Below are 57,093 nucleotides of genomic sequence, written 5' to 3' on the forward strand. Positions count from 1 at the left end.
CCATTTATCCATTTAGGTAAATTAATTTGGCCGGTCGGATTGGAAGGGCTTGGATGGTATTGGAAGGGATTGAAAGTCAAATCCTGGGATTGGCCTGGCATGCCAAACAGTCGGTGATCTGATCCCAATCCCATGGATCTTAAGACAATCCACACCATCATTACCTTTAAATCCCATCCAATCCAACCTAATCCTTTTAAAATTTCCAGGACGTGTTTGGTTTGAGGATTGGCAGGATGAAAGGTTTAATCCAGATTGGCGCCAAACCAGTTGGATACATCCAGGATAGTAGGAAATTCACTCCCCAGACGGATGAAATAAAAATTACTTGTACCCACGGTGATATATTTATTATATTCATACCATTTATCCATTTAGGTAAATTACTTAGAGTATAATTCAAAATATGAATCATATCCAGGAAGCCGATTGGGTACTGAGTAAACTTTATGGGGTCCACCATTATTTGTTTATTTTATCCACTCCGTTCATCCATGTTAAAAGATAATTTTAGGACTTGAGCCCAAAAAAAAATCATATCTAAAGCTCATGTGGACCACACCAAAGGAAATAGTGTGATTGAACCTCTACCATTGACAAATTCTTGGAGGCCACAAAAGTTTTGGATCAAGCTGATGTTTGTGGTTTCTATTCATATCTGTCATTGTGATCTTATGAACAGGTTGGATGACAATTAAATATTACTGTGGGCCCTAGGAAGGTTTCAACGGTGGAAATCATTATTCTACACCGTTTCCTTTAGCATGGTCTTCTTGAGATTTAGAATTACTTCAATTTTGAGATCAACCCCTAAAATTATCAACAAAAAATGAATGGACGGTGTGGATAAACCACATACATTCACAGTGGGCCCAATTGAGTTTGCTCAGGAAGATAAAAGCGTACTGAGTCTGAGTTACTCATTACGCAATCCGATTTCTCATATCCAACGCTTAAGTGGACCATACCACAAATAACAGAGGGTAAAATGATTCTCACGTATAAAACATTCGTAGGGCCCTCCGTAAGATTTATTTTATTTCCAACATGCTCATAAGGTCACAGACAGGGATGAAAAGGAAAAACATATATCATTTTATCCAAAACTCCTGTAGCCTGAAAGGGTTTCAGTGGCAGACACTACATCCCTCGTTGCAATCCTCCACTCCTTTAAACAGTGTGGTAGCCTTATGACTTGGTGATTGGAACACATAACTTGGTGAGGTAAATACAGCAGCCAGGTCGGTAGTGTGTGGTACACCAGCCAATCAGATTCCGCAGCCCTGACACCGTCCAATCTTTTCCACAAGCACCTACATTTCTTGGAAATCCATACTATGAAAATGGGAGTCCCCTCCATGATTACCGCCTTTGTTGAAAATCAATCTTGTCCATGCACTAAATAGGCCACATCTTTATGATGATCCAGACCTTCGGTTGTCTATTGATTTCAACAGTGTGACCCAACAGATGAAATTAATATCCTGAGTTTTTCGTCAGGTAATATTCATGGTGGATTCCAAGGTTTTCATGGTACCGATTTCCTACACTAGAGTTCTTCCAACAGAAAAGAGAGCACGGTATAATTAGTTGTGGTACCTTCGCCTGTACGTGATGAGTTCCTTACTTTAGGAGAAATTGTCGGCTGTGCATCCAAGCTTTTACCCACAGTCTTTATAAACCCTACACTAGAGCTCTTCCAACAGAAAAGATAGCACGGTACGTTCGCCTGCACGTGATCAGTTCCTTATTTTACAAGAAATTGTCGACTGTGCATCCAAGCTTTTACCCACAGTCTTTTATAAACCCTACAATAGAGCTCTTCCAACAGAAAAGATAGCACGGTACCTTCACACGTGATCAGTTCCTTATTTCACGAGAAATTTTGGACTCACAAACTTTAATTTCCCAAACAAATGTTAAAAATTAGTAGTTTTTCAAAATAAAAAGAAATTCAAATTTTTCGAAATTTCAGAAATTTCTTGCCAAAACATTTTTTTTTAAAATTTTAAATTAAAAATTGCAGTATGTGTGCTTTGCCCCACATCGAAAATGTAAAAAAGGGTTGTGCGGTTTACATGAGATGTTGTGAAGAGTATTTTTACTTGGAGTTTTTGGATGAGGTGATACTCGGGTTGCGTGTTCTAATGCTATATTGGAACACACGCATGCGCGCGTTGTGCTCGGGCATGGGCACAACCAGTGTGGCTGTAGTGACGCTAAATGACAAATTTATACGAACCAGCGCGAGACGGTGCGATAGGTCTGGTCTGTACCTATGTGCAGTGGAGTCTGAAATGGTCTGAGTTTTATAGAAGACTAAGAATGATCGGATCATAAATCCGAAACGTTCAGCAGTTTCTGAAAATGACTCTCTGCCTTGAAAACCAAATGGTCCGAAAACGGACGAACCATGATAATCCAACGATCAGATCCTTAGATTCGACGACCAGAAACGTCTGAGATTAATTGACAACGGCCAGAAACGTTTTCAAACGTTCTAGACCATTGAATACCATACAACAACGGTGCTATACCTGATGCCTATATAAATTGGACCATTCCAATCCGATTTCATCATCTCGACACACCATTTCTCTCATCAAATAAAATACGATCCATATCTCCATCATAGAATACTTTGATCATCTCTACCGTCTAATTCTGTCAAAAGAGATCTGCTACGTTAAAACTGTTCCATAGTGGACCTATCGTGATTGCTGCACGCTGGATCCAGATAATGCTTGTCTTATCCTGAAAGCAATTCGCCTATAACCCATCGACAGTTGATAAGGGGGCGAATCATACTTTAAGGACAGGGTATTTTATACATGATTCAGCCTAGTGAAATATTTTTTCGATTTATTTTTATATTTTCAGTGTATCCAAACATCAATTCTAACAACAAAACCATTCTGTATGGATATTCTGTTTGCAGATGAAAATACACTTGACATTGGCTACGGATTATAACCGTAGCCATTGGGGACATGAATATGAAATTCACCAGCTAAACCTATAGCTACGGATTATAACCGTACTCACTTGAAGGCAAACATCACGATGGTTTAGTCTGGGAAGTATTTTCGTTAGCAAATAGTATGTCCGTACAGAATGGTTTAGTTTGAGAGCTAGGGTTGCACACGGGTCGATTCGGTCCGGTTCTGGAGTGAAATTGGAACTGGACCGTTAACACCCTATAACTGAACCAGAATCGGACCGTGAAAAACAGTTCGGTTCCACGGTTCTAGGCAAGGGTTTGCAGGTGCCGCAGCAGCACCCAGATACGGCAAGAGAGAGAGAGAGAGAGAGAGAGAGAGAGAGAGAGAGTTGTACCTGTGTTAGTAGGAACAACCCCCCAATTCCCAGCACCATGTTCTTAAATGTGAGAGACCAAGATAATATCTTCTTTAGGTGTCCAAGGGCCCTTCTTCATACCCATTTTGTAACAGCAAGGTGGTCGACCCATGATGCCTTCTCTTCCTCTTCTTGGGTTTTCTTTCTTATTCCTTCTCTTCTAAGGGTTTTTTTTTTTTTTTCTTTTTTTTTTCTTGAGCTAGATCTCAACAATTGACTCTCTCACACTCACTCCTTCTCTCTTTTAAGAGTAAAGAGGGATTTGGATTAAAAGCCTCACGGTAGTAGAGCTTGGGGGGGTGGGCGGTGGCAGGGGCGGCAACAGTTGGGCGAGAGAGAAGATTAGGGTTTTTTTTTTTTTTTTTTTTTTTTGTTTTTGTTTTTGTTTTTGTTTTAAAGTTATATTTGGATCAAAGGTTTGGATCTAATGTTCAGATCAACGGTTCGGATCAATGGTTCAGATCTACAGTTCAGATCAACGGTTCGGTTCAATTCTACAGGGCCCTAAACCAAAACCGATCCATATCCAATGGTTCTTGAAATTTTGGAACCAGAACCGAAATTGGTACTGTCTAGAATCGGACCAAACCGGACCGATCCAACGGTTCCAGTTTCGATCTGGTTCCACAGTTCTACCGTTCGATGTGCACCCGTGCTGAGAGCATGTTGAAAAGAGGGTGGGTAAAAGGTGGTATTTACCATCGTTAATTTCTCTTATTTTACTCACAATCAGGAAAATGGAAGCAGATTGGCTGGTGTACCACACACTAGCTATATAGAACATATAGCAGATTGGATGGAAAATAAACATTATGGTGGGCCCTATGAATTTTTTAACGGTGAAAATCATTATCCCGCTGCTATTTGTGATGTAGTCCATTTGATCTTTCGATATGATTCATTTTTTAGACAATGCTCTGAAATTATCTCGAAAAATGGATGAATGGTGTTGATATAATAAATACATCACTGTGGGGCCACGTAACTTTGATCTCATTTGAACCGTTCGTACAACTCAGAGCTCGAGGAGCGTCAGCGCTCGTCTTCGCAGGACACGTACCTACGTCAGCTATATAGCTGGTGTGTGGTTCCTTCCGAAATGCCCTCATCATCATCTTTCCCTGTTTAAAGAGAGCGAGAGAAAGGGAAGGAGATTCCCTATTTAAAGAGAGTGAGAGAAAGGGGGAGAGAGAGAGAGAGAGTCGTACATTGAGAATGGAGAAAAGCCCACATACAGGAAAATCTATCAGATGCAAAGGTATCCCATCTCTCTCTTCTCCTCTTAAAACATCAAACTCCTCTTTTCCTTGTAATAACTGATTGTATCTCTATTTCAATTGAATAAAAACCACAGCTGCAGTTAGTAGAAATGCAGGAGAACCTCTACAAATAGAGGAAATTGAAGTAGCTCCACCAAAAAATTGGCAAGTCCGGATCAAGATCATATGCACATCTCTATGCCACTCTGACATAACCTTTTGGAAATTGAAAGTATGACAACCAAACTCAAAACACCCATTTCATAATTTCTCTTAATTTCAATTATTATTACCTTAATCTCATCATCTACTCTATATAATTCTCTTTTTGTTTTTGATATTTTACTTCTGAATTTAGGACGCTCCTGGCTTTTTCCCCAGGATTTTCGGCCACGAAGCAGCTGGGTAATTACAGATCTCTACTTCTGTCACACGTGTTTTGTTAACACGTGCACTTGATCCACCCGTTCATCAGGTGGTCTTGCAATCAGTGTGTGGTGGATAATCGATTAGGTTGGTCCACTGAATGGCTGGGCACATATATAACCTTCATGTGTACCCACCTGATCGGTGGACTGCCCCTTTTTTTGGGTACTGCACATTAAAAGTACGGCCGACCTGATGAACGGCCTGGATTTCTGCATGTGGTGGGTCATGACGTATTGAAAGATGTAAATACTTGTCTGGCTCTGGCAGGGTGGTAGAGAGTGTAGGAGAGAAGGTGGTGGAAGTATCAGAAGGGGATGTTGTCATTCCGGTATTCATGGCGAATTGCCGAGAGTGTATAGACTGCAAGTCGGAGAAGAGCAACTTTTGTTCAAATATCCCTCGAGAGGGCCCACCTGAGACACTAAGTGATGGACGGTCCATATTCATCGATTCAAAAGGGGAGATTATAAACAATTGGCTCTATATATCGAGTTTTAGTGAATATACTGTGGTGGATGTCGCTCATTTAGTGAAAATCGATGCCGAAATCGCACCGGAGAAGGCATGCTTGCTCAGCTGTGGTGTATCAACGGGTAACAGCAGAAAACCCACATTCTTTGTATAATCCTTCCTAGTTGTAGAATATACACCGAGACTTGTGCGTATAGTTTTCTACTGCCAAAATGGTGCACGTGTGTTTCGATCGGGACCGTCCAATTGATGGGATCCACCAAATTCGTGGTGATTGGATGTTCGTGAACATTCGATGAGCAGCTGCTTCTGAATTGTTCATGAAATTACAGCCAAAAGTCTTTTTATTGCAATCTAATGTTACTGGAATAGTGGGTCATCCAAGAAGTGGGCCATTGATTGGATGGTCCTGATTGCTGGGCACGTGGCGCGGATTGGCAAGTAGAGATGGTCACACACCGAATATAAGTGTAAGGTTTATACACGTGTTAGGCGTGTTTGCATTCTGCAGGAGTTGGAGCTGCTTGGAAAGTGGCAAGAGTGGAAGTGGGGTCCACCGTGGCAATTTTCGGATTGGGAGCTGTGGGACTTGCGGTATGTTTTGCTGTTTTCCCTTTATGTTGGGAATTTTACAAAATTCAACCTAATTAATATTTATTTACATTTCAGTACATTTTTCGAAAAATATTCATACAAATTACGTCACTAATGGATATAAATTTAGCATTCCACATCTCCGTTTCAAATGTGTCAGTGGTTTGGGTGGGCCGTTGGTAGTTTGGGTGCGTCCACCATAATAATGTTCATGTTCACGTAAAATCCACTCTGACTACCGGGTGTGTCATTCCATGTTAACGCAAGGGCCTAAAAATCTGCCATACCTATGATTCAGGTTGACCACGTGATTGGAAAGAGTGTGGTATAACACTCACCCTAAAAACTGTTTTCATTGTTGTGGCCCATGTGAATTTGGAATGGTTATGATTTTGGAAAGGAAAGTTTAAATTTTTGTGTGGAATCTAACAGTTGGAGTAGATTTCATATTATTATTATTATCAGGTGGGCCCTGTAAAAATCAAGGGCAAACATCTATTATCTCCTTATTTGTTTTCCTCTGTGTGGCCCACCATAATCAGAGCTTAGTGTGGTTTTTATTTCTGGCTTATTATGGGACTAAATATCCAATGGATAGAGTGAATCTTATATAAACATTATGTTACGCCTATTAAAATCAAGAGTAGGCATTCCAGCCATTTTTTTGTAAACAATTGTTGGAATGGAGTGTTCGTGCTTGATTTGTTGGGAGGTCCATTGTGACTTATATATGAATTCCATTTCCCATTTCGACTATTAGATGTGTGCTCGTAGCTTAGGCCCAAAGTAAAATAAAAATAAAACAAGTTAGCTTATAATTAGGTAGGTCATATCAAAGAAAACAATTGGAAAAGAGACGTCCCCTCGATTTTTTCTGGCGACGCAAGATTATAAGAAATCCATTCTATCCATTAGATTCCATACCAATTTAGGCCCAGAGGCCCGTCCATGAGTTGCGTGGGCCATGCAAGGAAAGCAATTTGGATTGCCATTGTTGCCCAACACATAGTTTCTAATCATTTGGTCCACCTTAATCATTAATGGGATTAATTTTAGGACATTGGCATAATATAATGTGGCACACTTGATGGGCGAGGTGAATATTATATAAACATCATGTTGAGGCTCATCTAAGTAGCTAATCCATTTACTGCCCACCTGCCCAACACCGACCGTTAAACAAATGAATTAGAAGTTAGTAGAATAATAATTATATTGATTAATGAGATAGGTTTTTGAATATTATTTTTAAATATCTTATTAATAAGCTAGTTTCTTTTTTCCTTTTTTATTGTAAAATTCTTTCTTTTTTTTTTAAAAAAATTTTCATTTTATTTTTTGCGAATTTAAAAATTACCTAATTAATATGGAGTTTTCATCATGTACATTTTTTGAAAAGCCACCTCATTGGCTAGCATGGACCCACCATGATGTGTATGTAAAATCTACCCCTATCAACTAGTATGTCACCCCATGGTAGGCTAAGGACTCAAAAATCAACTCCATTTATTATTCATGTGGACCACATGATTAAAAATAGTGTACATGACAATGGTCGCCGACCAAACTATTTCCATTAGTGTGGCCCAAATGAATCACAGATGCATATGATTTTTGGACAACATGCTTAAATTTTTGTATGCAATATAATGTTTGGATTGAGTTTATATATATATGATCACAGTGGGCCTTGAAAAAAAAAAATCAAGGGTGGATCTCACTCTCCCAACTATTTCACGTGGTCCACCAAAATCACAGCTAGCCTATTATTTATTTTCTCTGAGATAATACAGGACTAAATATCTAATGGTAGCTCAATCATATTCAAGATACACGGCCATACAATTTCATTTTTTTAAACAATCTCTTTGCCTAATTGAGGAGGCTGGAACTTGATTTTTGGATGGGCCCACTGTGATGTGTATGCAAAATCCACTCTAATTATTAGATGTATACCCTTATTTTAGGCCAATATCCAAAAGTGAGAGAGAGAGAGAGAGAGAGAGAGAGAGAGAGAGAGATAGATTGGGATGAATTCACACGTGTTGACTTGTAATTCACACGCGTTAAAGAAAATGGCTGGGAGGACATTCACCCTTGGTTTTTATAGGGCTCACTATCCCATAAAAATTTTGGCCCGAGGCCTAAAAATCAGGCATGTTCATGATTTATGTGGTTACTTAAATAGTTTTGACAGCGATCAGTAACACATTGGGCCATTGGATAATTATATCTATTAATGAATAGATTTTTGAAAACCTTTCCAACAAAATACCAAAATGTGAAATCCATATTAATTGGACACATGGTAGACCATGTGAGAACTTCTTGATAACTCATCACATACGTGATGTGAGCTCAAAATATGAACAGTCCATGGAATGCAGCACCCTATGTAATCCCTAGGACCCAACTTTTACCCAATCCAAAACTTTGGTGGGCCATGGAAAAAGAAAACAATTTCCTTCCTTAATTTTCATCTCTCCTTACTAAGGCCCCCCAAAGTTTTAGATCAAATGAAAATTTGTCCCTGGTAGGTTCATGGGGTGCTGCTTCACATGGACCGTCTGAATTTTTGGCCTATGACACATGTGCAAAGGTGTGCATGTTGAGCTCATGGGAGCTTCCCATGAGGTTGAGCTGTGTTGGCCCACCGTGATGAGTGTTGAACATCAACACCGTGCATTTGATGGGTCCCCTTTAAATTATGGGATATCCCAAAAATCACCCGTATACAGAACTCAGGTGGGCCATACCATCTAAAATCATGTAAAGACATCCCTAAAACATATAAAAGAACTTGGTGGGGCCCACCTGAAATTTGGATGCATCTGAAACTTGGTCTGATCTCTCATCCAACTGGGACACACATAATAGATGAGCTGGATTTGTGAACCACATCTCGGTGGGCCCAACAAATGATTATGAATGTTTTAATGGAGGGTAACCCCTCTCAACTTTTGTATGTGGTATGGGCCACACTAGTAATGGATTGAATTGATTTTTAAGCCCCAGGCCCACCATGGAATGGTGCATCTGACTGATGAGGTTACTTTTCGACACACATCACGGTGGGACCCACACAACTCGACCTCATGGGAAGTTCCCATGAGCTCGACCGCATAGAACCTTCCCCTGCCGACCACACTAGTAATGGATTGAATTGATTTTTAATCCCTAGGCCCACCATGGAATGGTGCATCTGACTGATGGGGTAACTTTTGGCCACCCCCCCCCCCCCCCCCCCCCCCCATATATGGAAATGATACTACGAGGTCGAGCTGTGTGGGCCCCACCGTGATGGGTCTTGCGTACCATTAGCCTCAAATGCATGGAAACTCCATTGTTTCTCATAGCGTGACCCATTAGAATTTTGTTTCCACTTCATATTTTACACTAATGTACTGGCATGCGCTGGTGTAAGGGATGGATAAGACGGGTTTCCCACAAATATCGCTGTACCCACCATGTAGGAGCTACCTGTTGGAAACGGATTGGCTACTCACCCTGCCACCCGGTGGCTGGTGGTTGGTGCTCTGTGGGCCCACCATGATGTGTGTTTCATCCATTTTTACGGATCATTTTAGTGCTTGATCCCAAAAACGAAAGAGATATAAATCTCAAGTGGACCACATTACAGGAAAACAATAGTGATTGGACATCCACCATTAAAATCCTCCTAAGGACCACTGTACTGTTTATTTGACATCCAATCTTTTGATTAGGTCATACAGGCTGAGATGAAGGTTAAAAAAACAAATATCATCTTGATCCAAAACTTTTATGGTACCCAAAAGGTTTTTAATGGTCTACGCTCATTCAACACTGTTTCCTCTAATGTGGTCGACTTGAGATTGGGATATATCTCATTTTTGGTCTCATATCATAAAATGATATGAAAAAAATAGATGGACGGCATGGATGAAACACATACATCATGGTGGGCCCACAGAGCACCGACCAGCAGCCATTGTCTTGTGGCAGGGGGAGTAGTAGCCAATCCGTTTCCCTACCTGTTGGTCCGTGGGCCCACTAATTTTAAGAATCAATGCAAGCTGCCATGGAAAACCCATGTCGTCACACGGGAGGGTTATGTGGACGTGAAAAAAAGAGATCCTATCAACTTGCCTTCCTGAGGCCCACCTTGATTTTTATATGCCATCCAAACCATTCATGAGCTTATTCCAACATAGATGAACACAAAAAACAAATATTAACCTGATCCAAAGAATCTGTGCCCCAGAAAGGTTTTCAGCGGTGGTTGATCAATCCCCACTGTTTCCTGTGGCATGGCCCACTTGAATTTTGGATCTACCTCATTTTTGGCCCATATCGTGATATGAGCTGGATGGACGAAATGGATGTCATCCAGACATCGCGATGGGGCCCCACGTAGCTTCTCCCTTCCTGTAGGCATTTGGCGTCCCTAACTCACACAAGTAACACTGGTTTCACGTGACAGGTTGCGCAGGGAGCAAAACTCTGTGGAGCGTCCAAAATTATCGGTGTAGATTTAAACCCTGAAAAATTCGAGATCGGTAAGCTATTCTTCGAATGCCCTTGTTTTGATCAGTACCGTCCATCGAGTAAAATGACCCCCCACGTCATGTGTACTCGACATCTGAGCCACAAAAAAAAAGGGTCCACCTTCAAGGACATTGGCTGCAAAAACTGAGGCTGATCCACACATCAAATGGCTATCTGTTATTTTCTTCGGCGTGGCGCATCTGATGAATGGATCAGTTTGATCCTTCGGCGGGACTATCTTCAAGGTGGGACGTCCTTTTTGACAGCTCGGATGTTGTGTGCACGTGGCACGTTAGCCGAATGGCCGTGCATGATTCAAGACGCAGCACACGAGCCAATCTCCCAATGCGTATATAGCTAGTCCGTTTATCCAATGGATCACCCATACATGGAAATATCGAACGGTTCAGAAAAAATTGCTAATGGCCGATATGAAGATACACGTGTGAGCTGCCTGAGGACTGGACCGGCCTAATATGATGATCTTTACAGCACTGGCCACCTTATGAAGTGCTCGGATGTCCTACACACGTGCCATCATGGCACGTGTGATACATGTAATGGTACAAACGGAGAGGGGCCATGTGGGCTAGCAGACCTGAGACCTCTCATAGAAACGAAAATGCTGGCGCATGTGGCGTGCTTACCTCTAACACAAGGGGAAAGACTTTATGTGCATGAGATCCACACCATCCATCAGGTTTGTCACCATTTGTTTGAGACTGATCCCACAAATCAGAATGATGCAAAATTCATTTGGGCCACACCAGTGGATACAATGCAAAATCATGGCTAAAGTCTATTAATCATGTGCTGTGGTCCATTTTAAAATGGAATAGTGTGATTTTTGGCGAATTCTTTCATCTTGGTGAGATCTATCGGATGAATGGATTGGATGACATATACACACTATAGAGGATCCACACACAACTAACAGCAGGCGTCCCATCCCCAACTGTTATCTGCAGCGTAGGCTACTCCCAGCTGAGGTTCAGCCCTTCAGCGTACGTTGTTATTCCACCCTCTGACAACTCCAGCTTACATAGCAGTGGTTGTTTGGCAGCTAACGGGCTGTGCGGAAAAACCACGTTCAAGTAACTTATCCTTATTTATAGTTATTAAATTGAAGTGATAAAGTAACTTTAAATTTTTAAAAAAAATCATAAACTAAACTTATTTCAAGTAAATTAAATCCAAACTGGCCATAAAGGAGGCTTTTTTAACTAATTTGGTAAGCACAGTTGCAAAAGTAACTTATTTGCTAAAAGCTACTTATCTCAATAAGTTTGCTGTTTTGTTTTTAAAAAAAAAACTTTTCCATTTATCTCTTTCTCACCCTTCGTGTTAAGGGAGGCTTGCTCTCACCGGCCATATCAGAGGAGGCCCCACGTGATGTACGGTTATATGGAAGGTGAGGCTCACACAATGGACAGTCCACATCAAAGGTGAGCCTACATGATGGATGTCCCCATGTTAATGTGGACTTTCACAATGGATTATCCACATCAAAGGTCGGCTTATAATGATAAATACCCCCCCACATCCATAGCAAGCTAGTATGATTAACGACTCACTTCAAAGGTGGAGCCTACACGATGGACAATCTACATCAAAGGTGAGCTCCACATGATGGACAATGGACATTGAAGCTGGGCCCCACATCATGATGGCTGGATGATCCACATTAAAGGTTGGCCCCTAATAATGAATAGCCTACATCCAAGGTTAGCCCCACATGATGGGCAACTCACATTGAAGGCGGGGCCCACATGATGGACAATCCACATGAAAGGTGTGCTCCGCATGATGCCAAGAAATAATGGTGGGCCCCACATGATGGATGATCCACGTCAAGGTGGGCCCCACATGATGGATGGTCTACTTCAAAGGCCAGCCTAATGATGAGTGACCCCTATTCAAGGCAGGCCATGCATGATGGACATCCCACATGGGAGGTGGCCCATTTGATTGACGGTCCACATCAAAGGTGGGCTCCACATGATGGGCGATGAATATTGAAGATGTACTCCACATAGACAATAACATTGGTTGTGGCCACATATGATGGATGACAAAGATCAAAGGTGGGCCCTACCTAATGAATGGTGTACATTAAAGGTTGACCCTTAACGATGAAGGTAGCGCCCACACAATTAATGATCCACATCAAAAGTTAGCCCCACATGATGGATGGTGGATGTGAGGGGATCAAACAAACTCGAGAAATAATTACTCATAATGTTAGAAAGCAAACAAGGTTTTTCTAGTTTTAGATGGTAAGTATGCTGTTTAGTGAACATGCTAATCTATCGAGGAGAAACCAAGATGCGCTCGTAGAGCATAAGCAGCTCATCTAAAGTAACTTCTACAACTTAGAACACCCCGTATAAATATCCTTCTTTAGTTGAAAGGTAGGAAGTTTTCCAATCTTTCTTTTTATTTTTTCAATAAACATTATTGGAGCCTTCAGGTGAGGTTGAGGGTGAACTCAAGCTTAATACCACCTCAAGGTTTTATCCTAAGGCCCAACCCAAGTCAAACCCAACTTAAGGTATTGAATACTCAAGCCTAACAAGAGCCGAAGCAAGCTCAACTCAAGGGCAAACAGAACTTGAGAATTTATTACTATTATTATTAATTTTTATTAAAGAATTTGAGATTCATTAATAATTTTTCATATATATATTTTGATGGTATTTATGTATTGTGGAAATAAACAAAATTAAATTGAATTTACTTCTAAGTATATATGTTTTAACACAAAAATAAAAACACACATCATAGATAATCGTCTTTCAGTTGGACATTGTTCTTTCTCCTTCTATGATATCTGCGACTAGTACACGTTACAACTGCATAATCTAGTCTTAATTCTTTCCAAATGCAGGAAAGAAATTAGGAGTCACTGATTTCATTAATCCAGCAGAATATGGTGATAAACCCATCAGCAAGGTCATTTTTTTATCCTACTGTCTTAAATTAATCTCCCAATAAACCAATTTCGTAACTGATTTTTCTAAAAACAATATTCCAATTTCTCAAATTTTCATTTTATATTTATGATATGATCAGGTGATTAAAGAAATGACAGATGGAGGTGCGGACTACTGCTTTGAGTGTGTAGGATTGGCCTCCCTGATCAGCGACGCATTCGCCAGCTGCCGAAAGGTTAGTTGTGACCATCCAATCAATAAATCTGCACCATCCATTCAGTCACAGACCACGCTTCGTGACCCACCAATTGAAGTTGGCATCAAGTGGATGATCCAAATTGAAAATTAGACCTATGTTCTTACATTTACAATATTCATTATTTGTTTTTAGGCTATGGATCAAGCAGTTAGAATCATTCACTCATAATCTAGTCTTTTGCAAAAGGCAACCCTCAAGGTTGGATGTCATACACACATGAAAGGTTGGAAGTTATTCCCTGGGTGGTCCATTACTTGTGGTCCAACGGTTCCTATACTGTGTAAATTAAAATATAGTGTAACTAGCTGAATGTGGGGCCTACCATGATGTGTTTATGGCACCTAATCCGATACATAGTTACCTCACCATGAAAGTGGGATGCCCAAAAAAAATCAAGCTGATCTAATCATCAGGTGGGCCAAACGATAAAAACAAGGGAGAATCACCCAAATCAAGTGGATTTTATATAAGTTTTATAAGAATAGGAATTTATTTTACATGGATATGAATAAGTTCCGTAGTCTAATATCTGAGGATCCAGCCTCAATATTGTATACACATAAAGGGTTGGGGTAAATACAAGAGAAGCATGAGAATATTTTAATTTGTTGGTATTGTAGGGTTGGGGTAAAACAGTCATTCTAGGTGTGGAACTGCAACCCATATCTATCAGCCCGACCGAGATTCTACATGGAAAGAGCATCATAGGTTCGTATTTTGGAGGGATCAAAGCTAAGGACGACATTCCACTCTTGATAAAACGGTACAAGGACAAGGTGATTTATTTCACATATTAGTTCTGATTCAAGGAATTTATCTTATTTATTTATTATTAATTTTTTACATGTGCACCATTCACATATCATGGTACATTTGCTACCGACATGGCCCCTTGGACCGGTGAACATTTTCACCAAAGGCATCGACATTACAGGTGTGGGAGATTAAATCTTTCATTCCCATGAATACATAGTTTAGATTTTCTGGCGTAAAAATTAAGCCTAACGCCTCAGTTGGGCACAACGCCGACAATTTAAAATGGTTAATTACCATCGCTTTCCTTTGTATAATTTGGCCCACATGGGTAGTGAAATTGCCAGATTTTTCTGTATCCAAAGATTTACTTGATTTCTAACTAGATGGAAAGCTTAGCATGTGTGCCAGTGTGCGGATGGGCAGGGCACTACACTCATGGAATAGCAAACCTCTACAATTGGCCAGGTGTTCGGCCCCTATAGCGCCAGTGCTTGGGATCTAAATGTGGCCCGGTCCTATAGAGCCATTGCTTCATATCTTGAACTTAGCTCAATGACTTGAAATCTAGGCTTGATGTCACAAATGCACACAGATGAATCAAGCAAACAGATTATACCAAATGCACAATCAAGTCCAATCACAAATATTCTCAATTTAATGCGAAAATTTTTTTATGATTAAAAAAAAAAATCATGTACAAAGTGACAGTGATAAACTATAAAAGCAAGAAATTATAAGAAATAAAGACTATCAGATTCAAATAAACCTCGAATCTCTCCAAGCTATGCATTTGAAACTCTTAAAAATTAATTTAGAAAGCTTAGAACATCTCTCTATGTACTCAAATCCCGATTATACCCATATATATAGCCTCTATGAGAATCACAATCGAAATTGGAAACAAGTCCCGTACTTACACAATTCTGCGCATGCACTTGATAGCACCTTCGATGGGACTCTGATGGCATCGAGAAAACATCAAAACATTCTAGCAAGAAAGCATAAAAATTTTGAATTTTTCTGATGGCATCGAGCACTGTCGACGGCATCCACACACTCTATTACTCACAGATTTAAGACATCAACAACAATGGGCTGGTTGTGGGCCACTGAATAATCCGGCCCAACTTGATGACATAGTTCAATAATCAATTAGGCTATTATTATAATAATAAAATATGCAAGGCTAGCCTTTGATCATTCTTTTCCTTACAAGGCTAGCCCAAGGCCACGTCCAACACTTACTAGCCCTAGCTCATGCGCACTACCACACCTAACATAGATGTTACATATTCGGACCGTATAAGGATAACGTGGTGTATGGTTTTGCTCTTGTGCAGGAGCTTCATTTGGATGAGTTCATAACACATGAAGTGGGATTCAAAGACATAAACAAAGCTTTCGATTTGCTGATCCAAGGGAAGAGCATCCGTTGTATGATATGGATGGACATATGATTGGTGGGCCATGTATTAATTCCTTTTTTTTCGATCAAGGAGAAGAAACACTACAAATAAAAGAATTGTATGGATGGACGGATAATTGGGGGGCCACATATTTGCGTAGCATCATCACTTGACCAGATAAAGGAGACCTTTGAAGTATGGTCCATCCATAGTGGACACAACAGGCCAGTAATCTGGACGACTAAACCATGGGCGACTAGTTCTTCTACTCTACTTAAAGAAGTGGGCCATGTATCACATGGTTCCTCACAATAAAAGTTCCCATTGCTCTAAAGATCCATTTCTTCACCTAAGTGATTTATTACCATGATTAAAAGTAAATCTTTTGAGAGCTCATTGGATCATCTATCTCATCTCATGACTTTTCAAACACAATGATTTCTCCAACCTAACAAATCTACATATTATAATAAGATACAATAGGACTCTCTAGCAGTTGGATTTAAGCATTTTCCAGTAAAAACCTAACAAATTAAAGAGTTGAAATAATTAAACTGAGCTTTTATTTGTTGTCTTTCAAGCATGCAAAGTGAGATTTGTCATATAAATATTTTGATCAATGGAAGATGGCCCATATTTAAATTCTAAAGTCCCAATGTATCACATTCCAAGACATTGGGATGTATTTGAGCAAGCCTCTAAAGGCACCACCATGGAACTAAATGATAGTTGGGAAATGATACAAAATATAGGGTAAACCACTGATCAGATGAATGAGGAGCAAGTGGTCCCCACGGCTAATATTCTTCAGCCTAAAATTCTTACCATCCATTCATCAAACTAGCAAAAAGAATGCAATTGGTTGAGAACATGATAACCGACGGTCTACATTCAATATACGAGTAAGACCAGATTTTGGGGTGGGACGATGCACCATGGGCCACGGGTCTTACATCAATGCATGCTTGATAAACGTGTGTCGTTAGGGCATAGACCCAAAAATAAGGTAGATCCAAAACTCAAGTGGGACGCACAACAGGAAGTAGTGACGATTGAATGTTCACCGTTGAAATATCTGTGAGGCCACATAAGTTTTGGATCTGGCTAATATTTTTGTGTTTTCAGTTCAGTTCAGTAGTAATGACCTCATGAACGGTATGGATGGGACATGAACTTCACGGTGGACCCAGGGAGGTTTCAGTGGAAGGCATTTCCCACCCCGTTGTTTGGCTCACTTGAGTCTTGGATCTGTCTCATGACCTCATGATATATATATATATATATATATATATATATATGGATGAAGTGGGTTGAATTTCTTACCAGCATCGCAGCAGCCCCACCTAACTTCTCGTCTCAGGAAGTTCCTGCAAAAGCCAGGCAATCCCCGAGGGAAACGGATTGGCTACTCCTCCTGCCACCACCCTGGTGGCTGATGGTCGGTGCTTGTGGGCCACCATGATGTATGTGTTTCATCCATTCCGTTGTTTCATCCATTCCGTTCATACATTTTTAAAGATCATTTTATGGCTTGATACCAAGAATTAGAAGTAGATAAATCTCAGGTGGACCACACCACATGAAAATAATAGTGATTGTATATTCACCATTAAAATCCTCTTAAGGCTCATTGTACTGTTTCTTTGACATCCAATACGTTGATTAGGTCATACAGACCCAGATGAAGGGAAAAAATCAAGATAAGCTTGATCCAAAAGTTTTATGGCCCCCAAAAAGTTTTTATTGGTCGACATTCATTCAACACTCTTTCAGTAATGTGGTTCATTAAGATTTGGATATGCCTCATTTTTTCTTTATAACCATAAAATGATATACAAAAATATATGGACGGCATGGATGAAACAAATACATCATGGTGAGGCCCACAGAGCACCGACCACCAGCCATTGGCAGCTGGCAGGTGGAGTTTCCATCCCCGAGCGATTGCACATTTTCCCTTTTCGATAATCTAGAGCATTGGTGATAGATCTAAGCAAATGGTCATGGCCCAAGGTTGACACTGATGGATGGTTAGGATCGTCCAATGAGTTTCGCTTTGGACAATGGAAAAGTCATCGTTGGAATCTTTCCAAATAGCTGTTGTTTGGCAGCATAATGCAACTGGGGATTGCCAATCCAGGGGGTTTCCAATCCCCTCTTTGAGGGGGTTTGTAATCCAAGGTGAGAGCTTGGATTACACCTAAAATCATTTGAATAGTTGCAGGTATAAATGTATGTCACTGTACACTATCATTCTACTGGGCACATGGCCCACTAACGATGATCAGCACTGTTCAAACATTGTTCATGTAGATCAGCACCGTCCAAATATTGTCCAGCACCGTCCAAACATTGTCCATATCAATCAACGATTAAAAATCGTTGGTTAGTCACTCAGACATGATCTTGTGCTTGCGGTCCATCTAAGACTTGGAATTTCATCACTTTTAGACAAAACAGATATTTTAGCGGGCTTATCACAACCATAGTGTCAAAAATTATATATGTCACTAATTGGGGATATTAAAGTTGATTTAGTAATTAAAATCAAACCCCTGTAAATATACCATGTATAGGTATTTTTGAATTAAAGTTGATTCACACTCAAGGGTGCAAACCATGGCCCAAGGTTGACACTGATGGATGGTTAGGATCGTCCAATGAGTTTCGCTTTGGACAATGGAAAAGTCATCGTTGGAATCTTTCCAAATAGCTTGTACTTCTGTCACGAGCTGCCCATTGCGCCCAATAATTGAATAGAGATATTCTCCGAATCTGACCTTAAAAAACTTTGTGGTTCTCAAGTTGAATCAGTTGGACCACAGGTTATAATCCATCCCACAGAATACTTTCAACCAGTTAAAAGCATGTGAAATCCAGTCCCTTAAATAGGTTGGCCCAAACACGAGGATTACCTGATTAAAAAAATCAACCCTATTTTCTCATTGGGTGGACCACAATACAGAAAGTTTTTCTTTAGTTATTGATAAATAGAAAATTACAAGTGTAGTTCACTTGAAAGTGAATGTGGCTGATTTTTTCTGAAGGCAATCTCCATGATAGGGCCAACCTATTAGATGGGTTGGATTTTGCACACACATCATATATTGAAAGTAATCTGCTGGGTGGACTCTAATTTATGGTAAAATCAGTCGGACTTGAGAGCTACTCACGTGTTGGCGAGGGTGTTGAAAGGTAAGTTGACTTTGGTTACCACTCGCGGGATTTTCTTATTTTTGCAATGAGATTGTGCCACATCCTGTTGGTTTCCATGAGATTAGGCCACATCATCACTTGTTACATCTAAGGTAGTAGTGCTCTCAACATCAGCGATGACATGGACTAATCACATTGTAATAAAAATGAAATTTTATTTGTGACAAGCAGAGACGAAACGAGGAATCTCTGCGAAAAGTCTAGATAATTTTTATGGATCTGGAGTAGTTATCATGAGGAAGACGGTCATCAACCTCATCATGTACTTCCTCACATCACCCATCCATGATGCATATGTTTTATTCATGTAGTCCATCCATTTTGTCTTCTCATGCTGGGGCATAAGCTAAAAAATAAGGCAAATCTAAATCTTAGGTGGACCACACCATGAGAAACAATAGTGAATGAATACCCCTGATTAAAGACTCCACGGGCACACAAAAGTTTTGGGTCAAGCTGATATTTGGGTTTCCCTTTATTTAGGTCCATGTGACATCATCAAGAGGTTGGATGGCATGCAAGCATTATAATAAGTCCCATGAAGGTTTTTTTATGGTGGCGTGGTATGATCCACCTCATATTTGGGTCTACCTAATTTTTGACCTCTTGCCCTAAAATAATGATCTAAAAAGAATAAACAACATGGATGAAACACTTACTTCATTGTGGGGTTCATAGAGCACTATCCAATAGGTAAGTCGCCACTACGTCTCTACTAGAAGTGTTAGTATCTAATCTGCACCCTTTTCGAGAGCACTGATGACTTGATGGACCACATTTTCAGTTTGTCTGATAGTCATGTTGGGACGTATTTGTCGGACGGATTGGATGTTATGCCTATGCAACGTCCACCACACAATGTCGCCCTCAATCACTTTCTAGAAAAATAATTAAGGACATCTTAGTTATTTTATGTCCTAAAAATATAATTTAAGACTTTCCATTACTAAATAAACATTGTCTGGGGTCCATTTGCGTAGGGGATCCCTTGTTTATTATTTTTTAAAAACAAAATTTTTTAAAAAAAATCAAGAAATGTTGCGTAAAATGCCCCTCAATTTCTTCATTTGAGACCTACAAGGGAGAGTAACTGTTCATTAGTTTTTTAACTTGTCGAGTCCCATCCACAGTAGACTTAGAATACATACAAGTCAGTCCAGGAAATCCAAGTAACAAAAGGCCTATTGTTTAAAGAGCACATTTCAAAATCATCTATCAAATGATCCTAGCCATCCAATTGATGTATCTCTAATGGGCAATTAAACATAAAATGTGCAGCCGTTCAAATTGAAGTCGCAAAATCAGATGCTTAAGTTTATTTGATGAGTGTGAATTGAAGGCTACGATTCATTAATGGGGCCCAAAATTCAGCCAATCCTCCTTGCCATGGGTCCTTGCTCGAGTCTCAACACCTGGTCAAGGGTTGAGTACCCATAGGTGGTGAAATCCCACTTCGGCGTGAGTGTGTGGCGGTGTCTGTGCGTGTATTAAAAAAAAAAAACACATTTGCTACATGTCCATCAACGAGTCACCATAACTTGATAAATGGTGGTAAACCATAACGGTAGCTTTTCACTTATTTTTCTAACATTTCATGTGTTGACTATGTCCATCATCTTTATCATCCACTTGTGGGGGGGGGGGCGAACATGTGTTAGACATTAACACACCCAAATCATTAAAAATAGACGCATCAGAGCTAATCAAGATGTCTACCTGACAAAAAAATTAGGTCCACCTACTAATAAGATGTCTCCCATTAACATAAAAAATCAAGGGGTAGATGATCATGTCCCAACATATGGGTGATGCATGCACACGCATCTAATTTTTATTGGAGCTCAATGGAAGGTTTTCCATCTCTACTGTATAAGACACCCTTGCAAGTTTTTCATGGAATTGGATTTTAGAATTTTGGGTTATTAAATGCCCGTTTGGATACCACCAACTAAGTTACTTTTTCTACTTACAGCAGTAGATAAGTAAATTAGTTTGATTTAAATTAATTATAAGTAATTTTTTTACTTAAACTTAATCACTTCAGCTTAATAAGTAGAAACCAAAATAAGCTACTTGAGTCATAAGTACCTCATCTTAAGTAAGTTATGTTCCAAATGCCCCCTAAAAGTCAATAAAAGATTTTATATAAAAAGGATAGGCATTTATATAAGTTGAAGTTAGGACACTTCAATCAAATCAATTCTTTTATTTGTTTTTTGGGTTAAGTTAGAACATCAACTGTGTCCAGCAACTCTACTTCTAATATCGCCTCTCTACCATTCCAAATCCATTGGATTACAACTTTTTTTTATTAGGAAAAGTTGACATACAAATTTAAAATTAGAGTAAATCTAATTTTGTTTTGTACACATGGTTTGATGTTGATGTAACAGGTTTTTAATCTATATTACATATAATGTGATTGAAGCTATAGACAATTTAATCTATGCAATTAGTCTTCTTAGAGTCATAAACTTTGGGTTTTAAAAAAATTGTGTCAGGATCTATGGAGCCTGATCATCAAAGGTGCACTATTCATCCATAAGGCAGTTTCATAATTTCACATGAAGTTTTATGTCAATCGTAATTTATTTGGGGTAATATATATTCTATATATATATATATATATAGAGAGAGAGAGAGAGAGTTGTCATTATATTGATAGTTGCTTCTTTGTTTTTGTTTTTCGTTTTTTCCTTTGAGTCTAATGGATTAGTGTAAATCCATTGACATAACAAAATGGAATCTATAGATCTCTATGTTGTGGTTTACGCCTTTTTTTGCGTTCTTTTGATTTCAATATTGTTGTACACGTGGTCGATAAAGGTTCTTTCTCCCAACATAATGGAAAGTATTAGGAATATAGATACAATTTTTTCGAGTAGAAAACCACGAAGCAGATGAGAATCAACAACGTACCTTACACGTCACTTTGCCATGAAGATAAATGGCTCCGATGGTCGCACCTATATTTGCACATGTGTGCACTCTTGGCTCAGCTTCTCCTCAATTATCCCTTTTAGATGTGTGGTAGGGATGGGTAGTTACATCTATTTTTAAGCTTAGTTGGAGAGGACAAGTCTCTCTTATCTCTAGAATTTTATTCCTTATGTTATTAAAAAATCTAATGGTACACGAACCTTCTTTACTTATTTATGCTAGTTTATCTTTTAGTTAAGTTTTACTTATGTAGGAATCTGTAACGCCTGAAAATCGATACCCAAGCACGAAGAATCCGATCTCGAGTTCCTAGGTGTTAACCTAACAAGAAGTGCATGTGGGCAAGTTCCCACGTGCGCGCACAATCCGATTAATGTTTACCCATAATTAATAATCAGAATAACCTTAGATCAATAGCATCAAAATTCAAGCTGAGAAAACAAATTACAGAAAAATAGGACTAATAGTCAAAGTACAATTTCAATAGTGGTGATCGCATAAAATAAAAATTGTACAAGTTAGTTCAAGCCTATCTGCCGGAGGTCTCGATAGCACCTACATTAACAACATCACTTGGTTGGTGTTTTAAAATACTATCTCAAGTGGAAGTGAGTAGTTAACTCAGTGAGTCAATTAGTTTTAAGTTACACATGTTATCAACCCAATCAGCACAGGTAATGATAAAGCAGCTAGACAATTACTTCCTATATACTCTTGTTAAATGCACATATGAAATTATGATATGATACATACCCTTATAATCTAGCACTCTCTCACAAGCAATTTCAACACCTAATTCGCAAATGACAATACTCCCTCACAAGCGACTCTAACGCCAAATCACAATAATCTAAATAATGCAATGTAATTGATATTAAGTCTCATTCATCTAGTATATTGGGAAAGCTAGGATACCACCATTTTATTATGGTCTCAATAGGATCACAAGGCTCGAGACGGCTGTAGCGGTTCCTCATCCGTGTCCCTTGATCCATTTTTGGGTTTATTACCCAAGCGACGACTCCCCAGCCAACGCGAGACTAACACCGACCCAATTAACTGGCCTGGGACTCAGATGACACAACCCAGATGACACAGGGTTATTCACCTCATCGACATGGTGAAGGACAACCATAATTAATGTAAGAGTCATCACCCAAATGCAATTGTGGTACGGTCATGACATCCATTCCATTTATGTTCACATACATCATAAATCTAAACAACCCTTACTAACATGTATTCCCGACTCAAGAGATAATATTGACTGTTTTCCAAATATACAATGCTTATATATATTCAAATCAAAGCTTTTAAAAGTAGGAATTAAGGAATGATCATAATGTACTTTAATGCCGCGCTTACTCATGTGGCCTAGACGTGCATGCGACAAACATGCCGACGTGGACTTCACTACAAATGTTGTAGCTCCATCGACATAGTATTTCCGATCAACATATAAAGGTTACCATTCTACTATACCTTTATTACTACGAGTGCTCATTTTGAAACCTTCAGGACACTGTTAAAATTGGTAAATTTACACCTAATAGTATAACACCTCGAATTTTAGGGGCCGAGTAGGAACTCGGCTTCCGAATTCCTGGGTGCCACGTGTGCCCCAATGGGTTTCAGATCTTGATTACATTTAAATTGTCTTATAAGCCATGAGGAGTTTAGCAAACCACGAAGCGTAATTGAGTCACAAAACAATAACAAGTGCCGCTGAGTATATAAAATATTTAAAAGATAATCCCAAGAAGATATAGGACAAGGAACTAGTCCTACCCATACATGTATTCCAAAACGACTAGGGCAATTTGAGGCCCGTATCTTAACCCGTATTGTTCCGTAGGCTTCCGTGGTCCTCCCGACCGAATTCTTGTGACTCGCGATTTGTTATCGGTAGTTGCGCGTAACCTTGAGTTATGTCCCATATTACAGAGTCGGCTCAACCCGAGACTTGTACCCTTGCGACCGCGCCGTCGCCATTGTTCCGACGTTGCATATTACACACCGAGGCGATACCAAGGCCAGGAGATATGAGCTTGCGTTCAGTTCGAGGAAAAACACCGCGCATTTGCTAAACCCAAGAGAACATGTCAAATCAATCAATCAAGTATACATCACTCAAATCACTCACACCCATCCCCAAGTACAACACCTATCCCTAAAGTCAATTCTTCCATCACTCACCCATCACTCACCCATCTCTGTCTCTCTCTCTTACATCTCTCTCGCTCATTCTCCAAGCAACCCAACCGTGCAAGGTATGAGAGCTCCATGAGAGAGCTTTGTGTGGCCCACTTCCCATCTCCTCATCTCTCATCTTCACCCTTCATTCTTCATCATCCTTCGTCAAAGTCGAAGCTGAGGAGCTAGGGATTCCATCGGACCAAAAAGATCGAATGATGGGTGATTTTATTTGTTGATTTTGATGATTAGAGGGCCCACTTATGGTGGGACCCATCTTGATGTATGATTTGTATCAAGAGGGGCACATAGTGGCGGGGCCCCTCCACTACTCTGATTCCTCTCTCTCTCTCTCTCTCTCTCTCTCCCATTTATGATGAAGTGGGCCCCACCAATATATGTGTTATATCTACTCCGTCCATCTAACGGTGTGGCCTACCATACTGCAGGTGATGATCCTCACCGTCCACTGTTGGGACGATGGGAATCCCACTTGGACGTTACACCCATATATAGTATAATATATATATGTAATATATATATATATATATATATATATATATATATATATATAGTATATGGTGGGACCCACGTGGGGACCCACCTGATTTGGAAATAGATTGGCTGGCGTACCAGATGCCAGCAAGATTTGTGGACCCCACCGTTATGTAAGGGTCTCATCCACACCGTCCAGCACGCTGAACGGGTGGGACCCACCTTTTAGTAGAAGCAGATTGGTTGGTCCACCACACATCAGCTATATAGTTGCCGTAATGTGTCGTGGGGACCACTATTGTATGTTTTTCATCCAGACCGTCCAAAGGGACGGTGGGCCCAGCAGCATCAGTTGCTGATGACATCAACAAGATATGTGGACCCCACCTTGATGTATATGGGTTATGTCCCAACCGTCCATTCATTTGATGAGCTCGTACAGGTAAGTAATAATAATAATAATATATAATTATATGAATAATATATAATATTTCTTGGTGGGGCCACACCACTTGGGAGCTCACCTTGTTGTAACTATGCCCAGCCGTCCATCCGGACGAGCTGTTGGGACCCCCACTATGATGTAAGGGTGCCCTCCACACCGTCCAGCACGCTGAACGGGTGGAACTCACCCTGATGTATGTGATTCACCTAAAACTAGCCACCCATTTGGCAAGTCCGTCTCAAGGCTTGACACTAAAAATAAGGCAGATCTAGTTATTAGGTGGACCACACTACAGAAAATAGTGGGATTGAACATCTACCATTACAACCCTTTGGGTTACAGAAGTTTTGGACTAATATGATATTTGTTTATCCTCTCTGTTTAGGTCTTAATGACCTAATGAACAGACTGGATGTGAAATAAATGCGATAGTGGACCTTCTAAATTTTTAACAGTGGGAATTATCAACACCAGTGTTATTTGTGGTATGGTCCAGATGATCTTTTGAAATGATTCATAATGCTCTAAATGACCTCTAGTTGATGTATGGGCCCCACCTTGATGTGATGTATGTTGGGCCTATATGAGAGGCCTTTTATGATGTATCTGAGGCCCATCCATGCTGCCCATAGTGATGAGTGTCGGGCCCATTTGAGCGGCCCACATTGGTGTGTGTTAGGCCCATTGGTGCGGCCCATCTATGCGGCTCATCATGATGCGCATTAGGCTCATGTGACATGGCCCACCTGCCTTATATTTAAAGCCCATGTGATAGGGCCCACCTGCCTTATATTTGAGGCTCATGTGATAGGGCCCACCTGTTCGAATCTGAGGCCCATGGGCAAGGCCCAATGAGATGTATTCGAGGCCCATGGGTGAGGTCCAATGTGATATATTTGAGGCCCATGAGTGAGGCCCACTATGATGTATTCGAGGTCCATATGATGCGGCCCACTATGATGTGTATGTAGCCCTTGTATGAGGCTCATTGCAATGTATATTAGGCCTTTGTGTGAGGTCATGGGCCCACGATACATTTGGCTCTATGTGGGTCACTTATTGGGAGCAATGATGCTTAAATGTCCACACTGATGGGCGATGATAGTTAAATGTCTACATTGTGACCTTCCCTGGAGGCCGATTTCGTTTGGTCAAGGCCGATTCCGTTTATCGAGGCCGATTCCATTGTTGAAGCTGATTCTGATTGTTAAGGCCGATTCCGTTTGTCGAGACCGATTCCGATTATCGAGGCCGATTCCATTTGTCGAGGCCAATTCCGATTATCGAGGTCAATTCCGATTGTCGAAGCCGATTCCGTTTGGTCAAGGTCGATTCCGATTATTGAGGCCGATTCCGTTTGGTCGAGGCCGATCCCATTGTTGAGGCCGATTCCGTTTGTCGAGGCCGATTCCGATTATTGAGGCCGATTCCGTTTGGTCGAGGCCGATCCCATTGTTGAGGCCGATTCCGTTTGTCGAGGCCGATTTCATTGTTAAGGCCGATTCTGATTATCGAGGTTGATTCTGATTATCGAGGTCGATTCCGATTGTCGAGGCCTAATGTAATGTATATGAGACCCATGGGATGTGACCCTTTGTGATGTATATTAGGCTCGTGTTAGAGACCCATTGTGATGTATATGTGGCCCATATGATGCTGCCCACTTGATGTATACGAGGCCTAATGTGATGTATTGATGGCCATCCATTGGCGCCCACCTTGATGTGATGCATAATGGACCCATGTGAGAGCCCCATTGTGATGTGTTTGGGGCCTATGAGTTGTGGCCCATTGTGATATATTCGGGGTCCATGAGACGTGGCCCATCCGATGTATATAGGCTCATGTGATGCAGCCTATGTGATGTGTATTATGCCCATGTGACGCGGCCTATGTGATGTGTATTAGGCCCATGTGATGCAGCCTATGTGATGTGTATTAGGCCCATGTGATGCAGCCTATGTTAGGCCCATGTGAAAGGCCCATCGTAATGTGTATTAAGCTCTTGAGTGAGGCCTATGGTGTTGTATTTTTGGCCCTTGTGAGAGGCCACGAGTCCACTATGTTAGGCTCTATGTGGGCCATTCCTTGGGAGCAATGTTGGTTAAATGTCCATGTTGTCAAGGTCGATTGTTGATGCTGGTTATTGATACCGATTATGAGTATGTGACAGCATAAAATTATGATACATGCCCATACACATCATCTGCATGTTTGTTATGAGATGTGGTTGACCATTGCATATGACATTGGGGAGGTTGTTATGAGACTCCCAGATAGGCAAAGGTTATCTCATATGAGCGCACGGTATGCGTAGGATTGATGCATGACTGGATTGTATGACTTATGCACCTTACATTGTGTGTTGTGATTATTGTATGCCCTAGCGACATAAGGGTCGTTGCCTCCACAAGCATATCGTGGATGGCCAGATGAGACATCGAAAATCTGTTATTAGCATTGAGCTGTCATAGATGGCCTTGGGTGAAAATCTCTAAACCCTCTCAGTTCTAGAGAACGCCCCAATGTCGAGATCGAGTGGATATACATGAGCGTTCGAGTGCCCAATACCAGGAGGCTACGTCTCCCACTGTGTTGTGGTCAGTTGGGAGAGGGTGTGACCTTACCTACCTGAGGGAGTAGGCATAGCTAGGCTGAGTTTGACCAACTTGTGAATGGGTCCGCTATCAACGTGTCGGGTAGATATTTGCTGATTATTAGAAAGGCGGATAGTGAGGTCTCTTCCACTTACCCAGTTGTGGGTTTGATGGGGCGGCAAGCTGGTGTAGAGTGTACTAGACCTCGGTGATGATCCCAGAGATGTACAGTACTGATTTGTGGAGCAGGAGTTGCATATTCATTCATTCACTATCCACTCGGGCTGGTGGTATGTAACTATTTATTATATGTACCTTCGCAATGGCCAGAATTTCGGTTGGTGCGCGCGACAAACCTGAGATCAGGAGTTTACCACATTGAGTCTGACTATCCAAATTTAGTTATGAGACTGGTTTGGATAGAAGTCCCTTATGATGGACCCCATAGCCTGCGATACTACGTACTATCATCCCGACTTCACACTCCATCATATTGCATTACATTTGCACCGCATATTGCATTACATCTGCAGCATATGACATTTTGGGTTACTGTGTTTTCGCATTTATATGGTCTAGATATGGCTGACGGTATTCATTAACTCATCAGGAATTGTATATTGCATTGCATCCTCGGCATCTGATATTTGGTTCTTTATGACTCTTCATTTGCATAACTAATCTGTATTGCGTACTCTGATATTATTTAATTCATGGACTTACCAGTATTTCCAAAATTGTATGATTATGGCATTGTATTGAATACTTGACACTTATCTTGTGCACACGCTTACACCACCCTCTAAGCTTCTATAAGCTTATGCATGATAGGTGCGTGCAGATGATGTTAGGTTGCAGCAGCGTGGAGCTTGGAGCATGTAGCTGACTTCTGGAGCTTTGATTTTGACATATATATTTTCCCTTTCAGCATTGTATTCAAATGTTTATATTAGTGGATATGTGATGATGATTTTACCTTTGTGATTTGGGTAAACTTGTGGTTATGCTCATTACGAGTAAATATACATTTGAAAAAAAAAAATCTTCCTTGTACGATTCTAGGATCGGAATCTAACGTATGGACACTAGGAGCCGAGAATGGGGTACTACGGAGGCTATCAGCACCGGATTCAGCGATCGAAAATTTTGTGAACCCGGTTTTCGAGTTTGGGGCGTGACAGACCCTGACCCATATCCCGCGATCATCCATACGTAAGTTAGAAGGAGCCGCCAAAGGTCTGGTAATACGCTCGCTCCTCCTCGTCGTTCATGCTGTGCTACTCCAAGATATTTGCATTTATATCGGGTTACGGTTGGTGTTTTAAAACACCGTCCCAAAGTAGGAGTGAGTAATCAACTTAGTAGTACCATTAACAATAAGTTAGACATATATCATATCAGGAACAAATTTAGTGAAAGACATACATTCACAGAATCCTAAATTCTCTGGTTAATGTAGATACATGATCCAATGATATGATGCCTGCTTCTCATCACAACACTCCCTCGAGCGACAACATCTAACAATCGCGAATGACCAACACTCCCTCAGTGCGACCATAATTGCCAAATCGACAAAATAACTCATATAATGTAATGTAAATGTTAGCCAAGTTGATTAATTATGTTCATTCATCTAGCAATTTGGGAAAACTGAGATACCCTGACAAATCAATGCCCTAATCTGATTGCGCGGCTCTGGCGGCCGTGGTCATATGGCTCTCGTGATTCTTGGCCCGTTTCAATTCATCATTCTCATAATTTAAATCATACGAAGGTGATTAAGACAAGTAGAGTTTTTGCTCGCGGTCACTATGGGAGGCTTGTCAGCCTAGCGTAGGCCGACAACTCGGGTATAGTGTCCTATACCACCATACTCGGCTTACGAGACTTAATTGCTCACTGGTCACTACGGGGAGGCTCGTCACCCAAGCGTAGGCCGAAAACTCGAGCATAATGTTCCATACCACCATCCCCGACCCATGAGTCTTGTGGGCCGCAACTAATAGTTGTCAGTGGGCGCGACGGATACAGCGTGCCTCAGGTTCAAGCAGGCGTGTACAAACATAGTTAACATACAAGGATGACCAACTAGTGGGCTAATTTGCCCTCACAAGACAGACCATGGGTTGTACGACCTGAGAGCAACGTCTCGCGTAGTCTAACTACAGTCGACACCCGTGGTTCAACTAGCCGGGCTAAACTTGCCCGTGGGCCAACCCAACAGAAGAGTTACCCAAAGAAGTACCGGTAAACTGGCCGATCCGAATGGGGAGTAATGTGTAATTATAATCCATAGTGTACATGCAGCAAATTTAGGGACATTCCTAACTAGGAGTTCCATAAATTTTAGCAATTCAACAATACAAACAACAATACACCAATCTACATATGTGAATTGCATGCAACAGGATCTAACTTATGAAATCAGCAAGATTGGGGATAATGCACATGCAACTTCATAAATTGATAGACAATTCAACCATGCATATATCAGGGAACTTAGAATTGAAATCCCTTTCCCAATTTAGGAAAAATTTTGGGCATAAGTTCTAAATCAGCAATTTCATGTTAAAACAGCGACATGCAAGTGAATTTCTACACAAAATCACTAAAATTCACTCTAGGCATGATAACAGGCCACTTAGAGGTAATGGTTCGCACCTATTATCGATCTAAAGTTCTTGCGGTCGCTCCAGTGGCGCCAGGTCCATAAGTTTGATGTACCGAGGCCCTGTGCCACATGAATTGCATGTTAGGATGCATGCATGCGGCCCTAGCTGAGAAAAATAAAGGGGAGCATGAGTTTGTTACCTTAGATCGGCCAAACCTCATTTCTACGGCGGTAGGGCCAAGGCTTCCAGCAAATGTCGGAGGTGGGAGTGCAAAAATTTCACTTCCTAGCTCCCCTAGCACTCACAGTTCCCTCTCTCTCTCTCTCTCTCTCTCTCTCTCTCTCTCTCTCTCTCTCTCAGCTGCTGGAATTTTGTTGTGAGAGTGAGGGAGAGGGAAAGGGTTTTATACCCTACAACTTAACTCAGTAGGCCTTATGTGTCGTTTATTCCCTCAAATGAGCCTTTGGGCCCACTAATGGCTTTCGAGGCAGCCCTAATGGCCCCCTGGTCCATCTGAATTATGAAATGAGTGCTCCATGGTCTAATAAGGGGTTGTTCACCATTCCCGGATCAAGGGTCAGATTTAACGGACGAGTGCAGGGAAATATCTTCAACCTTTGGTGCCAATTTGGATGAAATCCAACGGCTGAAATGTTCCAATTCACTGTCCTAAGTGGCGGGGCTATTTGTTTTAAAATTTCAGATTTTAAGCCAAAACTAGGGTGAGTTGCACTTTACAAGTGTCGACTGGAGGGCGCGAATTGTCTGTTTCTAGGAGTTGTCCGAGTCTGTTGTCCGCGATGGGCCACAAGCCCAGTGAGGCCCGTGGCCTCCCAAAGTTTCGGATCTTCCTACCGCTCCTTGGACAATGCACGACCTGTACAGACAGTCGCCAAGCACAAATGGGCAGACTGGCTCTACGGCCCGAACATAATCTGATTCGATCGCGTTAGTAGCTTAATCCAGGTTAATTTATTGGGTGTAAGCACGCACGTGTGGTTAGATTGTGCGGTCTTGCGGCAATTCACACGTGGACACCTCAAGACACTGTTCTGATTGGGCCGAGTGTTACAAATAGCCTCAAGAGCACTTAGAGAGATCGATTCTTCTGTAAGTTAGAAATGTGTCTCACATCCGTTAGGATACATTCCATCCCATCAGACACCCTAATCCACATCGATCCAATTCCAATGATCTTACAGGCAACATCATTGCCCACAAACACCTTGCCACCATCACACTCGTTATATATGGTGAACCAATCCCGATGTGATGTCATGTGGTATGACACCCCTGTATCCAAAATTCACTTATTGATGAATAATTGAATTTGGATGCAATCATAACATCACTGGTGCCCACTTTCTCATTTGACTCTATTACATTAGTCTCTTTCAGCGCTTCATCTGCCTTATCTCCCTTTTGAGTTTTAGGATTTCGGCATTCTTTCTTTATATGCTCATGTTTTCCATAATTTCAACACTTTATCTTCCCTTTGCCCTTAGACTTGGACCGTGAACACAACAAATTGTCATTCTCATACTTTGGATTCCTTTCCCTAGCTACCAACGTATCCGTGGAAGAACCTGTGCTATTGTTATTCTTTCTCAATACCCTTGATTGAAGGGTTGAGATGATAGCCTCAACATCAATAGTCTCTTTACCGTGGCATAGTTTCTATAAAGCTATCGTAAAACTCTATAAGGGAATTCAACAAAATTAAGGCTTGATCTTCCTCGCCCATCTTCACTTCCTCATTTGTCAATTTGCAAAGAATCTAATTGAACGCATTGATGTGTTCATTAAGATTCAATCCCTCTATCATCTTTAGATTATAGAATTGCTTCTTCAGATATAAACGATTCAAAAACGACTTTGTTATGTACAAGTTATCTAACTTCTTCTAAAGTTTTCGGTGGTCTTTTGATCCAGGACATTATAAAGGACATCATCCGCCAAACATAGTTAGATCGAGATTTTCGTTCTTTCACCCAACTCTTCCCGTTCTTCATCGCTTATAGACATTGGACGCTTCTCAACACCAAAGAGTGCTTATTGCAACCCTTGTTTAACTAGATGGCCTCTCATATCCACCTTACATAGTTCCAAGTTATTTTTCCCGATGAATTTATCTATTTCATACTTCACATTTGATCCCTTAATCGTCATGATGTCTATCCAAACTTAAATCCCAACATATGTTTTGATACCACTTGTTGGGAATCCGCGGAAGCAAACCCCGAATTCGGATCACAGGCGATTAAGCAAATGAAATCAAATAATCACAAAAGCACATATAATTTTATGTGCAAAAACCATTGTGGGAAAAAACCACAGCACAAAGTGACAACAAATTACTGTAAAAGCAAATGTACAAGAGACGAAGTCACTTACAATAATATGAAAACCCTTGCTTTCCCCTTCCCCAAGCCGCCCTCCTTAAATAGCTTAGGAATACTTGGAATTAACCCTTATCTCGTAATTACACCCATATATAGTGTCGTCCCAAGAATATAAAATAATTCTCACAATTCTGTAAAAACGCGCACTTTTATTAATAGGATTGACAACCATCAAAATCTCTTCAATGGGATCGAAGTCACCTTCCATCATATCTATTTAGATCTAAAAATAAGCGAGCATTTGAAATAAATTGAAATTTTCTTGATGAAATCGAGTGAGCTATCAATGAGATGAACAACTGCTCGATGAGATCAAGTAATTTGCCAATGACATCGACAAACCTAATTACATGCCAATTTAAGATATCTGATGACAACATGAACTTAACCTGTGTTACACAAATGCAAGCAACTGTAGCGAAATATCATTAGTATGCAGAGGCTGTGAGGGTGGGCTATCAACCTTTAGGGGCTGTTTGATTTTTAAGCTGCAAATACATGTAAAAAAAGTAATTATTACTAAGTACACATGTTTGAAATCCGCAAAGGAATTACATCTCGAAAATCAGTCCATAAACTTATGGGACCCATCGTGATGTATGTTACTTATCCACAACATCCATCCTTCGTAACAACACATTTTAGGGTATAAGTCCAAAAATGAGGAAAATCCCAAGTTAAAGTGGGCCACACTTTAGAAACAATGGTTGTAAAGACGTGAACTGTTGAAAACTATTTTCTCCCTAGGGCCCACATTGATTTTTATTTGTCATCCAATCTGTTCATAAGGTCACGTAGTCATAGATAAAGGGAAAACAAAAATGCCAGGTTGATCCAAAACTTCTAAGGCCTCAAAAAGTTTTCAATGGTAGGAGTTTGATTCTCAGTATTTCTTATAGTGTAGTCCACTTAAGCCTTAGATTTACCTCATTTATTTGCTCATGCCCTAAAATGAGCTAACTAAAGGGATGAACAATGTGGATGATAAACTTATATCATGGCCTACCCCACAAAAACAACGCGTATTAATCTCGAATGGTGAGGTGCTATAACTGAGGGCCATTGTCAACATCACCTCTATGATGCAATGGTAAGTATAAAGGTAAATAATTATTACTCATTTACTGTGAATTACACCATTATGGAAAATTTAATAGCCCCTGTGGGAAAGAGGATAGCTGCTGTATTGACATCAACAAATTTTATGGGTCTGATTACGAGGTATGTGTTATATCCAAACTGTCCATCATCAGTAAGTTTTATGGGTCTGATTATGAGGTATGTGTTATATCCAAACTGTCCATCCATTTGGCGAGCTTGTATTAAGGCTTAAGACAAAAATTAAGACAGATCTAACTATCAAGTGGACCACACTGCAAAAAACAGTGGGGGATTGAATGTCTACCATTGAAACCCTTTTTGGGGTAAAAGAAGTTTCGGGTCAATATGAAATTTGGCTTTCCTATTCATTCAGGTCTTTGAACAGATTCGATGGAAAATAAATGTTATGGTGGGCCTTAAAAATTTTTTAACAGTGAAAATCAATATCTTCGCTGTTATTTATTGTGTAGTACAGATGATATATGGATATGCGGCTGGTGTACCTCACACTATTGGTGTTAGCAAGTTCCGTGGGTCTAGTCATGAGGTATGTATTATATCCAAACCGTTTATCTATTTGGTGAGCTCATCTTAAGGCTTGAGACTAAAAATAAGATAGATCTAACTATCAAGTTGACCACACTGCAAAAATCAGTAAGGGATTGAATCGTATACCATTGAAACTCTTTTTTGGGGTCACATAAGTTTTGGATCAATTCGAAATTTGTTTTTACTCTTCACTAGGGTCGTTGTGACCTTATGAACAGAATGTAAAATAAACGTTACAGCGGGCCCTAAAATTTTTTTAACGGTGAAAATCTATTATTTATGGTGTGGTCCAGATTATCTTTGGACATGGTTCATTGTCGCGTAACGCTTTAAAACGATCTCTGAAAATAGACGAACGGTGTAAATATAATAAATACATCGCTGGAGGAACATATAACTTTGATCTCCTTTGAACCGATCGTACAACTCGGAGCTCGAGGAGCGTCAGTGCTCGTCTTCGCACGACACGTACTGGCGTGTGGTACACCAGCCAATCCGCTTCGAGCACGTAATTGACCCTTCTCCGGCAGTGACAGGTACACACTAATGATATCGTACCATGTCCATGGTAACACCACCAGGATAGGATCGCCACACAATCCGTGACCCAATCCTCCTAGTCGGAGCAGATCAGTGATACACAGACTCACCTCGTCCCATGTTCATCACATGGGGCCCACCTTGACGTATGTATTCTATACCATGCCGTCCATCATTTTTTCCCGCTCATTGTAAGGCGGCGCCGTCTTGGGTGAGTCCGGGATCTCATCTAATCTGGTCCCCCTCTTTTTTATCCCAGGAGAGAGAAGGGGGATCCAGTCACCACGTAGGTACGCGGTTGTGCCGGGTCACCACGCAATCCGCGACCCAATCTGCGTCTCTCTTTTTTATCCCAGAGCGAGAGAGAGAGAGAGAGAGAGAGAGAGAGAGAGAGGTGTCTGTGCAAAATGGAAAGAAGCCCACATGAAGGAAAAGCTATCCGATGCAAAGGTAACCCATCTCTCTATTCTCAATCTTCAAACATCCAACTTCTATTTTCCATGTAACAACTCATTCTCTTCTTTAAATTGAATTACAAAAAAAAAAAAAAAAAACAGCTGCAGTTAGCAGGAATCCAGGAGAGCCTCTAGAAATGGAGGAGATTGAAGTAGCTCCACCAAAAGATTGGGAAGTCCGAATCAAAATCGTATGTACATCTCTCTGCCACAGTGACATAACCTATTGGAAAATGAGAGTATGACAACCAAACTCAAATACCCATTTCATGATTTCCCTTTCTCTCTCTCTCCCTCTCTCTCCTGTCCTTTAATTTTCAATTCTTATCTCATTCTCCACCACAAAATGTTTTTTTTTTATTATGTATTTTCAGGGCGCTCCTGGTATTTTCCCGAGGATTTTCGGACACGAGGCAGTCGGGTAATTACGTTTAGTTTCTTATAAGATCATGCGCACATCCACATGCACACGTGTCAATTTGAACGCTTGTGCTAGATCCCTGCTTTCCATCTTGTGGGTTATGCTGTTTAGATCTTCTCCCTTAAAAATCAGGCCATTTTTTCACACATGAGGTGGGCTGCAGCGGACCAATGGAATCGACGGCCGGAAAAAGAAATTTATTTTGACATTCCAATTACATTAACCTGATGAGTGAAAAGGCCTTATTTTAAAAGAAGAAGATCTGAGCATTGTTTTCAAATCTTTGAAAAGGTTAGATCTCATACAGATGGAAGAACTACGTAATTATGACCTCTTGACTCGAGACATTAGCTTTTAGCTTTTTAATGGCCATGATCGTCTGACTAAAGGTGATATTGCAGCCAGGTGCATTCCATGGTGGGCCCCTCGACCCCCTCCAATCCATTGGTCCATTTGATCATGGGCGGGCCCACTTCGCCTCTTCATATAAATTTGAATCGGATTTTGGTAGTGACCGATCAGTGCCACGTTGGTACTTGTCGGTGCTTGGAAAATTTCCATGTGACTAACCATTATGTAATGTTTTATTTACTCTGCCCATTCATTTTTCCAAATCATTTCAATGCATGAGTCCAAAAATAAGGCATTTCCAGATCTCTAAGGAGACTAGGTGGACCCTATGTAGATAACAGTTGTGATTAAACGCCCACTGTTAACTCATTTTAAAGTTCGCCGTTCAATCACCACTGTTTCATGTAGTGTGGTCCTCATGAGATTTGGATTTGCCTCATTTTTGGGCTCATACCTTAAAATGAGCTTGAAAAATGGATGAATGGTGTGGATAAAGCTCGGACATTATGGTCGGACCCATTGAGCTTTTCCAGCACCAACCTGTAAATATCTTGGTACTGGAGGGGTCACTACGGAATCTGAGTCAATAGTTCACATGACACGCAGCATATAGTACCTCAATCTGAGCCGTTCATATCTTGGGATCATATGGATGGGGCATAAGCTAAAAACTGAACTAAAATGAGAAATAGTCCATATCAAAAGTCAACAAGCAAGCACCCCATTAACCAAGCAATACCACTGTGTAAAGTGAGCTATAGTTTGGATAGATTGATATGACGAATTACATGTAGGGGAATAATTACATTCAATCTATGTGAGGCCCACCATTATATCTGAAGATCCATCCCACCCATCCATTAGATGCTTCCCTAATGTTAGGCCTAAATCCCATCCACAACTCAAGTGGGCCACACCAAAGGAAAAAAGATTAAAAAAATAAAAAATAAAAAATTGGAGGTCATTGAGAAGGGCCACGCCCACAATAGCAAAGAATATGGGGTTTATGTCATCTGGTGCACCCCATCAAGACCAAGGAACACACCTAAACTCCAGTCATTAAAATTTTAGGTGGGTCACAAAAAAGTAAATATATTGTTTTAGCCATGGACGTGAACAAGATTTCAATTCCACATACACATTATAGGTGGGCCTCACACAACTGGAATTCAGCATACTAGAATTAGGGTAGTCATACCATAGGGCTCTTGAACTCATGATCTCAGTGTTAAAACAAAGTCTATATACCATTGACCCATGGAGCTAGACCTCACTAACATATGATCTATGGTTGAATTAAGTAAAATCATATAATAAATATACAAAATATATGTGAATTTGTTGATATATTAGAGTTGTGGAGAGTGTTGGGGAGAAGGTGGAAGACATGAACAGCAGCGACATCGTAGTTCCGGTGTTCCTATCACATTGCCTGGAATGTGTTGACTGCAAATCGACAAAGAGCAATGTCTGTTCGAATCACCCATTCACCGTCATGCCGGGGATGCGTGACGGATCCAGTCGATTCACGGACGCAAGAGGGGAGATTGTGCACAATTTTCTCAGGGTGTCGAGTTTCATTGAATATACGGTGGTAGACGTAATCAATGTAGTGAAAATCGATGCCGGAATCCCGCCGGAGAAGGCATGCATGCTCAGCTGTGGAGTCTCTACTGTTAATGTACACTTGAGGTAGAAAACCATCTTGGCTGTCCAATTGGGGTGAATGCAAGCCACACTGTTTGAACAATTGCTTGCTTTTGTGTGTACACATAATCAGAAGCTATGGGCGACTGTGCAATTAGAACTCTATAGATTGGATGTGACCGTTCCGTGAATGCTATTTTCGGGCTCTGGCATATTTATGGGGTGGGCCATTGATTGGACGGTGCTGGTAAATGGGCTTGTGTGCTCAATTGGACAGCACAAAATGGTTTAAGTGTGTAGACATTACTCAAATTCTATGGTCTGAAATGGAAGTGGGTTGGGTTTTGCAGGAGTAGGGGCTGCTTGGAAAGTAGCCGGAGTGGAAGCGGGTTCCACAGTTGCGATTTTTGGGCTGGGTGCCGTTGGACTTGCGGTGAGTTGGAAGAATGGGGCCCACCTTAGACTTACAGAAGTGGGGTCCACTTGTGTCTATTTCATGGGCGAGTACTGAGTACGCCAGTGCCACCCATTTCTTCTTGGACTGGCTCGCGTAGGCTAATAGTCGAGTTCACCACCATCTTTAAAATAGTGGCGACTCATCCACCTTACATGATTTCAAGTATGGAATCGTAACCATCCAAATAGTGAGACCTATTGCGGATGGAGCATAGCCCAAAAATCACTCTAAGGATGCGATTTTAGCCATAGATTTTACCTGTTCAATTTGGATTGCTAACCATTTTATTTTTAGCCATTCATTTCATAGTCAACCAATTGGACGCTTTAGATTGTCTGATGAGTGTATCTTTTAGGTTTGCTCCATCTGTGGTGGGCCCAATTTGGACCATCTGGGTTTATGTACATGTATGCAGCGTGTAGGATGGATGAGTCACCACCATTTTACATGGTAGACATCATTTGGGCCCTACATGGGTGAGACCCTGACTGTAGGGCCTACCTCAATGCATGCATTGTATATCCACGCCGTCCACCTGTTTTTTCAGCTTATTTTAGTATAACGTTTCAAAAATGAAGCCCATACAAGTTTCAGGTAGATCGCACCACCGGAAACAGTGGTCATTAAAGACCGGTCCAGTGATTCGCATGGTCCACACGTGTACAAGAAACATTGGACAGGTAGGAATAAAAAGACCACATGGCTGTTTTCAACATCCATGTGGGCCACCTAATGAGTGGACCAGCCTGATTTTTGAGCCGGAGGACCATCTAATGAAAGTGCCAGATCTTTGATACTTGTGGCCTGCACGCAAGTCCCTCTTTCAACCTGTCAAGTACCTTCTCCTACCATTTCACTTTCCTTCTCACGTGCTTATGTAATACGTGTGTCAGGTTGCAGAGGGAGCAAGGCTTGTGGGAGCTTCTAAAATTATCGGTGTGGATTCAAATCCTGAAAAATTCGAGATCGGTAGGTAATCACTTGATGGATGTTGGTGCACGGCCTTCTTCTCGTAGACACGTGGCATGTTGGATTCAGTCGAATATAATCTGGCTTATGGACGGGAGCAACGGATTGGATACTGAACGCTTCAGTAGCCAAAACGCTACTGAAGTGATGTGGCAAAACGCCATTGGTTAGATACCAACGGCATGTTCCCTTGGTATAAATGCTACTCCGTTAGATCCGTTAACGGATCTTTCTCCCTTTCCGCCGTGCACCACTCGGCCATGAAATCGGATGGTCATTCTGAGAAAATTCAGTTGGGCCCACTGTGAATTTATGTGATTTATCCACACCTTTCATCTGTTTTTCCATCTAATTTTAGGCGTTGAGCCCAAAATTGAAGCTTGTAAAAATCTCAAGTGGACCATACCACAGGAAACAGTGGAAATAATGATTTCCACCGTTGAAACCTTTCCAGCCCCACAGTGATGTTTATTTTTCATCCAAACTGTTCAAAGGATCAAAAAACATGGATGAAGGTAAAAAAACAAATATAATCTTGATCCAAAACTTCTGTGGCCCCCAAGAATTTTTCAACGGTATAAATTCAATTCACACTGTTTCCTTTGGTGTGGTCGATTTTAGCCTTTTATATGCTTAGGTTTTGAGTTAAGACCCTAAAATTATCTTATAAAATGGATGGATAGATTAGATAAAATACATAAATCACGGTGGACCCCACATAGTTTTCTGCGTACGCAATCCGCTTCCCTTGGCCACTCACCGTTAAACTCCACATTGCTTTTTTTTCTGACGCGGATTTCTTCCTGCGCTGGGAATCCAGGCCCACTGTGATGTTTGTAAGAAATCCTCCCCTTTCATCCGTTTTTTTAGTGAATTTAATAACAGGATGCGAAAAATGAACCGTATCCAAAGCTCAAGTGGGCCGTACTAAAGGAAAATGTGGTTATGGAAATTCCTACTGTTAAAATCTACCTGGGCTCGACAGTGATGTTTACAATCCATCTATACCGTTAATAACTTCATTCCTACCGGGATGAACTGAATAAAAAATATTAGCATTACTCAAAACTTCTGTGGCCCACGGATATTTCAACCATGAACGTTCAATTATCACTTTTTTGGCCCACTTAAGCTCTAGAAACTGTTCATTTTTGGCTTCAAGTCTGACTTGAACTCAAAAAACAGATGGACGGATATGATTTCTCACAAACATCATGGTGGGCCCCACCTGGTTCCTAGCGCAAGAACTTCTTGGAATGTCTTTTGGCAGGAAATCCACGTCCGTGCGTGGCCGAGTGCGTTCACGGCCTAAACGGAAAAATATCCGCTAACGGATCTCCGTTGACAGAGTATTTATTGAAAGGAAACAGCCGCTTGGCATCCAGCAATGGCGTTTTGCCACAACACTTCAGTAGCGTTTTGGCTACTGAAGCGTTCAGTATCCAATCTGGCTTATGGACGGGAGCAACGGACTGCTTAGAAGAGCGTGTCAGCTTGTTAGGGATTAGATACTGACCGGTTGAGTACTGAAAATCGCTACTGTGGTGACGTCACCAAGTTCTGTGGGACCATGATGTATGTGTTGTATCCACATCATCCATCCATTTGGCGACATCATTTTAGGGCACGAGACAAAGAATGAGTTAGATCCAAATTTGTGGCGGGTCCCCCCCCCCCAGATCGGTCCATGTAATTCTCGAGAAATTCAGTTGCTTAAGTAGATCCAAGGCTCAAGTGGGGCCACACTAAGGCCCCGTTTAGCCGGTCGGATTGGAAGGGACTGGACGGTATTGGAAGGGATTGGAAGTTAAATCCCGGGATTGGCCGGGCGTGCCAAACAAAGTCGGTGATCTGATCCCAATCCCATGGATCTTAAGACAATCCAGTGAACCCACTGACAATATCATCATTACCTTTAAATCCCATCAAATCTACCCTACTCCGTTCAAACTTACCTGGGACGTGTTTGGTTCGAGGGATGGGAAGGTTTAATCCCGGGATTGGCCGGGCGTGCCAAACAGACTGGATAGAGCAATCCAGGACATAGCAATCCCATGGATCTCAAGACAATCCACTGACAACACTATCATTACCTCGAAATCCATGCCATCCACCCTAATACCATTCAATCCCTTCCAATTCACCCGGCCAAACGGGCCCTAAGACACACATGAAAGAAGGTAAAACACAAATTTCAGCTTGATCGAAAATTTTCGTGGCACTTAGAAAATTTTAATGGTGGACAGCACTCTCTCCGCTGTTTTCTGTTGTGGGGTCCACTCAAGCTTTGGATCTGACTCTTTATTTAGCTCATATCCATTTATATCTCCAAATGGATGAACGGTGTGGATACAACACATACATCATGGTGGGTCCCAGAAAACTTGGTGACGTGACTTCAGTAGGGAGTCTCGCTAATCAACCTGTCAGTAGCTAATCCGCGTCTGAGGGAAAAGCCATGCGACCCCACCATGATGCATGTAAGATGGAAGCGGATTGGCTGGTGTACCACACACCACGATCCTGGCTGGTGTAGGTACGTGCCAGGCCAAGACAAGTGCTGCTGACCCCCCGGCCCCAAAATGATGCATTTATTATATCCACAAGGTTCATCCATTAAAGTATGAGCCTAAAAATGAGTTACACCCATAGCTCAAGCGGACCACATCATAAATTACAGTAGAATAATGATTCTCATTATTAAAACATTTGTAGGGTCCACTATAATATTTAATTTCCATCCAATCTGTTCATGAGGTCACATGAACCTAAAGAGGAAAAACAAATATCACATGGATAGGAAACTTTTGTGACCTCAAAAAGGGTTTCAATGGTAGACATTTGTAGTGTGGTCCACTTGATCTTTGGATATGTCTTATTTTTCGGCTCAAGTCTTACAACGAGCTCACCAAATTTATGGACAATTTGGATATAACACATACCTCATGACGTGAGCCACAAAACTTGGTGACATCAACACGCCAATCAGCTGGGTGGTGCCTGCCACACCACAAATCCGCTCCGGTGTAAGACATGTTTTGTCTATGTCATCGGTTCATTTTTCTTGAGCCTAAAATTGAAGAAGATTTCTCTAGTATACCATGCTATAATAAAGGATGGTGATTGAACACACACCGCCAAAAAATTCTTATGACCTAATCAGCTAAGTTGGGTGGCAAATAAACATTACAATTAGCCTCCTGTGGGCATCCAATCACGCCGCTTTCTATAGTGTAGTACACCTAAGAATTAAATATCCTCATTTTTGCTAGTAAAATAAATGAATGGAGTGGATAAAACATATACATCATGGTGGCCTCCACAGCACCAACTTGTATGGACATCTTGCTAGTCCGACTCAATTATTTAGGGGTGGATTAGGTATTACCTACCTGGTGGTACACAGATGCATCGCCATTTCATAGGATAAGTAGTTGTTAGAGCGAGGCCATTGACTTTCACGGGTCTGTTACTTTAAGGGTGGATTAGGTATTACCTACCTGGTGGTAACCAGATATAGTGTCATTTCATAGGATAAGTAGCTGTGAGAGCGAGGCCATTGACTTTCACAGGTCTGGTACTTTAGGGGTGGATTAGGTATTACCTGCCTGGTGGTAACCAGATGTAGCGCCATTTCATAGGATAAGTAGCTGTCGGAGCGAGGCCATTGACTTTCACAGGTCTGGTACTTTAGGGGTGGATTAGGTATTACCTACCTGGTGGTACCCAGATGTAGCACCATTTCATAGGATAAGTAGCTGTGAGAGCGAGGCCATTGATTTTCACAGGTCTAGTACTTTAGGGGTGGATTAGGTATTACCTGCCTGGTGGTAACCAGATGTAGCACCATTTCATAGGATACAATGTGAGAGCGAGGCCATTGACTTTCACAAGTCTGGTACTTTAAGGGTGGATTAGGTATTACCTGCCTGGTGGTACCCAGATGTAACGCCATTTCATAGGATAAGTAGCTGTGAGAGTGAGGCCATTGACTTTCACAGGTCTAGTACTTTAGGGGTGGATTAGGTATTACCTGCCTGGTGGTAACCAGATGTAGCGCCATTTCATAGGATAAGTAGCTGTCGGAGCGAGGCCATTGACTTTCATAGGTCTAGTACTTTAGGGGTGGATTAGGTATTACCTACCTGGTGGTACCCAAATGTAGCGCCATTTCATAGGATAGGTAGCTGTGAGAGTGAGGCCATTGACTTTCACAGGTATGGTACTTTAGGGGTGGATTAGGTATTACCTGCATGGTGGTAACTAGATGTAGCGCCATTTCATAGGATAAGTAGCTGTCGGAGCGAGGCCATTGACTTTCACAGGTCTGGTACTTTAGGGGTAGATTAGGTATGACCTACCTAGTGGTACCCAGATGTAGCGCCATTTCATAGGATAAGTAGCTGTCAGAGCGAGGCCATTGACTTTCACAGGTCTCGTACTTTAGGGGTGGATTAGGTATTACCTGCCTGGTGGTAACCAGATGTAGCGCCATTTCATAAGATAAGTAGTTGTCGGAGCGAAGCCATTGACTTTCACAGGTCTGGTACTTTATGGGTGGATTAGGTATTACTTACCTGGTGGTACCCAGATATAGTGCCATTTCATAGGATAAGTAGTTGTCAGAGCGAGGCCATTGACTTTCACGGGTCTGGTATTTTAGGGGTGGATTAAGTATTACTTGCCTGGTGGTAACCAGATGTAGTGCCATTTCATAGGATAAGTAGCTGTTGGAGTGAAGCCATTGACTTTCACAAGTCTGGTACTTTAGGGGTGGATTAAGTATTACCTACCTGGTGGTACCCAAATGTAGCGCCATTTCATAGGATAAGTACCTGTCAGAGTGAGCCCATTGACTTTCACAGGTCTAGTACTTTAGGGGTGGATTAGGTATTACCTGCCTGGTGGTAACCAGATGTAGCGCCATTTCATAGGATAAGTAGCTGTCGGAGCGAGGCCATTGACTTTCACAGGTCTGGTACTTTAGGGGTGGATTAGGTATTACCTACCTGGTGGTACCCAGATGTAGCGCCATTTCATAGGATAAGTAGCTGTGAGAGCGAGGCCATTGACTTTCACAGGTCTGGTACTTTAGGGGTGGATTAGGTATTACGTACTTGGTGGTACCCAGATGTAGCGCCATTTTATAGGATAAGTAGCTGTGAGAGTGAGGCCATTGACTTTCACAGGTCTGGTACTTTAGGGGTAGATTAGCTATTACCTACCTGGTGGTATTCAGATGTAGCGCCATTTCATAGGATAAGTAGCTATCAGAGTGAGGCCATTGAGTTTCACAGGTCTGGTACTTGCTTGAGGGAGGAGGTGAGGTGAGAACCAGCTTCACCCCAGATGATGAGGCCATTACCATTGGGTTACCATGGAGCCCACCTTGATGTATGTATTAGGTATCCATCCTATTTATTCATTTTTCTTTTCAGATCATTTTAGGGCATTATTCTGAAAATGAATCAAATACAATTATCAAGTGAACCATACTATCAGACAAAGTGGTGATTGATCATTAACGGGCCACAAAAGTTTTAGATCAAGCTAATATTTATTTTTTCCCTTCATCCAGGCTTATATGGCCTTATCAACAGATTGGATGGTAAATAAACACGGTGTAAATATTAAGGTACAACTTAAGAAGTTTTTTACGGCAGGATGGTCAATCACCACTGTTTCTTATGCTATGGTCGACGTGGTAATTGGATGGACAACATGAATACATTATACATACATCAAGGTGGGCCAGGGTCTCACCTAATCCACTTCAGAGTAGGTGAGATCCGGCCTTACACAAGATGGTGCGGCCCTTACTGGGGCCCACCTTGATGTATGTAATAGGTGTCCATGCCATCCATCCGTTTTTTCCCTTTCATTTCAGGGCGTTATCCCTGTCTGACAAGCATATGGGCGCCGATGATGTGCCGCCACACGTGTGCGGCTCAACTGTTAGCTAAAAAGCCTGTACTTTGGAGTGCAACTTGGCTTGTACCCTGGAACAGCGATGTGGGTCCCATCACCATTTTTGGTAGGCCAATGTTTCATCCAATGGCAGTGGTGGATGCAACGATGGCCTGCAGCCCAATCAGTAAAATAATGCCTGTCGGCCCATCACTAACTAAATAAAAAGGGCTCAGTGTACCTATAACATGGGCCTGAACGCATCCCCACCGTTAAGAGCTGGGCCCACGATATGAGCCCGTCAGAACTCATGTTTAATGGAGTGGGCGATATGGCCCAGTTTTGGTGGTGATCGATACCATACACCAAAACCAATTTTCAATCCTTGGGGAGTAATAACTGGTTATTTTTCGATGCAGGGAAGAAATTGGGAGTGACCCATTTCATTAATCCAACAGATTGTGAGGATAAACCTATCAGTGAGGTCTTTCTCAAATTAACACTGTTAAATCGTCACTGTCACAGAATTAAAATTCATAAACCATGCTACTTAATTTTGTGAATGATCTTTAATAACTCTTCCTAATATGATTTTAGGTGATTAAAGAAATGACTAGTGGTGGTGCTGACTATTCCTTCGAGTGTGTCGGTTTGGCATCCGTGATGATGGACGCATTCGCCAGCTCCCGGACCGTTAGTTTCACTTACCCAAATTCAAAAAATGCATTAACATTCAGAAGATAATGTCTGTCCTTGAGAATTGCCGTTGCAAATGGGCCCGTCTGTGCTGTAGCTTGTTCCAGCTCAGTTCATGAGCTGAGATAAATAGGCCCAGGCCTATTCCATCCTGGCCTAGCTTTGTAGCTGAGATTCTAGCCCATGCTGGTCCAGCCTGTTAACGAGGTGCAAGTTTAGCGGTCCTATAGATATATTAAATATCAGATAGGTTAGGCCCAAATCCAGCAAAAATCAGGCTGGGCGGAATTTGGATTTGATCCAGCTCGGGCCAGTTGTGCCCCTTTAATAATAATAGCCTATTTTCCAATATTACTGTTTTGTATAAATCGATAAAATAACAACTTCTTGATTTGTGGTGTGTTTGGTTACACCAAATATCATGATATTTTATGAATAATCAGTATATTGTTGTGCAAAATCTCATGAAATTTCGTGAAATTTGGTGCAAGCAAACACATACTTGCCAATATTTGTCATGTTTTATGCCTACTTTAAATCGTCCAAATCCTGGAACTTGTTCAGATAGTTGAAATGTCTAAACCGTAATGGACAGCACATGATAGACGATTCAGATTGATAATTGAACCGTTCATGATACAATTGATCTGGACCATCCATTTTCTAGCCAATGATGGACAGGTAGAATTGCCCAGGAAATGAACCTTGAGAATAATGATCCCAAGTGGGACCCAACATGGTGGACGGTCTAAATCATCCTTGCGGTAATCTTTTTCTTAATTTACCAAACTAAGGAAGTAATTTTTATTTTATTTTATTTTTATTGATTTTACAGGGTTGGGGTAAAACCATCATCTTAGGCGTAGAAATGCACGGCTCGCCGATAAGCATCAACCACGCAGAGATTTTAAAAGGAAGAACCATCACAGGCTCGTTGTTTGGAGGAATCAAAGCCAAGTCCGATATTCCACTCCTTGTGAAACGGTACATGGACAAGGTGATCTACTTCCATCTCATTTTATTTAAGCCGTTCATCTCGTTTTCTGTTTAAATTTCAGATGGAAGGAACATTGGACGGTCGCTGCATGTGGGGTCCACCACAACGGATCCATTAGTGGTCCAACTGATTTAGTATGCATGGCATGGCCTTGTAAAAACTGAGGCTGCAACTGGGCTGCTCGGGTCCAACTGCAGGCCCGAGTTTTAGACCCGTCCATGGGAGGAAATATATGATCCTCCACCAAGGACATGTACTTGTACTCTGGCTCTCGGTTTGCACAAGTATGCCCAGGTTTCAGGCGATCTGAACCGTGTTTTTTGGGTCCCACTGTGGATGGGACAGGCCCCAAAAATCTCTCAGATCCTAGCCACAAACTGGGTGGCCTTTTGCTTTCTTTTTCTTCTTAACGGTGTATTCGAAGGCCACAAGTTGAAATGTGGGAATTGGGTAGTGAGGATTATTTTGGGGCATGGCCCATCCATGATGTGGGGACCAACAGATCAATGGTCTAGATAATTCCTTAAATGATGGACACTCACTGATCTAATGTAGAGAATATTCTCTATGGGTGCTCTTTTGCAGGAGCTTCATTTAGATGAGTTCATCACGCATGAGGTGGGGTTCAAGGACATAAACACAGCCTTTGATCTGCTCATCCAAGGGAAGAGCCTCCGTTGCATTATATGGATGGATCGATGAGTGGGCCATCTCTTCTCCTACGCTTTGATTTTATGAAAAAGGATATAATACACCGTTAGAGTAGAAGTAGCCATACGCAAGCTCTCAGCAACATGTACGGGAATCCATACGTCCAAATAGTGGGACGCACTCTAAAATTAGACTTGTTGAATGGTGATTGGTCCCCAATCAGCTATTTATGATCATCCATTCAGTGTGATTTTCGGATCATTACTGCATACAGTGCATCCCACGATCTGGACGGTTTAGATGGAGACACGTGTATGTCACGCATACAGCAGCTTAGTGCACGAGTATGGGTTGTCACTCTCTGCCCGAGTATCATAGTTCTTTTCTATTTAATAGAGGTGAATAATAACGTGAAGAAATAAGGGTCAATGTCATTATTACGTTGCGAGAGTACAGAGCATTTGGTAGAATCTCATGATTAAAGAGGACATCATCAATTGTACTCATCATGATTCATCATCTAGTGTAAGTGGCCCACTTTTCAGTGTTCTGGAGAATCTGAACTGTTCACCGGCCGTTGCAACGTGGGGAAATCCTGCAGAAAATATCCCAGTCAGGAAAATCCTAGCCATCCGTTTTTTTCCTTGCAAATGGGTGGTTAAAGTCAAATATAGCGAGTGGACCATAGGTAATGACCCAAATGTCCTCTAATTGAGAATTGGGTTGATTGATGGTGAGATTTTTATCCCTACTTTCATGATTCTTCTAGCTCATCTGGTTTGTCTCTCCCAGACCATGTCTGTTATGTAGGCGTACAACAATAGATTGATGTGGGCCTACCATGTAGTATATAATACAACCAGTCTCTGTGTGCTGTTTTCTTGGATGATATAAAAAATAGGCAGATCTGCAACTCAAGTGGGCCACACCACAGGGAACACATGTCTCTTTTTTATTCGTACAACAATGAATCTGTGGGCCCACTATGTGGTATGTGTGATATCCACTCCCATGGGGCCCACCTTGATGTACGTATTATATATCGTCGCTGTCATTTGTTTTTGGGGTGAGTGTGTGGGGGTGTGTGTGTGCGCGCGCGCGTGTATATATATATATATATATATATATAACGGAAACGCTCACCTGCGAACCAGTTCGTACGTACTACATACGAACTTTTTTGAGAACCCATCATACGTGATGTGGATCCAAAATCTGAACCGTTCATGTGAAGCAGAACCTCGTGAAACCCCCCAGGACCAAGTTTTACTTTGATCTAAAACTTTGATGGGCCATGAAAAATGAAAACAGTTTCCTCCCTTGATTTGCATTTCTCTTTTCTATGGCCCACCAGAATTTTAGCTGTCATTTGTTTTTACAGTGAGCCCAAAAATGAAACATATCTAAATCTCCATAGAACTCTACAGTAGGAACAGTGGTGATTTACCATTAAAAACTTCGGCCACAAAAGTTTTGGATCATGTTGATATTTGTTTTTTTTTTTTTGTTTTTTTCCAATAATCTGGGTTTTTATGACCTTATGAACAGTTGGATGGAAAATAAGCATAAGAAGATTTTAACAGTGGGGCATTCAATCACCATGGTTTCCTGTAGTATGTACAACCTGATATTTGGATATGCTTCATTTTTTAGTCAGTGCCCTAAAATGGATGGACAATATAGATGTAAAATACGATACTATACACTTCAAATCGTGAATCCAAACAGGCCCTTAAAGCACTTAATTCTCATAGTTGAATTGAGACATTAAGAAAATCTAGTTAATTGATCTGCACCATCCATTAGGTACATCACGAATTAGTTATCCGCTTGTTTAGATAAAATGATGTGGGATGGGATGTGAATTTCCTACAACAGCTGCGGGCTATTTGATGTGTGTACGACATCCATTCTGTCTTCCGTGGCCTCAAAAATCAACCTAATCTAAAACTCAAGTCAGCCACAGCTCAGAAAAATAAATGTGTGAGGTGAAACTCTTCATTTTTCTTCTCTCTTTTTCCATTGGTATGGCATTTTTACTTGTACAACATACATAGAAGGGTTCTCGTCTCATGGACGGTATGGATTTCACATATATAAAATGTGGGACCAAAAGAGTAGATTCAACGTATATTAAATGTTGGGCTCAAACAACCCAAGAGAGGATTTAACGTATCCTCTATGGGTCTTAGGGATATAAATCAATCGTATCCTACTCAAGTGCGCCACACCGGAAGGGAAACAATGGAGATAGGATACCAACCATGGGTTTGTGCGTGGCTTAGCCCAGCTGGGTTATCAAACCCGTTAATCTGGAGCAACTTTGCAGCTAGGATAGAGTCTAAAAACTAGATAGGTCTAACACTCAAGCGGACTGCACTATAAGAAATGGATTTTAGGAGCAATTATACATTGTTCCCATTGTTGTAGCCAATCTGAGTTTTCTATCAGGTTGATCTTTTGTATGTACTAAACACACAAGGTTTTCGATTGATTTAAAAAGTCAATATATCTATAAACAGTCACATTTAGGGCCTGTTTGGTTTGGTGTAAATGCTTGTAAACAATGGTAAATACATATCTATGGTAAACGCTGTTTGAAATAAAGCGCGAACTTCACTTCGAAAAGCGGGAAATTCTCAACCTTATAATAGGTGGGCCCCACCATGATGTATGTATTATATCCATGCCGTCCATCCATTTTTTGCTGATCATTTTAGGGCATGAGCCCAAAGATGAGGCGAATCCAAAGCTCAAGTGGGCTGCATCACATAAAACAATAGGAATTGAACACCTACCATTGAAAACTTCTTGTGTGCTACAGAAGTTTTTGATCTTCTTCATTTTTGGGCTCATGCCCTAAAATGATATGAAAAAAATGAATGGATGGCATGGATATTACATGTACATCATGGTGGGGTCCACAGAGAATAGGTGACGGAATTAAAGTCTCTTTTCAACCCGTACCTGCGAAAGTCTGAAATATCAAAAATAAATCATCATTACATATTTACTACCCCGTTTAAAGGCATTTACAGCAAACCAAAAAGGCCCTTAATATTCTATGATATAAAAATATTATTACGTATGATGTTAAATATCAATGTATATGAAATCTACTCTATCCACATGTCTGAGCTCCTCATGTTCACTGTATATCACAAAAAATAAGGCCGATCCAAAACTCAGGTGGGCCACACTATAAGGAGTAGTGTAAAATCATGCCTAAAACCTCCAAATCCACGTGGTGTGACCAGTGGCCCTCTTGAGATTTTTATGGCCTGATTTTTGTGAATAATCACCAATTGACTACTCCCCAAAAAATTGAACACAATTGCTTGCAAAAGCCTTTGGCCGGAACTTCCTTGGGCAAGAAGCTGTTGTAAAATATTGATTAAAATTATTTTAAATAAAATATATATATATAAAAGTACGAGTGATTTTTTGTTAAAATTTGTGTTTTGGTGTTTTTGGAAATAGTACTATATTGGATAAGAGGTAAGAAAAACTTGAGTTTATGTGAGGTGTGGAATACCATTATATTTCTTTGGTTGATCCATGAAGTATCGTGGCTTGCGTGTTCCGGTGCGAACGCATGTGCGATCGGGCTCAGGCACAAGCATAGTGCAAGGACATGTAAGACGGTGTGGATATAAAGACGCTAGTGACATACTTTGCACTTCATGAGATAAGTGTAGATTACGGTTTCTCACCAACAGGTAGAAAACGGTCATACGGATTAATGGCCATGGACCAAAATGGTTAGCCACCCTAACCTATATATACAGTACCTGGATGGTTCTACAATCAATCAAAAAACATTCGAATCATACTCACATACAAACCAATAAGAAGAGCATACATCATACTCATAGCAGTCAGCAAGTAGCCTGAAGAACTCAAGGAACAGACCAATGTGGTGGTGTACAATTTTCTTTTCTCTTTCTGATACTGGGAATTTTCTTTTCTTTATCCGCTAGAAATTTGTGTAAAATTTCCATTTGTGGCTCTTCGTATTTGCTAAACGCAGATCCACACCCAAGCTCATCGTATCCTATAAGTTGTTTGCTTGAAACCTATCAACATTCTCAATCTGATTGAGAAGGGGCAAATAATGCTTTAAGGATAGAGTAATTATACCTACTTCAGCCTGTCCCGATATTTTCGGTTTAATCATTTTACATAAATTATAAAATCTGTAATTGTTCTACAATAATCTTAAAGCGTCATTAGAATGGAAAGTGAAGTTGTATCTTCCATTGAACTGATAAATCATGATCTGATTCATCTTAATCAGTTTAACAGAACCAACTTTACAAGTGGCAAGACAAGATCAAGTTTCTTCTGACAGCCTTCAAGATCTATTGCATTTTAGATCCAAATTTGCAACTACAGCCTGTTGCTACTGACGAGTACACACTTGAACAGATTGTTGCTCGCAACAAACGAGCTAAAGATGAACTTCTGTACCGTGGAATGGTAAGGTTAACGCCCACAAAGCGTGTTTGGATTCACGTTTTGGGTGTATTACATTGTATTCAGGTACTGTTCATGTATATGTTGGGTGATATTCACAATACATCCATCAACAACATGCCACTAACCAATGTTTGGATAGGATGTATTGTCCTAGCATATACAATTTCTAGTTTAGATCAATGTTTGGGAAAGACGTATAGGGGTCACACATTGTATACCAATATAGATAGTGGTAGTCTGTGTACTATGAAGCGTATTTGTACATGCTCAGACATTTATCTCAAGTGGGCCCCTCTCTTGTTGTTGTGATTAATCCATGTGGTCCATCACTTTCTGGAACATGAATGATGACCGTTCTACCAATGTCCCCACTTGGATTCACCTGTTTAATGGTATGGATGTCATAAAAAATGTCTGTCTCTTAAAAACGTAACACACGGTACACATCAAACCGATCTAGATTCCAAATCCTGCTTGGATGCTGGGGAAACATCTTTCAGGACTATGAAGACAGTGGACCCCACATGGGTTACAAATAACATTTGGAAGGATCCTGACCGTTCATCCATTATCACCCTGTTCGATTGACGTCTTTTACGGCAATGATGTCATATCCAATGGCACAAATTCACGAACAGTTAATTATCCTGATCTTCAAGGACTTTTCCATGGTGAACCGTATACGCATCGACATGGGCAATAGGGTGTATACAGTCAAGGTGTATACGCCTGACCGTATAGAGAGAGAATATGATCTTGGTAAACGCTGTTGAATGAATAGAAATCGATTTTCAGAGGAGGGAGGGTCATACCTGGAGGATGTGCACTGAGGCGTTGGACTGAGAAGCACGGACAGCCGGTATCCAAAAACGAAGGTGGCAGCAAGGTACTGTAGCCACTGTAAGATGAAGTCTGTCTAAGAGAGGGACTATTCTGAGTTCATCGTCGACATGCAGGGTAAGGGAGATGATCTATAGAGACGAAGGAGTATAGGTTCGCTCGTTCTCCCAACGAACACATGGAAATGGTGTATTTTCGACTTCAACCCTCTTCAATGCAATACAGTGAAGAGACGGGACCGGACTCTGAATAGCCATCTGCATTTACTCTACAATCGATTACGAAAAGTGGTTTGACATCGTATTCGCGCCCGTGGAATGCGTCGCCCAGTCGTTCGTAAACAAATGGATGGACAATATAGATGTAAAATACGATACTATACACTTCAAATCGTGAATCCAAACACGCCCTTAAAGCACTTAATTCTCATAGTTGAATTGAGACATTAAGAAAATCTAGTTAATTGATCTGCACCATCCATTAGGTACAACATGCATTGCATGTGCCACCATGCAAATATCAAAGCATATGATGGTCTTAACTAGTTGAATGGCCTCAAATATGGGCGGTCAAGATCATTTGTAAAAAAGGCCTAACCAACTATTCGATCCTCTCATTTAATAGGTCCCACCCTGGTTTTTTTGTTTTTTTGTTTTTTTTTTGTTTTGTTTTTAGGGGGGTTAGCTTGTTAGTACACACCCATGTCAGTACACACCCTCCTTGTTAGCCACCCCCGCTAGGGATCGATATCAAGACCTCAAGTGATGAAACGAGGTATCTCCACTCGTCCACCATGGTTTAATAGGTCCCACCATGGTTTACTTGTGATTCTAAATGTTCACTTTTATTAGGTAATCCTCACCATCTCATCCATAAGATGGAAAAAGGTTGATTGCGAAAAAAAAAAAAAACTGATTTGATCATCAGATTAGTCTCACTTTTACATGGTATACCTGATATGTGTTCTAGTCTTAATGGACGGTTTAGATCAATCTAGCGGACTGTCAAGTTTACCTAATGCAATTGCTGAAGCTGGTCAATCTCAAAATACCCGTTTAATCGGACAGTTAGTGAAGTCCCGACTGATGTGAGAGTTGAGACGGTCTCCTATATAATAATACCTCCAATACATGATAACCAAGGACCGGAATCTTATCAAACACCGGTTGTAGAGTGCGCGTGTAACACCCCAGCTCTGTAGGGCCCACCATAATGTGTGAAAAATCCACTCCGTCCACCGGTTTAGAAACCTCATCTTCAGCGTACATAACACAAATGAGCTGGATTAAAAAGTTAGGCAGCTCCCATCATGAAAATCACGACTAGAACTTCAAAATCACCAATGCCGCAGCAGTCTGCCTTTTTTTTTTTTTGCTACGTTGCTTTTGTGGGTCCCATCATAAGGTCTGTGATATATCCAAACCGTCCATCTATTTGGAGGGCTCAGATTAAGGCTTGAGACGAAAAATAAGATAGATCTAACTATCAAGTGGATCACACTATATAAGGCAGTGGAGAATTGAACGTCTACCATTGAAACCCTTTTAGGGGTTACAGAAGTTTTGGATCATTATGAAATTTGTTTTTCCTCTTCATCCAGGTCTTTGTGCCCTGTGAATGAACTTAGACGGGAAGGATTTCTCACAAACATCACAGTGGACCCCACCTGAGTTCCCATCGCCGGACCGTCCGTCAGCGCTCGTCTCTGCACGCCAGCCAGAGGAAGGCAGGGGTATTTTCGTCCTCAAATTCGGTGTCCGTACGAGGAGGTCTAAGTGCGTATGTTAAGTTTTTATCTCTTTATAAAAACCACTGGATAAAAGGTGGGGTCTACAGTCGTAAATTTCTCTTGAACGCGGGGAGTTATTGATACTCTGGAAGAGTATGACGCCTGATACGCAGGCACTCGGAAACTGTAAACTTCACCTAAACTAACTAAAATTAAACCGATTAAATTGTTCTATCTGTCATAGGCCCCAAATTAGATTGGTTGAACAATCCTAACCACTGATTCGTGGACATTTTTTTGTTTGAATAGGACACTAGATATTCAACGTCTACCAATCTGATAACCTGATGATCAAATAAGGTAATTTTTGGCTCATGATAAATCCAAAGCGGATCAATAATTTGAACAGTTTGATTTGACTTACTTACATGACATATAGGCAATTTCCAAATAAATTTTAAGTGCCTGCGTATCATCCATCAGCTCTGCCAGAGTATAATATACAGCTGAAAGGATAACATTGATATTGGAAGGCCCGTTGCTGGCCGCGACAGCACGGGGCACTATCACGACATTTTCATGTTTACTTTTCTCGATGCACCTAACTAAAACTTTGAAAAACACACCTCTGACCAAAGGAAAAGAAATGTCATACTCATGAATTTGGTATATGGGCCATCCAAGACATGATTTCCGTGATGATCGGTTTGGATCTTGTTACGTGTTGTCGTAACCGTCCATTTTACAAGTCAATGAAGGAAGCGGATTGGTTGGTGAACAACACACCACCTACCTGGCTGGTGTGGGTACGTATCGTTCGAGGACGAGCGCTACGCTACTCGAGTTCCGAGTTGTACAAACGGTTGAAAGGAGATCAAAGTTACAATCCACACCGTTCATTCATTTGGCGAGATCATTTTAGAAAATGAGCTCAAAAAAGATTCAATCCAAAGTGGGATAACGATCCTCACCATTAAAACATTCGGAAGACCCACCATAACGTTTATGGAATCTGTTAGTAAGGTCACACAGACATTCGATGGTTGATGGTTGGATCCCTTTTTTGGCTTGATCTTAACCATTCATTTTTTTATGTTATCGATTGGACGAACAGGATCATCCCATTCATGGAGTTCTTTTATCCCTGCATGCCAAAAAAGGGCTGGAATGAACAGATGGTCCACATCGATGATTGAAATGCCCCGCATGTCCAAAGCAACTATCCTAATCATCCGACACAATTGGTTATATTCCCAGGGTACACGGCGCTGGATGGGAAGATGGACCATTTCCCACCGTGTATGGCCCATGGTGCATAAATCAGGACGATCATGTGAAAGGGCAAAACCGCTTTCTTTTGGCTGTGTTATGATGAAGTGGATCGGATCATTCAACGGCGCTGATTTTCGCGATACGGTCCAGATCCCTAGTGAAACTACTAGATGGCAAATAGACTGGGGTGGCCCACTTTTATGATGGGCTTGGGCTCAGCTCAATGCCCGTGGGATGGACCTAGGTCCAACTTCTTCGCCTGAAAATTAATTGGGTTGGACATGGATGGCTGGAACTGGACACAAGTCCTTAGGTGATGGGTTAGACATGGACATGCTTTGACCATGAACCGAAGATCTCCAGCATTTAATAATCCTGACCTTTCAACTCGTGGACCGCAAATAGAAGAACAGTAAGAGAAAGGACGCCTATTTCCTGAAACAGTTGCTGCAAGAGCCTATTCAACAAAAAAGCTCTGTGGGACCCACTGGGATGAAGAAGTTAGCGGAAATCAAGGCCCCATGCAAAAAAGTCAAGTGGGCCACGCCACGGGAAAAGTGGGGAGCTGGACGCCTACCATCGAAACCTTCTCGGGGCCATCGAAGTTTTGGATGAGGCCTTTTTCCCTTCATCCTGGTGGGACTGACCTTTTGAACGGGTTGGATGGCAATATAAACACCATAGTGGGGCCAGTAAGGTTTCTCGCCATCCCCATCCCTACTTTTCCCTGCGGTGTGGCCCACCTGGGTATATTCATTGGGCTGATTTCTAAAGACACGTCCTAAATGAGCTGGCGTAAATGGTGGGACGGAGTGGATGTGACACACGCATCACAGTGGGCCCCACAGAGGTTTTTGTTGCACGGCTCGCATACAAAGTGAAACGCACCAACCGTCAACATTCAACTGAAAAATGTCCAAATACAGCGGCTAGGATCTCCCAAAAAGGGAGATCTTTTGTGTGCATAGGCGTCCGTCGCTGAGGTTCCAAGAGATGGATGGACAGGATTACTTATAACCATGGGGCCCACTTAGCCAAACTGAAAACCCGCGGAAATATAACTCCTCGTACAAAGACAGATAAAATACGCTGGGGTTACTTTTGAGTTTTGACTACTTGCCGTTACATCCTCGTATCG

The 57,093-nt window shown here is 41.3% G+C and overlaps 2 protein-coding genes across 4 annotated transcripts; both read left to right on the top strand.

Moving 5' to 3' along the window:
- The first annotated feature begins 4,486 nt into the window (after nucleotides 1-4,486).
- Nucleotides 4,487-16,153, top strand: LOC131242342 (alcohol dehydrogenase-like 7). 2 transcript variants are annotated; one of them, XM_058240928.1, is made up of 10 exons: nucleotides 4,487-4,615; nucleotides 4,712-4,848; nucleotides 4,975-5,021; nucleotides 5,313-5,638; nucleotides 6,028-6,110; nucleotides 10,573-10,648; nucleotides 13,525-13,589; nucleotides 13,710-13,805; nucleotides 14,450-14,605; nucleotides 15,926-16,153. In XM_058240928.1, the coding sequence occupies exons 1-10, from the start codon at nucleotides 4,573-4,575 to the stop codon at nucleotides 16,040-16,042; spliced, it is 1,146 nt and encodes a 381-aa protein (XP_058096911.1). In that variant the 5' UTR covers nucleotides 4,487-4,572; the 3' UTR covers nucleotides 16,043-16,153. The 2 variants fall into 2 exon arrangements, with proteins under 2 accessions (XP_058096911.1, XP_058096912.1); XM_058240929.1 differs by lacking the exon at nucleotides 14,450-14,605.
- A 19,118-nt stretch (nucleotides 16,154-35,271) lies between these two features.
- LOC131242341 (alcohol dehydrogenase-like 7) lies at nucleotides 35,272-48,192 on the top strand. 2 transcript variants are annotated; one of them, XM_058240926.1, is made up of 10 exons: nucleotides 35,272-35,534; nucleotides 35,642-35,778; nucleotides 35,914-35,960; nucleotides 37,665-37,986; nucleotides 38,308-38,391; nucleotides 39,309-39,384; nucleotides 45,711-45,775; nucleotides 45,889-45,984; nucleotides 46,823-46,984; nucleotides 47,570-48,192. In XM_058240926.1, exons 1-10 carry the CDS (start codon nucleotides 35,492-35,494, stop codon nucleotides 47,684-47,686), a joined length of 1,149 nt encoding a protein of 382 aa, XP_058096909.1. In that variant the 5' UTR covers nucleotides 35,272-35,491; the 3' UTR covers nucleotides 47,687-48,192. The 2 variants fall into 2 exon arrangements, with proteins under 2 accessions (XP_058096909.1, XP_058096910.1); XM_058240927.1 differs by lacking the exons at nucleotides 35,642-35,778; nucleotides 35,914-35,960 and having other exon boundaries at nucleotides 35,512-35,534.
- The last annotated feature ends 8,901 nt before the right edge of the window (nucleotides 48,193-57,093 follow it).

This window comes from Magnolia sinica, chromosome 4 (assembly GCF_029962835.1).
Source record: "Magnolia sinica isolate HGM2019 chromosome 4, MsV1, whole genome shotgun sequence".
NCBI lineage: Eukaryota > Viridiplantae > Streptophyta > Magnoliopsida > Magnoliales > Magnoliaceae > Magnolia > Magnolia sinica.

What these genes read in the sequence shown, in the direction of transcription:
- LOC131242341 (XM_058240926.1), top strand. Translation starts at nt 35,492, where the DNA reads ATGGAAAGAAGCCCACATGAAGGAAAAGCTATCCGATGCAAAG. An exon ending in TAACCTATTGGAAAATGAGA is followed by an intron (nt 35,779 to 35,913) that starts GTATGACAACCA and finishes ATGTATTTTCAG; the next exon opens with GGCGCTCCTGGTATTTTCCC. An exon ending in CATTCGCCAGCTCCCGGACC is followed by an intron (nt 45,985 to 46,822) that starts GTTAGTTTCACT and finishes TTGATTTTACAG; the next exon opens with GGTTGGGGTAAAACCATCAT.
- LOC131242342 (XM_058240928.1), top strand. Translation starts at nt 4,573, where the DNA reads ATGGAGAAAAGCCCACATACAGGAAAATCTATCAGATGCAAAG. An exon ending in CAGCTGTGGTGTATCAACGG is followed by an intron (nt 5,639 to 6,027) that starts GTAACAGCAGAA and finishes TGCATTCTGCAG; the next exon opens with GAGTTGGAGCTGCTTGGAAA. An exon ending in TAAAACGGTACAAGGACAAG is followed by an intron (nt 14,606 to 15,925) that starts GTGATTTATTTC and finishes GCTCTTGTGCAG; the next exon opens with GAGCTTCATTTGGATGAGTT.